The sequence below is a fragment of the Gossypium raimondii genome, chromosome 10 (assembly GCF_025698545.1).
Source record: "Gossypium raimondii isolate GPD5lz chromosome 10, ASM2569854v1, whole genome shotgun sequence".
Taxonomy (NCBI): Eukaryota; Viridiplantae; Streptophyta; class Magnoliopsida; order Malvales; family Malvaceae; genus Gossypium; species Gossypium raimondii.
Genome location: NC_068574.1, coordinates 29,212,764 through 29,284,852, shown reverse-complemented (window position 1 = coordinate 29,284,852; position 72,089 = coordinate 29,212,764). Strand labels below are relative to the sequence as shown.

The following is a 72,089-nucleotide window of genomic DNA, read 5'->3' as shown; positions in this document are numbered from 1 at the left end:
TTAAAGTCAAACATCAGGTACCTTCTGGTTTGTTACAACTAGTGATGATTCCAGAGTGGAAATGAGAACGTGTTACAATGGATTTTGTATCGGTATTGCCTTTATCTTTGAGGAAGAAAGATGTTGTTTGGGTCATTGTCACTCGAAAGATTAACAAAGATATTTGTTGCTGAGATTGTCAGATTACATGGGGTGCTAGTTTCTATTATTTCTGATAGGGATCTGCGGTTTACATCTCGATTCTGGAGGAAGTTACATGAGGCTCTAGGTACTCGTTTGCATTTTAGCACCGCATTTCATACTCAGACCGATGGTCAGTCCGAATTAGTGATTTAGATACTCAAGGATATGCTTCAATGTTATGTTTTAGAGTTCGAAGGCAACTGGGAGAGATTTTTACCGTTAGTTGAATTCACATACAACAACAGTCATCAATCGAGCATGAAGATGACACTATACGAAGCTTTGTATGGTCGATAGAGTGGAACTCCATTGTATTGGACTGAGCTCAGTGAGAAAAGGCTTCACGGGGTTGATTTGATACGAGAAACTGAAGAAAAGGTTAAAGTGATTCGAGACTATTTGAAAGCAGCTTTCGATCGACAGAAATCTTATGCAGATTTGAAAAGAAAAGACATTGAATTTCAAGTCGGCGACAAAGTGTTCTTGAAAGTGTCGCCCTGGAAGAAAGTTCTTCGATTTGGTCGTAAAGGAAAGTTAAGTCCACGATTTACCGGGCCGTATGAAATCATTGAGAGAACTAGGCAAGTAGCTTACAGACTAGCTTTGCTGTCAGAGTTAGAAAAGATTCACAATGTATTTCACGTATCTATGTTACGACGGTATCGATCAGGCCCTTTAAACACAATTTCACCTGTTGATGACCAGATTCAGCCTGATATGATGTATACTGAATAACCGGTAAGAATTCTAGCTCGAGAGGTTAAAGAATTGAGAAATAAAATCATAGATTTAGTGGAAGTCCTTTGGCAACGACATAGTATAGAAGAAGCTACTTGGGAACCAGAAGAAGTTATGAAAGTGCAATACCCCAACCTCTTTTCTAGTAAGATTTTCGGGGACGAAAATTTCTTAAGGGGGAGAGTTGTAACAACCCGTTTTCAGTAAAATCAGAACAGTTTTTTTGAGACAAAAAATTTGATGCGTAAATATTTATTTTATTATTATTTAAATGTTTACGAGACTATATTAGGGTCGTGTTAAAATTTCGTTAAGAAATTTTAATGTTTTCATGTTTAATTATGTGAAAAGGACCAAATTGTAAAAAATGCAAAATTGGAGTTCTAATTGCTAATAGGATTAAATGGCTATGAAAATTTAATGTGGGAGGACTTAGGTGTTAATTAGACCACTCAAATAGTTAGTGGACTTTTATGGACACAAATTAAGTGATTTTGATATTATAAGTCAAGTTTAAATTTGTAATTTAACAAATTAACTTAAAAATTAAAAGAAAGAAAAGATGTATCATCTTATCCATGTTCTTCCACCAAATTTACTAAGGAGAAAAAGCCATAACTAGGGTTCTTGGTTCGGTTGACTTCTCACCTTGCATGTAAGTATGTTTCTGTCCCATTTTTAATGATTTTTATGTTTTCGGGATCGTTGTAGCTTAATCAGCTAGCCCAGGGACTAATTTGCAAAAATTTTAAAGAATTAGGGTTTTTCCATGAATACTATTGCATAATTCTTGGTGTTTTATAAATGATTATGAGTCATTGTAGATAAATAAATAAGTTTTGTAAAGTGAATTTTGATGAAAAGATCATTTAGAGACTTATTTGAAAAAGTAGTAAAATATCATGGTAAGATTGTGAATTGATGATTTGTATGGGTTGATATAATTCCCTAGGTGATTCGGCTAGCTTGGTTTAGGGATGAAAATGATTAAATTTCAACTTATGAGCTTGAGGACTAAATTGTAAAAAGGTTAAAATGTTAGGAGCTAATTTGTAATTATACAAAAATATAAAGTGTGGACTGAATTGAAGGAAAGAATTATTAAATGGACTGAATTTGTATATTTAGATCAAGATAGGCCTCGTACAGATTTAGACCGGGATAAAGCTAAAGCTTCGGATTAGTCGACTTCGTTTCTACGCCTTACGTCAAGGTAAGTTCATATGATTAAATACCGCTTTAATGTTATTGTAAATGATATGTGAATATGTTAAATGCTATGTAAATTGAATGGTGAAAATCCAACTATGCCATGATGTCTATCGAGCCCCATTTGAACCTTAAGAATTCGTAGGATACAAATGACATGTCATTAGGGTTCCATGTTTCGGGTGTTGGTCTTGAATGTCCTACCGATGGCTGAGGTCTTGCATTTGTTGTGGATACTCTACAGCTCGTGTGAGCAGCATTGGGTAGCTTACATTTCGACCCGTAGCTCGTGTGGGAAGGCCCATTTCACAGCTCGTGTGAGCAATGATGTAAAGAAAAGGAAAGGTTACGATAATATGTTTAGCACATTTCGTGTGAGCACGGTTCAATGGGTATGAAAAGGAAAGAAATGGTAAGTGTTCAACATGAACCATGACATGTATAAAATGGATTGAAATGGTAAGTTTCATTAGAGATATGTTATGTTAAGAAAATTGTTGAATTCAAATGAATCATGTTTGTGTATGATGGCTTACCTATGTTAAATTCATGTGAATCATGTCTGAATATGCTAACATGTGTTGTTGGTGGTGCTTAAGCTTATGCCAAGCTTGTGGTTGGATTTTATAATGCTTATTCTTCATGTTTATTAGTAAAATGGTAAGTTATGTTTTATGTTTTACAAACTTACTAAGCATTATGTGCTTACGTAGTTTTCTTTCCTATGATTTACAGGTAATCAGAAGCTCGTCCAGTTAGGAAGCTCATCGGAGACCTATCACACTATCCAGCAATTATATCTGTAGATTTTGATGTTTTGGTCAAGATTATAATGGCATGTATAGGGGAACTTTTGTTTAATGTTTAGTTGATGTTATGGCATGTAAATGTTGCTTTAAATTTTGGTATTTTAAAGCCTTAATGGTTGGTGTTGATATGGCTAAGTTGATGTAGGTTTTGAATGACCAATTTTGTATGTGATGATGAAGTTTGATATGTGTCAATTGTAGTATGTTTTGGTATGGAAATAAGTTAGTTGTGAACGGTTGATGAATGGTTAAGTATGCACATGTTTAGGTATGCTTGATTTATGTGTTTGAGGTGCCTATATTGCATATTGCTTGATTTATGTGTTTGAGGTGCCTATATTGCATATTGGTTGAATAGTTAAATAGCCTATTGAATTGGTCTTATTATACATAATTTGGACATGTTTAAGGTCTTGGTTAAATGTGCAAGTTTCTTGTGGGTTCATGTTTGAATGGGTGAAAGAAATGGCTTGATTTTGGCCATTTTCTTGTCCACACGGCCTAAGACACGGGCATGTGTCTCAGCAGTTTGTGATACACGGCCATGTGACACAGTTGTGTGTCCCCTCTTGGTTTTAAGGGTTACAAGTTAGGCAGTTACACAGCCTAGCACATAGCCTAATACACAGCCTGACACATGGGCGTGTGAGGCCATTTCGAAAGTTACACGGCCTAGCACACGGGCCTGTGGCTTGACTATGTAACCCAAGTCAGAGAGTTACACAGGCATGGACATAGCCGTGTGTCCCTATTTCGAATGTTACACGGCCCGAGACACAGCCATGTGACCCCTGCAGTTTAAGTTTTTCTAACTTTTTCCTCAATGTTTCGAATGTTTTCAATTTAGTCCTAAATCATTTCTAAAGTGTTTCTAAGGTCTCGAGGGCTTGAATAAATGATGATATGCATGAATATGAGTTGATTATGCTATGTTTAATGAATTGTTTTCAAATGTATATTTTTATGTTACAGTTTTACGGTAATGCTCCGTAAACCTATTTCGGCGACGGATACGGGTTAAGGGTGTTATAGTAAATGATTAAATTAAGGGCTACGGGGGAGAACCATACCAGACTCCGCTAAATTGAGGAAAAACTAAGTTGTAGTCGTAACGTGCATATAAAGGGGCACTCCTAGAAGCTACGCCTCGGTGGTTTAGTCACGTCATGAAATTTTTAAGTTTTAAATTTAAAATTTGAAGTAAGGTAGTAAGGTAGTAAATTTAAAAGATGTATATGATGGTATAGGTTAATGTGTATATTAAATAGTCGAGAATAAAATGATAATTGATTCAGATATATTGGCCAGTTATTCAAGTCCTTCTATCATCTGGTACCTGGACCCGTAAGTAGGTTGGGCCTAGAGTGTTACACTCTCTACATTGATGGACTTCTCAGTTAAGATGGCATACAACAGGATTATCTGCACCATCCATATGGTGGAACCATGTAATACGGGTATGAGGCTTGATCGAATAAAGTAGAACCAAACTTTTACCGTAGGGGTCAGAACTTCCCTTCGACAAGAATGATTACCTTACCTCAAGACTATCCATTGACTTCCATGAACTGTAATTTCCTTAAGCACTCTCTAAGAATCTCCCAATCAATGTTCTTAAGCATGGTAGAGTAATCATCACCGTCGATGTTTGAAAATTTAAATAAATCATTAATGGCTACTGAAGTTAGAGATGTCTTTTTTTCTCGCAATCAGACTACTGCCGTTGTGGATGGAATATGATTTGCATAAAATTCTCGAACAATGTCAACATTCGAAGGTGGTCTAACATCTCATAGATGCTTCCATCTCAACTCGTCAATTGGTTTTCGAATGAATGGTGGCTCAATGACACTATCATTGCACGCTTGCATGAAACCTTTGTCTAGGAACATCTGTTGATTCTTGAAGATAGATTCGAACCTCTCCCTTGCATTTATCACTGTGGAACCAAGTCTAGGAATTGTCAATTTGAGTAGCTGAGATCTTTCTTTTTCGAGACAGGGTGAATTCTTATAAGAAACAACCGCTATAGAAAACTTGATTATAACGCCATCAATCAGAGCTGAATTACTGAGTCTAGATCTCGGGTATTACTTCACATTTCACTTAGCAAAATTTCAAAAGTGTTGATGGGTACTCCTTAAGATATATTTCTTATCATTTTATATAAAGACTCAATATCAAAGAAACAAAGAAAAGTATTTATAAATAAAAATAATACATCAGACTTGGTACAATTCATTACAACACAAAAGTTTGCTAAAGACAGACTCATTAAGGCGTAATCTTACAATACGCCACATTCCCAAATAGTTTGTTGTATGCATAGTAACTCAATTCGCCACTTCCTTGGTGTAATTCTGGCATCATCCCTCTTGTTGCATTCATTCTTACCATAATACCTAAAACATAAACATAACACTTGTATGTTACACGACCTTAGTGAGTTTTAATATAGAATACCCTGGCAGATTAAATTATAATATCGTCTGCGTGCCTGTAGTCCAATTTCCATACCTACCCTATCATTCCTATTTTGGGTGAACACTTTCAAAATATTTGGACATGCACTTATATTCCAATAGTTATTCTTAATGTACCAACTTCCCTTTCACTGCTTGACTAATTTCAGATCTTACTAAACAATATTCGTCTATCTTTCCTCATATAACCCCAAAGATACTTCTCAAAGGAAATACCTCTATAGAATCTTTTTCTTACAATTTTTCTTTTCAACCAACACTTAACATTTTCCCAGAATGGTTGTTCATAGATTCTTGCGACCCATCGGGTTACCATTGGACCCATTTATGATTATGCTGTCAAGCATAGAAGACATGGAAGATACCTAGGCTGTCAAAGAAGTAAGTGCATCAATTTCATGCACACCTACCACTCTTCTTCTTGTGGCTACTCGAGTAATTGGCCACTGATAATTGTTGCTAGAAATTCTTTCAAGAATTTCATAAGATTTATTGTAGGACTTAGAAAGAAGGGTTCCATTTGCTGAAGCATCTACCACCATTCTCGTATGAGCATTGAAACCATTATAGAAAGTCTCTAACTGAATGCAATGTGGAATACCATGGTGAGGACACTTTTGCAATAACTCCTTGAACCTCTCCCAAGCCTTATATAAAGATTTGTCATCAAGTTGTTGGAATGTAATGATTTCATTTTGAAGTTTGACATTCTTGATAGGAGGAAAATATTTCATCAAGAATCGTTCAACCAATTCTTGTTATATAGTTATTGAATCAGGTGGTAATGAGTTTAACGAAGCAAGTGCTCTATCTCTCATAGAGTAAGGAAATAATTTCAGTCTCAAGGCATCTTTGGTCACTTTGGCCAATTTGAATGAGTCACTCACCTCCATGAATTAGCGTAGATGAAAGTGCAGATCTTTAGTAGGCATCCAACTAAATTGGTCCACCATTTGATGTATTTGCAACATGACCAACTTCAATTTGAATTGAGATTCCTCAATTTCATGTCTCACAATACCCTGATTAAGCTCATTGAAGAGAGGCACAACATATTGGCGAATGGCACAATCTCTGTCATTAACAAAAATGATCAGATTTTGAGCATTATTTACAGCTCTTTCTCTTTCATCTTACTATGTAGTATTCATTTCTGCAGCTTGTCTCTGATTTGCTTGTTCTCTTCTTCTCCTTCTAAAAGTACATTTGATCTCTAGATTAATAGGAAGTAATCCAAGATTACGGTCCTTGTTCATAAAAAAATAGCACTTGGATAGTCACAAAAATTATTAAATTAAGAATAATAGAAAATTAAACCAAATTGCAAGATAATTAATTTCACAAATAATAACTAAAATAGTCCCTGACAATGGTACCAAAGACTTTTCGTGAGATTTTCTATTGACGTGCAAGTCTACATAGTCATCAACAAGTAATAAAGTAGTGATTATTAGAGTTATCGTCTCTATAGGGATTGGTTTAAATCAATAATTGTAAAATTAACTAATAACCAAATTGGTAAGTACAAAAATATGAGTGAATTAAGTTAACTAAGTACTTAACTTAAAAAAAAATTAAAACAATAACACAAAATGTAATAGCAGTGAAAAAAAATGACACAAGTTTCAATAACAATGACATGAAAGGCTAGAGCATTTTCTCCCCTAACATGCAATCATCGAAAGCAATTCTGTAGAATGTTCTGATGATGCCACAATGATATGGTAGTTTACTAATTCAAAAACCACTAGATGTAGGCTTCTCTCACAGTCACTACGTTAAATATTTTAATCACCTTAACATATGTCTATGCCAAGTTAACCTGAAGATCACAATTTCATGCATCGTTCCTAAGGATTATACAAGGTAACAATATATGCCTAAACCGTTACAAATGTAATTAATGAAAGAATTAAACATGCACCTTTTGAGTTGTATGTCTATTGATTACTGTCTTCTTAGATAAAAATATATTTCAATTGCTTACTAATATTAGCTACGCTTTTGCAAGTGTTAACTTGAAAACCACTCAAATGAATAAACAACCATTTGTACAAAATGTTATTAGCAAAGCATCGATAATTTCATGGTAAGGATCCATAATTATTCTAGCATAACAAATTTATGTCATTACCATTAAAGTGAAAAGCAACAAACAAGTTGCAACCATGATTTGAAAATAACAGAGAAAGAAATAGATAAGAGAAAGAAAGGATGATTAGCTAAATGTCCATGGTTCTCTGCAGGTAGATCATGTTTGCTTCCTCAGAAACTCTTTGCGTTGTTCTCAGCCTTAATGTTCTCACTTTGTGTTTTAATTTTTCTGCTCTCCAATTTTGTATGTGTCTTCCACAACTTCTTGCCCCTATTTATATTATTGAGCTCTCTTTACTTTCTCTTCTTTGTTTTCTATTTTTTGGCATCGGTTCCTTGAATTTCTCTAGGCTGGTTGGTAGTTCCCTTGATTTTCTCCATGGGGTTAAGGCAGATGTAGACTAGGTGTTTCCCTTTATTTTCTACTTTCAAAAACGGGTTGGGCCTTCTTGGACGTCCTAGCCTATTAATTATCTCCAACATTGGGTTGAAAAGTATTCTGAAGCTCGAAAAACTGATTTGGGCATCCAAAAATGTAACATTTCTAATCTCGATCTATAACACCCTATACTCGGCCCGGTCTCCGAGCTTGAATATAAAGATGCCACACCATCGTCTCACTACTTGTACATTACAATGTTCACTATTTTAAGGCCGACACATGTCATTCATAGCATTTGCACATGTTTTTAGACATATATGCATTAATCATCATTAAATCATGTTAGACATACATCAATGTAACTTAACATGTCAAATATTCAAGCATTTGGACCACTTAGCAAAATTTCAAATTCAAACACGTAGGTATCGATACTGACCCTAGGGTATCGATATTTTCTTTAAGTAGTATAGATACCACCTGGAAAATCGATACCAAACTTGCATTTTGTTTTTCGCTAAAAAATCATAGTGTCAAAAATTATCAGTACCTATCATAGAGTATCGATATATTTACCTCGAGTATCAATACTCGAGCAAAGGTATTGATACCAAATCTCTATACTAACTTACTTGTACATTTCAAGACACAGAGGTATCATTTTTAAAACTCGATTATTGATACCTCTACTATAGACATAAAAAATATAGCATACAAAAGTATTTAGTCCATTCCAATTTAGTTTCTAAACATCATGCATCAAATACTTCGACAAATAATCATGCAAACGACTAAATTTAACAATTCAAAAAGTCATAACGTGTCTGAGTAAGAAACACCATGCCATCATCAATGTTCATGAACCTAAGCATATTTATAACTCAAACCCCATAAACAAAAGCAATAACTAGCAAAATCTTCATAACTAACATGACTATAAACAGGTCTACCGCATTGCCTCATTCCCGAAAACGTAAATAAATAATGAACACCTACGAAATACTAACAAGTCTTCCTTGGATCACTCCTTCTAAAAACTACATCGCCCATACTGAAACGTCACTAATATGCATATGTAGAAAAGAGTGGGTCAGCTTAACAAGCTCAGTGAATGATTAGAATAACCACTACACAAACATGTCATCATACATCCACAAAACAACCATATATATACAATTACAATATTCTTATGTCTAGTGTCATATAATACCTATTCATGCATTATCTATTAGTTCATTTACATAGCATTTACGTACTCATTCAAGCATATATCACATAACACATATTCCATATTTCACACAATCATGTATAATGATAAATTGGCTCTTGAGGTATGAAACATAAAATGGGCACTATAACCACACATCGAATACACGAATTGCCAATCACACCAAATGACTTATAGAGTCGAACATATCCCACAAGTGAAGCGTATAGCTAACACTCTGCTTATTTCCCCTCACATGTCACATTAAATAGAGCTTAGCTCACATTCCCTTATCCTTCGAACATGTGCCAAGGCCTCAACGCCCAAAATCACTGTACATATAGGTGAGTACTCACAATCCTATGGCATGCCAACTATATCCAACGGTTTCAAGATCACAAGGCAAAATAAATTAAAACAAACATATATCATTTACCAATTATCCATGCACTATCACCGTATATTTGTATTTTTAGCAAAACTCTATCATTTTCATTTCACATATTTATATCATGTATACATTTGCACTTTTCACAATAGTTATCATAACCACATATCACATGACATAGCATCTTATCACTATAGACACTTTTATAATCACATAAGCTCATAAATCATAAGGTAAAAATATATATGATAAAGCTTATACTCAGAATTTAGAGTAGGGGTTTAGGCTACTGCTAAGTTCTCAAATAACACATGACTCGTGCCTACGAGCAACGATTCCAAACACTCACCAATACGCTTTCGCTGAGAAGTCGAAAGCTCGATCTATACTTTCTTAGCTCGTAGATGGTCTTAGTGAATCCGAAACTTCAACACAATAAATTCACACAACAATATATTAAAAAAGTAGCCAAAGACTCACCACAAGCAATAAAAAACATAAGCATAAACTAAGTTCTCATGTAACTGAAACCTTTAACAAAGCAAGCTTTAAATTCGAATTTCTCGTTCTATACTCAGTCTTTTCACCCAAAAAAAATTTCGTTCATCTTACAATTCACCTACGACTAATTCCCAACCTTTAAACTATAACAAAATACTCAATTCATGGTATCGACTTTTTTTACATGTTTTATGGCTATTTTCCAAAAATTCATTAAAACTTAAGAAATCTTTAATGAAACTTTGAAACAAATTTGGAAACCTCTTAATCGTATCAAAAATAATTGAAAAACACTTTAAACCACATTTTTACTCAAAATCCTGAAATTCACCATTAACGACTCTATTTTCAGCTTTTAATCAAAAAAGCGATTTAATGACTAATAATTCAATTTTAAAGACTAATTAACATTAAAAACTAATGGGTAGATGAATGATTACCTTTTATGGAAAAAATAGAGATTTTTTTGAAAATTCGAAAAACTCACATGTGACAAAGATGATGAAATCTATGGTATTTTGGATTTTTTTTTGGAGAGTTATGAAGGTAAATGGCTTGGGGAATGATAGAAATAAATAGAATTAAAATTTGGAAATCAAAATTCAATTGGGGAAGACTTGGAAGGGTAAGTACGGTAAAATAATGTTTTGGGGAAAAGCTTTTGTGAAAAACTATAAGTGGTGGTGATATTAGGTTCAATTTTAAAATTTGGTAAAACTGTGGCATAAATGCTCACAATTTTGACTCTGCTACAAATCAGTCCTCTTTCGAAAATTTAATTTCTAAAACACTTTTTCAAAAATTGATTTGATTTTCTAAAAACCATAATCAAAAGCATTACCGATACACCATGTCGCAAAATTTCGAACACTCTAAGGCTAAAATTCCTAAAATATCCCTAAAACTCTTAGGCCCTATTTTTGGGTGTTACATGATCTCGTTGGTCTAATTCTGCAGCATTGTTGTAGCATTGAGCTTCAGCATGTGAACTTCAACTATTTCTTTTCTCCAAATCCATCAGCCACCTTCAAGGATTAAAATTAGGATTAAAATTTCATGTTTGAGCATATAAATAAACTAAAATTCATTATTCAAATAACAATTTTCAATATTACTACTTCACAGAAATATAATTAAAATAACTACAAAAATGTTATCAACCACTCTTAACTTGAATGAAATGTAAGTTTTAAAAGTACTACAATAACTCCATATCCTAGAGCTATCATGATATGAACTCGCCTACGGATCCAATTGAAGCCAATTAAGACTCCATCAAGTTACCTAGTGGATCGATTACTCGAGCCCTTGATAAACAATTCAAGGATGTTATTTCGGCTATGGTAGAGCGAGTTTGGAAAGAAGAAAAAAGAATTTCATGAATCAAGTGTTGGGCGGTTCAGCTAGAGATACTTATAATTTACTCGAGGCCGAGATTGTTATAACTAGCTAGTTCAACTGCTAATTTCTTAAATATTTTAATTACTTAGTTTTAATTTAATTATGTTTTAATTCCTACAGCTTAATTATTTGTCTGAATGTTTTATGTGCCTTTATTTGGTTTTTAATATGCTGCATATTTATGTTTCGTCCTAGTCCATTACAAATTAAAATCGTGTCTTGTTGTTCAATAAATATGCTCAATTTAGGATAGATTTAATTTATGTTTTGTCTTAGTCAATTACATATTTATTGTATGTGTTTAATTTGTTTAGTTGATGTCCTAAACGATGGTTTAATGTGTCTTAAACAGGTTGCTTAGGGTGGCTGCGGGACATGCATGAACTTAGCCGATTCATTGAACTCATTTAATGAGAAGCATGCATTTGGTCATAGATACACCTTGGAGCTAAATTTCTCACATTCCTAGATGACCATTCGGCAAGGGAATGAATCCTATTGAATGTGTTCTTAAACTGAATAGCCAGTAAATCATATTGACTATTCGATTATTACTGTTCACATGCAAAGCCTTTTCATTACCATCTGTTCACACCATGACCATTAGGTTGCTGTATTTTTCATTCAATGGTTGTGCATGTATGCGACATCTCCATGGAAACTTAATTCCAGCCTTCAATGCCATAAACCGAACCAAGCTTATCCAGCTCAAGGCTCTTCGTGCACACCAATGGACAAGGCTCATCGTGCGCATCAATGGTCACAACACAAGGCTGTTCGGGCACCTCAATGGACAGCCAATCATTGTAGATGTTCTATGAATTTTTCCAGCTAAAAACTAAGTCAACTTCAGCTTATTAAATTTTAATCATTAGAAGGCTGTTCGGTTGGACCTTATTCAGCTTATAAATAGCTTAAATGTTACCTTTGTTAAGAACATTTTGAACCTGAATGAAATTAAGCATATTTTGTGAGTTATTCACTCTCTTAGTTTTTCACGATTAAAATTGACTTATCTAGCAACTAGTGGCGTTAATCTTGAATTGTTTCTGAACTTATCATCAGCTCGGCTGTGGCATTCAACTCAATACCGTAGGTTCCTATCTTTTTTAGATAGTGGGTCTCGGTCTGTTCTCAAGCATTTCATTTTCAACTTAAAACCTATAAGATTCGAGTCTTTAACTATTATTAAAGGTTTTATCTTGTTTTAAGACTACCTCCCTTCTTACCATCATTTTTATTTGTTTTGAAACCTCTGCCTAAACAAATTATCTTATTTAACTTAGCTAATTTTTCTTAAATGAGCTAGCAACTTAAGTTAACGATCGGGCAATCTTAGGACTCGTTTTCAATCTCAATGCGAGTTTGTATCATATCACTACCCCAAGACTAGCTTTTGTAGCTTCCAATCACGGTCAACAAAATGCATTATAAGAACCATGTATTCAATCCTTTGTGGTTCTAAATGCCATAGATCAGTTGTCACACTTGATAGTCATTACGGTCTAGAAATTAATGAAGGTTTAGGAGTAAATTGAAAGAGATAGTAGGTTCGATGGACTCAACTAAAAAATCTAGAAATTTTAATGGCAGAATGGTAAATAGTTAGGTCTCAATCCTAGTTTAGTTAAGTTGGAACCGATTGATTCCTTAGTCAGAAACAAAATGATTATCGATTGGTGGTTTAATTGGAACTTCAGTAACCATGCGTGAGAGGTTATATATATAAGTAAGAAGGATTATTCTACAGGCAGAATTCTTCTACTTCCTGTGTCAATTTCATCTCTTCTACATCATCTTCTTTAGTTGCTCCGAAGAAGAGAAAGTCAAGGAAAGCTCTACATGGGGTAGTGATCTTAAAGTCTAAATCTCGAAAGTAGAGAATCCAGTGAGTTATTTCCAGGACAAATGAGACTATGGCATTTGGAAATTCTAACCTTGCAATGATAAAGGGTAGTAGGTGGTGAGTTTCTGTACTTCATTATTTGGGTGTTTTCCTGGTTTATTTTGGTTGATGTGCTGCTTAATGTTCTGCACTAAGTTCAGTCTGAGTCTTTTGGCTATAAATATATAAACATTTGCAAGTATGTTCTCTAAATGTATGACATGGTTGTGTATCAATTAATTGTGATGTGGTGTACAAAGTCCGCCAAAAACTATCTTAAGTGGGAAGTCCGCCAAGGACTGTCTTATGTAGGGAGTCCGACAAGGATTGTCTTACGCGAGGAGTCTACCAAAGACTATCTTACATGGAATGTCCGCCATGGACTATCTTGAAGAAAAAAATGTTCACGGGGACTATCATATGGATGGAAAGTCCACCAAGGACTATTTGGGAAGTCCATCCAAGACTATCTAGGAAGTCCATTCAAGACTATCTAAGGGAGGGAAATCCATTAGGTCTATTGAATTGATGGAATGACCTTTCAGACTAATGCGAAGATGGGAAGCCAGTGGGAGATCATACTAATATAGTCTCAAAAGAAAGTACTTTCTAAAACTATCCGGCCAAAACTTTAAGCTCAAAGGTCACATACGAGAATATATATAATTAGGATTCTCTCTAAAAAGGTATGTTGCACAAAACAAGTTAGAAAGATGTAGATGTCTTGATATATGGTAAGTCGATATCGGGTTCAATACAGAATAAAAGGATTAAGAGTAATAATTTGCCATTTTGGCAAAACGAATGCTAGTCTGCTAAAGCTAGTTGAAAATCTGTATATTCGCTTGCGTGGCTATCTTTTGATAAGTCAAACTCACAAGGTAAAGTAAAAGACTAGGATGAAGCTTGAATAATTCAAGTTTCAAATAGAAGTTATCAGAAAGAATAAAATTTCATCTAAAGTCTACCACTGATATATTCACCCACAATTCGTTTATGAAGAACGTCTAAGCGTCGACCACGCCATGCAAAATTACGAGAGCTTACATGAAACTCAGAGAGTTATTTACATGCATTAATTCTTATTGCTTGACATCAAGATGTTATTTAATAATTGGTGCATGGAATCTCACTAAGTTCATCCGAAATTATGTGTAAATTGCTTTGATTGTAGGATCAAAGGCTATTATAAAACTTGCATCGAGGGACCAAACTAGACCATGCAGAATCCAAGTGGACGTCCTTAAAGTGGTAGTGTCCATATAAAAGGGTGCCTTTAGAGGTTACACCTCAGGGATTGAATATGAGATTAAGTAGAATTTAAGTTTTTAGTTTATAAGTATAAGTATAAGCCCATTTAGTAAATAGATTGGTTGTTAAAAACTTAATTCTTCATATATATATTGTATATGATGTTCATTCATGGAAATGCTATTGATAAATAGTGATTGGACTAAGGTCGTTTGAGAATGGAGTGTTAACTCTGGAGTAGAATTAAATAATCTTAAATATATTTTGTTGATTTAGTATAATTGTAACATTCTGTACTTGGACCTGACGACCGGGTCGGGTATAAGGTGTTACAATTTAGTGATACCAGACCACGATCTAGTCGATCCTCTAGACTTATGAAATTAAGAAAGAGCCCCTATATGCATGTTACATTATATCTGGCTTAGTTCCTTAATTTATTGTAAGATTATTATGTGTTATGTAGTTGGGTGCAGATCGGTCGACTATTACAAGACTAATATTAGGCATTTTAAAAACAACAAAAGGAAAGGTAAATAAGGTAAATGCAAAAAAAAAAAGTGAAGAAAGGAAGGAAACTCTATTAAAGAGAGGTATCTAGTATAAATGTACAATAGAAAAATTCTAATCTTCCCCTAAGAGGGAGAAGTGGTAGCATCTCTTTGAACTTCATCCTTTGTCCCAACATCTTCTGAGGAAGTGAAGTTGGTCATTTCTGGTTCCTGAGCACAAAAGAGATTTCCTGATTCCTTTCATTTCCTTTGGAATTCCTCCTATTTAGCCCCAGAGGGATTTAGAACATTGAATTCAAGGTCAATGTTGGTGAGTTTTTGCATGCAATTGAAGTTCACGTAGCACAAATGGAAGGGACCTATAATGACTTGTGCATGCAACATTAAGTTGGACCTTAAGCTAGGCACTTCTGCTTGAATTTTCACTTTGGTGTCTGTCTGTGACACCCCAAACCCGACTGAGACGAACCGACTTGAGTCTGAAGCAACACAAAAGCCACCGAAGGGACTTTCTAGCTCAGGACCACCCAAAACACACCCTAACCTTATAACACCTCAATTCTAACTAATTAACTATCAAATTTTAATGCGAAAGCGATTTTGTGAACAATTTTTTAACTATTTCTAATTATTTAAACCTAAGAGTATTTTGGTCATTTTACCATCTAAAGTTAAACAGTCTCGTTTTTAGTTCTAAATGATTACCAGCCTTCTTTCAATCAATTTATGCAAGCCCTAAAAATTTCAATTTCAGTCGAGTTCATTTACTAAGTCTAATTATTATTTTAATAATAGGAACTAAAACGTAAATTTTATAAACTTTTAATTCATTACCCAAAATATTATCTAAGAATATTTCTACCAAATTTTAACACTGATAAGTCTAATCTAAAATATTATCGAGTTTCCCTATAATTAAAGGCTTCAATTAATCTAATCAAGTTTTAGGACTAAATTATAATCATACTTAGCAACCATCAATTTTATAACACAAGGTATATACCTCAACCATAAGCATTCCACTCCATGGCAAGCTACAATTAAACTATGTTAGTCTAAAATACATGCCCCAAACACCATGTTCTCAATCACCATATGAACTCTCATCAACATACCATAAACTACACAAGAATTAAGCATAAAAATCAAGCATTAAAGTAATTATAACATCACCAAAATAAATGTCCAAATAAACGTCCAATGTCCATTACAATTGAATTAAATCTAATCCCAATAAGTGCCACAACGCTTCTTATTGTTTCTAAAGAAGAATGCCTAAGCTACTAGTGAGCCTTAATCTTGGATCGGCCTTGCGTTCGCTCCTCAACTCCTCAAGCCGAAAAAGTCTCTGCACAAAGGTGTGAGGGTGTGAGCTTAAAAAGCTCAGTGAATGATCGTAAAAAAATAAGTAAATCGCACACAATCCATGCATAAATCCAAGCAAATTAAGCATTAAAATTTCAGTCAAAAAATGACATATTATAATCATAACAACATATGATATTCCATGAATAAAATTCAAATTTAATATGGCATATGATATCATAATTTAACTTATAAACATACACTTATATTGGCATAATACATCCATGGAAATATTTAAATGTGTGATCATACATTGGATAAACAGATCTCCAAACTCCTAGATATCAAAAATAGTCCCAGGTTGAATGGGTCGAAGCCACACGCTCCCTGATATCGCCTCACAGTCCCAATGAGTGGAGACACAAGCTCAACACTCCCTTATTTACTTTAAAAATTATAACTTCTTGAGCCATATGCTCACAAATAACACATATAATGGTGAGTACTCACAAATCCTATGGCATGCCAACTATATCTAATGGATCCACCATGCAATGTTTCCAATATAATCATACATACAAGGCATAAAATCAAATGTTTAAGCACTTAATTTAAGATGTAAAAAAAATGTCATTAAAAGCATATAGCTGGACAATTTCAACATCAATATAATTAAGCACAACAAATGCCTTTGTCCATGAATCTTAAACCAATCATAACACCAACACCAAGTGCTCAAAAATTCAGTAACTCATGCTCCAATTAACAATCCATTCAATCCAAATTAATCATGCCAAAAGCTTAAAAAATAATTTTCCAAAAGCCAATTGCAATAATGATCTTGTAAAATAAAATTATTTTTTTCAAATCCAAAAAAATAATATGCGATTAAGTCATTAAAAACACTATTTAAAACTTCAATTTAACACATAACCAAGCAAATTTACCAATAGCCTTTAAAATCAGTCACCTCCACACTTCGTTTTTCAAACAAAAGTGTGTTCAAGTTGGTAAGTTTGAGCCAAAAATCCGGTTAGAATCATCCTTATTTTGGTGTGAAGCTTTAACAGAGACAAAATATGCATTACAAATGAACACTAACATCAAGAAAGTTGAAATTTCATAAACTATACGGATCCAAATCATTTCTCTAATCTACCTTACTAAAATTGCATAATTAAGTCGAAACATAAAATTCATCAACTAAACCACCTTCTCAGCACCACAGACCACTTCTAAACTTCATTCCTAGTCCATTAACATAAAACAAGTTTATCAAAATTGATTAAAAATGAGTTAATTTAAACTATTAACTCGTTTTAAAATTTTCTGGAAAATCAACTCATCTTTTTGATTAAAAATGAATTTATCAAAATTGATCAACCAAACGAGTTTGATCTCTTGTTTTATGATTAAAAAACTCTTGATAAACATATTTTGAGCTTAGACATCCATTAAAACTTGGATTCCAACTCAAAATCATGGATTCACCATTGTTGAGTCCCATTTTCAAGAAAGAAGAAATCAAAACTTGAAAATCCACTTTAATCAATTTAGATAGCAAATAATGATTGAAAACAACTTAAAAATGAATTTAGAGTTGAGAATTAAATTCAATTGATCTCAAATCATCAATTTAAAATATTGAATCAAGATCTTTGAAGAAATTTCGAATGACTTTTGCTCAACTTTGGAAAACTTTTATGGAGATTTTGGAGAGAATTTTGAGAGAGTAAAAGTTTAGATATATTCTCTGATATGTGGTCTATGAAAATCAGCAAAAAAAGAGAGAGAAAACTCTTAATTCGGGTGAAAATAGTGTGCAAAGGGAGGTAGTTGTAGTGTTTTTAAAACTCAAAACCCCTACCTGATTTTCAAAAATTGGGGAAATTGCCATCAGACCACTCCCACATTTCCCTTGTTTTACAAAATACTCCTTTCCCTCCAAAATTTCTAAAATAAGGATAATTTGCTATAAAACCACTCTTACATTTCCCTTGTTTTGCAAAATGGTCCAATGTAGTTAATATTTTAAATTCTCTCAATTAAACCCCCGTTTTAATTTATTTTTCAATTCTAATTTAACTTAAAATATTTATTTTACCCAAAAAAATTAAAACCATAAAATTAATTTTTTTCTAAAAATATTTTTATTTTCTGGGATATTATTTATCGAATTTTAAATGAAATTAAGTAACTAAATTAAAAAAAAAGTCACTAATAAACTTGATTAACTCCTAATTTTCACTCGGAAGCCAGTAAACTTACCCGAAACTACTAGACCTATTTTTAGGACCTTATACTGCCTTGAATTTTTCTAAAGTCTCATTATTTCCCCTCTACACCTATTCATTCTCAACGAGGTGTTGCTTCTGGAGGGCTTCTAGTTGGTGAACCCTCTCTCCCAACTTTTTTGCACGGACCTCCAAAGATTGGTACTTAGGCTCCAACGTAGAGACAGAAAGTGTAAGCTCATGATTCTTGTGGACAGTAGCCTCATACAAGTGGTTGATCTACCGTAATTTGGTATAGAAAATTGAACTAGTTTTCATATTTGAGGAGTTTGAATACAAGCATTTTAGTTAGGTTTTAGTTAAGTTTTCACAAGTTTGTTTGAATTCAATAAATTGTGTTATTTGAGTCTTTATTGACCTTTAGGGCCGAATGAGGCCTAAGGGTGAGCTAATATGCTTTGTGATTGTGCAAGAGACCATTAGAAGCTGTGCTAACTCCATACTGGTCATTGTGTTGCAACACAAAGAGTTGCATGTCGCAACATAGGGAGCACAATAGAAGAATTTCAAGACTGCCTTCGGTGTCGTGACACAGCCTTTGAATGTCACGACACACCCTTGAAGATACCCTAAAGATGAGCATACTCCCTTCAATGTCGCGACACAAGACCTACTGTGTTGTGACATCGACTCTGTACGGGAAATAATTACGATCCAGGGGTATTTTGGTCTGCACAATCAAACATTAAGCACAAGTGCGTCGACTGTCCTAAGGTTAAAGACGACGGCCACTCTAATTCTATAAATTGTCTCAATTAACACATGTTATGGACAAATTTCATATTGCATAACTTTCTTTATATTTTTAGTCTTTAGTTTTCTCTTTTCTTAGGCTTTAGGATTATTTTTAGTTTTTTATTTGCTTTCGTTGGGAGATCTGATCTGTGGAACTCAATCAACTCTATGTGGATTCGACATTATCTTTAACAAAATTCAGGCTTCTCCTAATCTTTATTCTCTTGATTCGTTACTCATGTCTATTTTCTATATCAAGTTTATCATGTTTACGATATCCATGAAGAACTAATCCTTTTACCGAGGACTAGTGTGTGGAGGTATAATTAATTGATTATTATGCAGGGTTTTCTTAGCAAATCAGTTGTTCAGGAAATGAAGAATTTAAACCCTAGGCTTGACAACCCTAGGAAGTCATTTAGGTGGGAATTAACCCAAAATTTGTATGGCCTATCCGTGAGATCGAAAGATAAGTAGTTCTTGCTAACTCATTATTCTAGTAGAAAATCGAAAGATCCTTCTAAGGTAATGACTAGTTGATTGAATAAGGAACTTGAAGCAATAGTTATTTATTAAAAACTCTCTCTTTATGTTTAATTGTAATATAATTTATTTAATATACTAATTAACTCTATTTGTGTTTAGGTTAGGATTAATTTAGTGCTCGCCTCCATTGGGTACGATCCTTAGAGTATTCACCTACTTTGTTAAAACTATATTACAACCTGACCTGTATAATTACGGATACCGCTTATTTAACATATTTTGTGCATGATTTCTACTCTAGACATTGGTAGGTCCAGAGGCGGTCAAGTTGTTGGCGTCATTGCCGAGGAGGCAGCGTCACTAGTTCAATTTTAATTTTTGCATTTTAAGAGAACAATTAGGAAATTGATACATTATAGGTATGGATTGTAAACCTCAGCTTTACTAGGATTTCTTTATTTATTTTGATTTTAGGAAATAGAAACATACCTATAGAAGATATTTACGTAGTCAAGAACACTAACGAGTAAAGCTCTTCTAACGGTACAGAACACAACATACGAGGGAATAATATTTACTTGCTTATAAGTAACCATTAATAATATGATTCAAGCATTAGGAACATTTTTTATGTAGGCTGGTTGCAATATAGCATCACTCGTCCCATTAGTCATAGTCCACATTTTGAGTTAAATCCTTCCTTACTAACATAGATTTCTAATAATGTTAGATTTCATGATCATAAAATAAAAGACCCTAGCCTTCCTGCGGCGGTTTGAACACATATGCAACACTGTCACTTACATTGTAGTTCTACCAGACACTATTAAATTATTGCTAATTTCATTTGCATTGGATGAAAAGCAAAAGCGTGGTTAGATGCACTTTCACCTGATACTCTTATTACATGGATTGAGTTTGTGGAGTTATTTCTTCGTCGAGTCTTACCTATGACTAAGGTACTCAGTATTTATAAGAAATTATTTCAATTCAAATAGGACATAACTGAAACATTAGGGCAAGCATAGGGAAGGTTTAAAACAATCCACAAATTAGTATTGGGTGGATGCATACATTTTGCAGTTCAAATTCAACATTCCTATGATGGATTGGATAGCCAAAATAGGCTCAAATTTAGCATCATGACTGGGGGAAGTATTTAGAAAAGCACAAGAAAAGAGGTCATGCAAATACTAGAAAAAAATTAATGAAAATGAATTTACTTGGGGGTCATGTCGAGAACTAGAAACTGGGGGGGCTAGAAAAGTCTAAACCAAAAGAGAAAAGTGCAATAAACTCTAATCAATCACACTGAAGTTGACTAAGTAGGATGAATATGAACAGGAAGAAGAGATATGGAACGATACCGAACAAGAGAATGACTAGATAGCTTTCCAACTTGATTAGGGGAGGCAAAGTAGGGGGCAACCGAAACAAATTATCCTGAATTCAACAAAGATGGTACCTTCCATTGTTAAACCTCTTGAGCTAGAGTTAAAGCCATTACCAGAGCATTTAAAGTATGGGTATTTGGGGCATCATAATACATTACCTGTGATTATAGCTGCTGGGCTAAGTTTAGATCAGGAAGTGGCCCTGTTGAGTGTTTTAAAAACACACAAAAAAGCTATAGGATGGACGATCACTGATATTAAATAGATTATTTTTGCATTATGTCAACACAAGATCATATTAGAATAAGGAAAAAAACCTGTGATAGATGCACAGTATAGGCTCAACCCAACTACTAAAAAGGTGGTAAAGAAAGAACAACTTAAATGGTTGGACGCAGGTATTGTTCATGCAATTTCTAACAGTGAATAGGTTAGCCCTACGCAATGTGTTCCAAAGAAAAGAGGACTAACGGTAGTTGTGAATGATAAGAATGAGTTAATTCCATCAAGAATAGTCACTAGTTGGAGGGTATGAATCGACTACCAAAAATTAAATGATGGAACGAAAAAGGATCGTTTCTCGCTACTTTTTATTGATCAAATGCTTGATAGATTGGTTGGAAAAGACTACTAATGTTTGGTTGATAGGTATTCTGGAAATCATCAAATTCCAATACATCTAAACGATCCAGAAAAAATTACCTTTGTATGTCCTTTTGGCACATACACCATTAAACGAATGCCATTCGGACTATGTAATAATCCAACAAACTCTATGAGATGTATGACTTCCATTTTTGCTGATATGTTGGAAGAAGGTTTGGATGTATTCATGGATGATTTCTCATTTTATGAATACTCGTTACAAGAGTGTCTAGGTAATCTTGAGAATTATTACAGAGATACGAATAAACTAATCTAGTACTTAACTGGGAAAAATGTCACTTTATGGTGAAAGAGATGTTAGTGATGGGACATCAAATATCAAGGAAAGGTTTGGAATTAGATAATGCCAAAACTGAAGTTATAAAAATCTTCCTAATCCTACAACTGTTCAGGGAGTATGAAATTTTTTAGGTCATGTCGGATTCTACAAGCGATTCATAAAAGACTTTGTGCACATCTCTAAGCCATTGAATCAACTCCTCCAGAAAGAGACACCTTTTATATTCGATCAAAACTATATCAAAGCCTTCAAGGTAATAAAAGAAAAACTTATCTCTGCACCTATAGTTATTACTCCTAATTGGTTAGACCATTTTATTGTTATCTGCGACGCTAGCGATTATGTTGTGGGAGTAGTTCTTGGACAAAAGAGAAATAACATATTTGGATCTATTCACTATGCAAGCAAGACACTTAACTCAGCGCAATGTAATTGCACAACATTCGAGAAAGAAATGCTTGCTATAGTGTTCGCTTGCAAAAAATTCTGTCCTTATTTGATGGAAAACAGAGTATACGTCTACACTAATCATTCGACATTGAAATATGTTATGAAAAAGACAGAAACAAAATTCAGACTGATGAGATAAGTACTACTAATTTAAGAATTTGACTTATGGATAATGGATAGAAAAGGACTTGAAAATCATTTCTCCAAAATAGAAAATGACTTAGAAAAGAGGACTTCTGAAGAAATTAAAGAGACTTTTACAAACGAACAGCTATTTAGGGTAGACATCCATCAAATGAGGTCCAGGAATAACAGCACACCATGGTATGCAGATTATGTCAATTACATTGCTAAAGGTGTCTTTCCACCGTAGGTATTATGACAACAAAAGAAAAGGATAATGCATGAAATGAAAAATTATATTTGGGAAGAGTTGTATGCATTTAGGCAATATGGTGTTCAGCTGGTACGAAGATGTGTAGCAGAGGAAGAGATAAATGATATTCTACAAGGATGTCATACATCACTATGCAGGGGCATTTTGAAAAAAAAGTACATCTCAGAAAGTATTACAATTAGGATTTTATTGGCCGACAATGAATAGGGATGAATACGAATTTGTACAAGGATGCGACAGATGTCAAAGAACTGGGAGCATATCGAGAATAGAAAAAATGCAACAAATAGAGATACTTGAGGTAAAGGTATTTGATGTTTGTGGGATTGCCTTCATGGGGCCCTTCCCAAGTTCTTTCGAGAACCAATACATCCTGCCACCTGTTGATTATGTCTCAAAGTAGGTCGAGGTTCTGGCCTTACCTACTATCAATACCAAATCAATAGTTAGATTTTTTAGAAAAAAAAACATATTCGCTAGATTTGGAACACCCCGTGCGTTGGTAAGTGATAAAGGATCTCACTTTTATAGTAAACAGTTTGAAGTTTCATTAGCTAAGTATAGTGTGAGACATCAAATGACAATAGCATACCATCCCAAAGCTAATGATCAAGCAATAATGTCTAACTAAGGAATTAAGAAAATTTTATAGAAAATGATGAATCCAAGCAGGAAAGATTGGGCGAAAATATTAGACGATGCATTACCGGTTTATAGAACAACATATAAAACTCTATTAGGTATGCCTCCCGACAAATTAGTTTATGGTAAAAATTGTCATTTATCAATTGAATTGGAAAAGAAAACATATTGGGCAATCAAGAAACTAAACTTAAATCTAAATTTAGCCAACAAAGAAATACTATTCTAATTACATGAATTGGAAGAATTTCATTTTATGGCCCACGAAAACACTAAGACGTACAAGGAAATCAGCAGACTCCGACAAGATGCAAGGATCCAGAAACAAGAATTCTTACCTAGATAAAAAGTCATGTCTTTCAATTCGAGATTGAAATTATTTCTAGGCAAACTTAAATCGAGATGGACTGGTCTGTATACTACAAACCAGGTGACACCTCATGGGGCAATAAAACTCATTGGAAATGGAAGACAATTTTTTCTTGTAAATGGGCAAAGAGTAAAACATTATTTTGGAGGGACAACAAAGAAAGTGTTCAACACACGATCCCTACAATGCAAAACTTTATAGAGCCTCAGCAGAAATAAGGATATCTCAGAACATGAATGGGGAATCGATGAAGAAAGTGACGCAACAACAGACCGTGTAGAAAAAAAAGAGCACAACAAAAACTGGCATTAATGCCGTAACATCAGGATTGCATGTAGTGAAATTGAACAAAATTCAAAACAGGTAAACTATCCTAGACGTCGCGACACCCATAAAGGATGTCGCATACACCTGTGTAATTTTCTGACCAAAGATATACTAATTGCTTACATCTCTACAACTAAATTTCATTAGATTCAAAACTCTTAACACCCTTATTGATCAGGAATAACTTGTCTAACATGGCTATAATTCTTAATGTTATTATTATTTTCCTCAAGAATAAATAGGTCACAATACTTTTCTCATTACTTACAAAAGTTGTGGAGGACATTACGACAGTCTGTTCAGGTTTGCAAAAGTTGTAAGTTTCGGCATAATATCATGAATCCATCTGTTGATTTCCAGGAAAACAACATAGATAGATATCTACAACGGCTGCAGCCTTATACATTCATTGAAGAACAAGGATTTGATCCATTGATGAGAAACTATAAAGGGATATGGGAGATCGCAATAGAAAGGGAGTGGACTAATTTTTGTTTACCACCGGAGGAACCCAAAATAATTCCCATTGTGCAGGAATTCCATGTAGCATTAAAGGAGAGGGAAGCAACAAGACCATTCTATGAGTTGTGATCATTTTTCATAGTTAGATGGGTCAACGTCCAAGAAATTGAAAGAAGTATTTATCAGTTTTATGATGCTCCATATTATTACAGTGATTATTTGTACAAAACAAATCTCAAAGAGTTTAGAAACGAATACATGGAGGAGATTTTGAGATTCTTCACATAATGAAAAGAGGTATGAACATATAAAACTAGAAAAGCTATACTTAAGACGTTTAACGAAACATTAATGACGCTAAAAGAGAATTATGGATGAAGTTTGTATGATCAATAATTTGGCCTACATCCAATAATTCTAACATCAGCCCAATACATGCCATTCTAGTATATGGAATATTGAAAAAGAAGCAAATATGTATTTGTACATGGGTATATCGAAACATGATTGAATGCGTACAAAATCATGAAAAATGAACATTCTTCCCCCATCAGATAACGGAGCTGTGTAAAAAAAGCAGGAGTGCCTATGGAACAACTAGATAAAGAGATGAATACTCCAAAGAGACTACTAGGGTAAAATGTATATAGGCAGTTTATAATACTACAAAGAAAACAAAAGGAGGAAATAAGAAAAAGAAGACTCTAAGAGGAAGATGAATAATAAAGTAGGATGTTATATACATGTAGTAGGAGAATTTTTTAAGTATAGCTTATATTAGGGAAATTAAGTTTTTTTAGGATATTTTAAATACCAACACAACAAAAGCAATACAAATTCAAACGTCCAACAGTAAAAAGAGAAGGTACCTACCAACAGCTTATGGAACAACCACGATCAATCTGTAGTAATTCAGTGTAGCAGATTAAACTAGTTGTTGCATTTGAGGAATTTGAATACAAGCATTTTAGTTAGGTTTTAGTTAAGTTTTCACAAGTTTGTTTAAATTTAATAATTTGTGTTGTTTGAGTCTTTATTGACCTTAGGGATCGAATGACACCCAAGGGTGAGCTAATATGCTTTGTGAGCTAACTTGATATTGGCCACTGCGTTGCAACACGGAGAGTTGGATGTCGCAACAAAGTGAGCAGAATAAAATAATTTCATGACTACCTTCATTGTCACAACATAGCTTGAGGATGTCCCTACACACCTTTGATGAGACCTTCAATATGAGCATATTACCTTCAATGTTGCGACATAGGACCTACTATGTCGCGACATCAACTCTGTTCAGGAAATAATTACAATCCAACATTAAGCATGAGAGCGGCAACTGACGTATGGTTAAGGACGATGGCCACTCTAATTCTATAAATAGGATCATTTAACACATGTTATGGATAGCTTTTCATATTGTATAACTTTCTTTATAGTTTGAGTCTTTAGTTTTCTCTTTTTTTTAGGCTTTAGGATTATTTTCAGTTTTCTTATTTGCTTTCATTGGGAGATCCGATCTGTGGAACTCAATCAACTCTATGTGGATTCAACATTATCTTTTATACAATTCGGGCTTCTCCTAAACTTTATTCTCTTGATTTGTTATTCATGTTGATTTTCTATATCAAGTTTATCATGTTTACGATATCCATGAGGAACTAATCCATTTATGGGGGATTAGTGAGTGGAGGTATGATTGATTGATTATTGTGTAGGGGTTTCTTAACGTATCAACTGTTTAGGAAAGGAAGAATTTGTAATATCCCTAAACCGAGTCTAGTAGTTTCGGGTATATTGTTTAGGTTTCGAGTGTGAAACTAGGAATTTATAGGGTTTCTAGTAATTTTAATATAATTTAGGATGTTAATTTCATCTAAAATCGATTAAAAAATAATTTAAAAAATAAAAAAAATATTTTTGAAAATTAATTTTAAAGATTTTAAATAATTATTAGTGAAAATAATCAATTTTGGTTGAAAAAGAATTTTAAAATAAGTTATATTAGGGGTAATTTGAGTAAATTTTAAATATTAATTAAATAGAATTTCATTGTAAAACAAGGGAAATTTTATGGCAAAAAAACCTTAAAATTCAGAATTTTGGAGGGAAAGAATTAAATGGTAAAGTAAGGGAAATGTGGGGCTGGCCATTAAGCAAATTTCCCAATTTTTAAATTTCTGGTGAGTGGTTTTAGTTTTAAAACTAATGTATCTAGCCCACTTTTCACACATTTTACATCAGATTAGAGAGCTTTAAAATTCATTTTCTTTACATGATTTTAAGATTTATTATCAGAGGATAGATCTAACCAATTTTCTTCTTAAAATACTCTTTCAATTCACCCAAAATTATTGTCAAAAGTAGCCAAAATTATTTTGAAATTTCTTGAGTTTCTTGAATAAAGATTTTCAATCAACAAATTTAGAGCGAATCAAAGGTAATATTCAATCCTAAACTTATTTTTATGATGATTAGAAACTTTTTTACATGATTTGGGAGTCAATTAAAAGATTTTTCTCAATGTCAACTTCTTCAAAGAACACATGGTTCTTTAATAGTGGATCTTGAATTTTGAGAGGAAATCCACAAATTAATGGATGTTCCAACTCAAAATGGTTTTTGATCTTATTTATCAAGATTAAACATGATTTGTGAGGTAATTTAAAGAAATCTGAATTTCATCATCTTCATGAACCGATTTTCTGGAATTTTGTGAAATTGATTTAAAGATGAAATTGATGCTTAGTATAAGTGTATTTGGTCTAGTATTGATGATTGAAAGTGTTTAGGAGGGCTAGAGAGATCGATTTTGTGAGGAATCGAGTTTTCAACTCGATGTTACAAATTTGGTAAGGTATCTTTGTGAGAGGATTTCGATTAGTATAGTTAATTAAAATTTGTGTTTATTATAGCATTAGAAAGGTGGTAATGTCTATTTTATCTCTGTTGAAGCTCCAAATCTTGAAGATGACCGAGCTAACTAGAATTGAAGCTTGGATTTGCTTTGTTGATCACTTGTTTGTGGTAGAATAAATTGTGTGGTGAGCATTTCTAAAGGTGATTAGGTAAATTGACCCTTATTTATGTTTAATTTGTAGCTTAATTAATGATTTCAATTTATTAATTATGGTTGAATGGCTGATTTTTTAAGATTGATATTAAATGTACAAGAGTTAAATTTTTATTGGATAATGGTAAGCATTTAGGTGGTTTTGTACAATTTAATTAGGTTAATCATATTGATGATTAAAGCATGTTTACTAGAGTTTTTGATCATGATATATTGGTGTTACAATTGGTAATTCAACATTGGAAAATGGAAAATGAAATGCTTGATTTAATTGGATGTTAAAGGACTATGTTACATGTTACACATAAGCATTTTGTCACATTAAATTGAGCACAATAATGATTGATTTATATGCTATGTTTGACTGAATATATTGGCAACATGCATGGTGGATCCATTGGATATAGTTGGCATGCCATAGGATTTATGAGTACTCACCTATATTTTTGACATTGTGAACATATGGCTCTAGGTGGACTGATTTGTTTAGAGTAGATAATGGAGTGTTGAGCATGAGTCTCCATTCATTGGGTTATTTGAGGGGCTATAAGAGAGCATGTGCTTCGGCCCGCTCAACTCGATGGACTATATTTGATATTTGTGGGATTTCAGAGATCCGTTTATCCGATGTATGATCACCCAATTAAGCTATGAGAAGTGTATGTGAATATATCTATGTGTGATTATTGTTATATCATTCAGTGTTTGTAAGCCATGAATAATTGATTCTTGATATTGATAAAGCATATCAAAATTAAATTGACATGTTTCTTTATTATGGCTGATAATTGGTGATTGATTAGATGTGATTTAAGCATGATTTGGATGTTTATTTGCCAGCTATTTTTATTAACATTCACTAAGCTTTCTAAAGCCCACACCTTCACAATTCGTGCAGATAATCATCGGGCTTGAGGCGTTGAGGAGCCGAGCAAGAGAGTTCCAAGAGATTTAGGCTTGGTAGAGACTTTATTACACATTTTAGAGACTCTAATCGGGCATTGGGGAACCTCCGAGAATTAGTTTATTTTTTGTTGTAATTGGACTTTGTTCATTGGACATTTTATATTGGATGGTTTTATAATAATTTTGAGGCATTTTTTAGTTTAATTATTGAATGATTTGTGGTGTATTGTTGCTTGATAACATGATGATTGATAACATGGTGTGTGAGGCATGAAATTTATACTAACGATTGTTTAAATGAAGCTTCCATGGAGTGGGTTACTAGCAACTAAGGTACGCCACTTGTTTAATTTATTCGGTGTTTGTTATGCATGAAATTGATTTTCTACTTCTATATAATTGAGACTTAATTGCTGTCAATAAATTCAATTGAAGGTATATGCATATCTATATTAATTAATCGTAGTTAAATTGGGTTTAATTGGCCATTAAAATATGCAAAAATAGGTGCAGTTGTTTTCACACGAGCATGTGACTATCCACACGGGCATGTGAAGGGTTGCACACGGGCGTGTGGGTAAGTGACACGAGCGTGTGAAGATTGGAGCTATCACACACAGGCATGTGCAATTGGCCTAAAAGTTTTTCACAATGTGAATATGGTCGATCAATGACATGCAGTTTGGGGGACATGGCCATGTGGGTTTTGGAGTTTGAATTTTTATCTTTTTATTTTGGTATTCTAATTTGTTTAAGTTACAATTTAATCCTAAAACTTGATTAGTCTAATTAGAGCCTTAGATGATAAGGAAACTAGGCAAAATTTTAGAATTAGTCTTGTAATGGGCAACATTCAATAGGAACAAACTTAATTTATAATTCAGAAGAGGTCCTAATAGTTTATATTTGTTACAATTTAGTCCCTAGTAATAAAACATGAATTAGACATTGTAAACGAACTCAAATTAAGCTAAAACTTTTAAGCTTGCATAATTTGACTAAAAGAAGCTTAGTAAACACTTAAATCTAAAATCGGGTTAGTTTCACCATAGGTGGTAAAATGAAGAAAATGCCCTTAGGTTAAATTACCTAGGAAAAGTTTAAAATTGGCTCATAGTTTGCTTCCACATTAATAAATAACTAATAATTAGATAAGATTGAGGTGTTATAAGGTAAGGGTGTATCTTGGGTGGTCGTTAACCGGAGAGTCACTTAGGTGGCTAATGTAATACTTCGAATTCGGGCTAGTCTATCCCAGTCAGGTTTGGGGTCTCACAGAATTAAACCTTAAGCTTGACGACTCACAGAAGTCATTTAGGTGGGAATTAACCCAAATTTGGTATGGCCTATCCGTGAACACCTTTACTCCAAACCAATCTGGATTGTGAGGTCAAGAGATAAGTAGTTCTTATTGACTCATTATTCTAGTGGAAGATCGAGAGATCCAACTAGTGTAATGACTAGTTGATTGAACAGGGAACCCGAAGCAATAGTTAATTACGATTATCGAAGCGAGCTAGTGACCCATGCTCATGTCTGATTATGTTTCCATAGCAAATTTCCCATAGTTTTTCCATTTATATTATTTTATTTTTTTTGTTATTAAAAACTCTATTTATGTTTAATTGTAATATAATTTATATAAGGTACTAATTAGCTCTATTTGTGCTTAGGTTAGGATTAATTTAGTGCTCGCCTCCCTTAGGTACGATCCTCGGAACACTTACCTACTTCGTTGTAACTATATTAAAACCTGACCCATATACTTGTAGATACCGCGTATTTAACATATTTTGTGTAGGATTTCTACTATGGATGTTGGTACGTCTGGATGCGATGAGTGGTGGAGCTAGCTAAGTGATTGCTTGCCAGAGTGAATAATCCTCAAAGATTCTGCCCGTCTAGCCTCGTTCTTAGTACTGGCTCTTTGGAGGGCCTAGCTCATGAGTCTACATTCCATTGCCAGCATGGAAAAGAAACCTACCAACTCTAAAATAGTAGCTATCTAAACACCATTGGAGGGAGAAGAGGGGCAGGTGAACTCTTTTAACTCTTGGGGAAACCCATGTCTTGTTTTTGTTGAACAATAACGAGAAAGAAATGATATTTCCCCACACTAATGTGTTTTCTCCATGAGAATATGGTTTGTACCTCACCTGAAGTAGGAGTATAGTAGAAAGCGCCAATTGGGGAAGTGTGCGAAGTTGGACGAGTAGTGTCCTAGTTTGGAGCTGCAAAAAGAGACGTCGAAATGTTTGTAGGAAGGTCTGCAATATTGGTTGGTTTAATGGGAGGCTCAAGGATGAATGGGGGAGAACAAAAGGTTCTCTTTCTAGGATTATTTGTTCTTTACCTGGCCTGTAGTGAGCCAATCTATCCCCGCACTTAAAGACCCTCTTTCTAATATCAGTCTCTTGTGGCTACTACTACCCACCCATGCCCCAGCGTTAGTTGCTTCAACAGCCTCTTGTGCACTCTCTATAAGGGTCTCCATGTCCATGTTTAGTTGCGCACTAGAAGAACTTGAGGAATTGGGAAAGCCTGCAGTAGCAACAAAATGGCCAGCCATATTATTAGCCAAAGTTCTACTCGATGACCATCCTTAAATCCCGGTTTGAGGTAGACTGGCATCGGGGAGATATATTGCAAGCAATGTAAAATATGTTGGTAGGATCCCTCCTTATTCCAACCAACACGCAAGTTAATTCTTTTTTTGCCCCATATTGCCACGCCTCTTCAACGAACTATACCATCTTTAGGTTCACGCTGAAATTAAGATCAACTACTTGCCAACTATTTGCAGTTTTTTCGTCTAAGCAATAGCAAAAGATGTTTCTAACCGTGAGGAGCCTTTTCAATTCTAGGGTATAACCTGGATGTAATTGTTCAACTTGCCTGGTGGCAATTTTTGTGTTCAAACTTTGGTGCTAGAGGCAAGCGAATTCCTTAGAGATCAACCATTTGGTGGGAAAGCGGAATAATGGTTTTGAGACCATAAATCTGAGGTCAAAAAATTTATTTTATTATTTTATGGTCTACAGCATGATAGTTTACCGTATAAAAATTTTGTTAAGAAATTTTACCGTTTGCTTGCCCAATTTGATAAAAATGACTAAATCGTGTAAAGTGTAAAAGTTGAGTTCTAATAGGTAAAGGTATTAAATATCTATGGAACTTTAAAGTGGAGGTCCTTATATGGTTATTAGACCATTAGTATGTTAGTGGATGATAATGGGTTAGCAATTTTGCAATTTAGATTAATTTTAAAGGTTGATTAAGTAATTTAATAATAAATGATAAGTTAAAATAAAATCAAATTTGTTATAATCTTTCTTGATCAATGTTCAATCAAATATTGAAGGGAAAGAAGCTATTTTTTCTCATCTAGGGTTCGGCTACTTTGAACCTCAATTGGCGAGTGATTTTTGTCCCATTTTTAATGATTTGTATGTTTTTAGGATCGTTGTAGCTTAATCTAGCTAGCCCAAGGACTAAGTTACAATATTGTTAAACTGTTAGGGTTTTACCATTGATGTACATGCTTGAGTTTTGAAGTTTGATAATAGAAAACGAATGGTTGTTGTTAGATAAACAACTTTTGTAAAGAAATTTTTAGTAAAATTGTCAAATAGGGACTAAGTTGAAAAATAAAAAATATTTTGTGGTAAATTTTTGAATTTGTGAAAAATATTGGCTACTATTAGTATGTATAGAAATCGGCTAGGCTTGGGTAGGGGAAAATTCCATGAATTTCATTTTCTGAGCCTATGGACTAAATTGCAAAGAATTAAGAGTATAAAGGTAAAATGGTAATTTTGCTAAAATTACATGTTGTACTAATTGAATGTGAAAATTATTAAATTAAGTTAAATTTATCTGTATAGATCAAGATAGGCCTCGTGCGGAGTTAGATCTGGGCAAAGGAAAAATCTCAGATTAATCACCTCTGTCTCTACATAGACTCATCGAGGTAAGTTCGTGTAATTAAATACTGTAATTATATGCTTTAATTGAATTATATGTATGTGATTTGCATTATTTTCATATATGAATACTGATCGCATATCCGGCGACATACGATGATTACCAAGTCCCGTTTGAACCTTAGAAATTCGTAGGATACAAATGACATGTCATTAGGGTTACCGATTCTCAGCTCGAGAGAACTTACCGATGTTCAGCTCGCATGATATTTCTGATATTCAACTTGTATGAGTTTACCGTTTACAGCTCGTAAGAGCATACCGATTCAGAGCTTGTATGAGCATACATATACAGGAATTGACTGATTACAGTTCAGTACACCTTATGTATGCTACCCGAGTATCCAATGATATTTTAAATGGTTCAACGGGCACAATTATGTTACGAGATTATATGAGTTCGATACAAACTACTACAAGTATTTACATGAAATACATGGAAATGATGCTACATGATACATTGATATATGAAATGGATTATACATGTTTAGGAAACTTGAATAATTGTTGAGTTCATCCATGTGTATTGGCTATTATATGTGTTTTGCATGACTAACATGTTGGTGGATATGTGCTTAGGCATTAGGCCAAATTGAGTAAGGATGTGCTATGTTACTTACCTAAATTGTGATTAAACGGTAAGTTAAATTCTATGTTATACAAACTTACTAAGCTTAAATGCTAACTCTGTGTTATTTTCATTGTTTTATAGTGATTTAGAAGCTCGTTCAGGTTAGAAGCTTGTCGGAGTTATATCACATTATCCATCGGCTCTTTCGGTACTTTTAATTGGTTACATTTTGCTTATAATGGCATGTATAGGTTATTTTGGCTAAATTTTGGCCTATATGTCTTTCGTTGACATTAGCCACTTATTTGGCTTGTGTTTTGGTATTTTGGTATGTGCATAATTTTCCCTATATGGTTGATGTGTGGATTGATTTGTGGTTGAATAATGAAAGGTAAAATAGTAGTTGAATATGCATATAAGGTATGTTTTAATACTTGGTGTGATTTGGTGCTATGTTATGGTAAGCATATATGTGTGTTTGATGCTATTGAATAAGTCATACAATTGATACCAAATGGTAAGTTTTGGTATCTAATTTACATGTTGTGAATTGATGCAATTATACATAAAAGTTGGTTGATTACTTGGTTACATGGATAACATGGTTCAACATAATTATACTCGTCATTTGAGGTGCCTAAGGGCATATTGGTTGTATGTGAATATATCACATGTCTAAAACTTGCTCATGTTTGTTTTGGATGCTTGATTATAGCTAGTGTATGTGTGCATTTTTGGGTGTAGGTTGGTGCCAAATTGGGTGAAAATATGGCTTGTAAAATGGCCTATATTCGTCCACATGGGTAGAGATATGGGCATATGTCTCAGCTGTGTGGTCGTTTGTCCCCTGTAGTTTTAAATGGTTAAAAGTCAAGTTGTTACACGGCCTAGCACACGGCTTGGCACACGGCGAAGAGGCACGCCCGTGTCTTAGGCCACGTGGGCATTCGAAATAGGGACACACGACCGTGTCCCAACTTGTGTCCTTACCCGTGTAACTCACTCACTTGGGTCATACGGCCGTGTGACCCCTGCACCTTTGAAATTTTGCAATGTTTTTTGAAAAATTCTATGAGTTTTTGATTTAGTCCCGACTTGTTTCTAACGCGTATGTCGAGCCTCTAGGACTCGTATAAGGGACAACATGAATGATTTTGATTAGTTTTATTATGAATTTTGATAAGTAATGATATGATCAAAATTCTATTTGTTTGTACTGTAAAATCTGGTAATACTCTGTAACCCTGTTCAGGGGACAGATACGAGTTAGGGGTGTTACATTTCTTGGTATCAAAGCTACGGTTCAGTGGATTCTCGGACTGAATGTAACATCTTGAAATATGGCCTAAACGAAATAGTGGTTGCGAAACCACGAATTCGAGATAGAAAAGTTTATTGTGATTAATTTTTATGATTTACAATTTATTGGATGCATGTGTTAGAATACCGATAAGAAATTTCAGTGATTGCATGTCTGAATTGCATATTAGGGTCTAATTGCAAAAGTTGGTAAATATGAGTTTTAGATGATAAAGGATTTAATTGAAGTGCATAATTGAAGTAGAGGTCCTTAAATGGTAATTAGACCATTAGATTTTCATAGACAAAAATGTGCATGCATAGATAAAAATAACTAAAGTTCTAATGAAGGGCATTTTAGTCATTTGGTAATAAAAAGAATTGAAAGGGAAAAAGATGGCAAAATGTGCTCATCTTCTCCATAAGGGCCAAATTTCAAGAGACTCCATAACTAGGGTTTCTTCACTTTCTCAAGCTCATAGTAAGTGCATCCAAGCCCCGTTTTTAATTTTTTTTTTTTACGTTTTTGGAGTCCTCGTAGCTCGATTTAGCTTATTCTACCATTAATTCATGTTTGGAAAAATACCCATAGTTGAAATGTGTTTATTTAGATATTTAGTGGTATAATATGAAGCTTGGGATTATGTTAAACAACTTTTGCTAAGCGATTTTAAGTGAAAACAAGTAAAACGACATAATCGGTAAAAATACCTAATGTTCATAAGTAAATTGTAGAGTGGGAATTTGATGTTGCCATAGAAGGGAAAGATGTTCAGCATGTCATAAAACATAAGAATAAGGGATGAAGTTTAATTTCCGAGCTTTGGGGAAAAAGTGTAAATATGCAAAAGTTTAGGGGCAAAATCATAATTTTGCCAAAGTTCGAGTCAAGGATTGTTTTGATGAATGTGAGTATTAAATAAGCTAAATTTGCTATTATAGATCAAGAGGAAAAAAATCTGGAGTTAGACCGAGGAAAGAAAAAGGTTGAGGACTAAGTTGATAGATTTGATCGTATAGTTGATAGATTTGATCGTATTTTGTACCGAGGTAAGTTTACGGTAAATAAATGTAATATTTCAATAATTATTATTAATGTTGTTATTTTCCAGCAATTATGTACTTATTTTATGAAATTATTTAATGTTGACTCAAGTATGAGATGACAGAGAATCAGTGATAAAAAGTCCCGTTGAAACCTTAAGAATGTATTAGATACAAATGTCATGACATTACGAGAATGAGATCCCATGTAAGACCATGTCTGGGACATGGAATTGGCATTACTGAGGTTATGAGAGGTCCCACGTATGGCCATGTCTGGGATATGGCATTGGCACTGAGATGAGAGGTCCCCCATAAGACCATGTCAGGGACATGGCATGGGCACCGATATGAGAACTCCCATGTAAGACCATATTTGGGATATGGCATTGGCAGTACAGGAAACATCCCATGTAAGACCATGTCTGGGACATGGCTTTGGCATGTTATTATCAGACAGGAGACCAGACCTGAGTATCCTTAGTATTCCAAGTGGTTCAACGGGCTAGTAAATATACTATGTTACATGAAAGTTCAAGTAAAATCATAATAAATAGATTCAGGTGAGTTATAAGGATTAAGAACATCTCAGTTATCAGTTGAGAAAGAAATTTCAACAAGGGAGGAGAAGTTATAATCATGAGTTATTTAAGTAAGCAAGTAAGTAAACAAGTAAGAGAGTAAGTAAAGAAGAAGCAAAGACCATGATACTTGTTGATGATTTATGAGTATAATTATTTATGATAAAAGTTGTTATTTATTTCCTTGTAAACTTACTAAGCTTTACGGTTACTCCCTTTATTTTCCTTCTTTTTTTTATATAGTATCGCCAAGCCAATTCGGGGATCGTAAGGGCGTCAGAGATCGTTTCACACTATCAACAGATCAACTCGGTATTTTGTGGTTTGAAATGTTTTAAGTTCTGGCATGTATAGGGACTTAGTCATTTTGTGTGTGTATCCTTATGATATGGCTAATGAATAGCATGGAAATACTCAATAATGACTAGCTATTGAAATGGCTATTTAAGAATATGTTTTGATGTTATGTATGCCTAAATGATAGTTAATACAAAGAAATTATAAAAGAGTAAAAATTTGCAGTGGAATAGTTTTTGGACAACAGCATTGACATGATTTTGAAAAGTCACAAAGGAGAGTAGAAATGGAATTAGAGAGTGAATTAGATATAATATTATAGCTTATCGAGTCTATTTTCACATGAAAGAAACGATGTAGGCAAAGGAATTATATATTATGAGATATTTGAATTTTAGTGAGACAGGGTCAGAATGATTTTTGAAGTCCCCTATTCTAAATTTAGAAAATCATTAAAATTTTACAGAAATAATTATGAGTCATAATTTATATGTCTAGATTCCTTAGTGAGTCTATTTTCAAAAAAAACAAATGAGAATATTATTTGAATTCTGTACAATGAGATGATTGATTTTTAGTGAAGAGGGGTCAGAGCTATCAAGTAGTGAAATAGTGGAGACTTTAACGAATAAACTATACTATTTCACTAAACCAAAAATTCTGGAAATTTTATGGTAAGAAGATATATGAGTCCAGTTTCAGGAAAAATTTACGGATCTAAATTTTGAGTTTCGTAACTCGAGTTATAATTAAATTAGTGACTATTATGAGAGTGGACAGTTTTATTGTGAACAGTAAAATAAATTATTTTGATTTGTTTAAGTATTCGGAAACTTTTTGAATGTTCCTGGTTTGGACCCGAACCATTTTCGTTGCATGTTTTAGGGTCTCGAGGGTTCTTTTTAGGGATATATTGAATGAATGTGAGTGAATTAATTTTTTTTAAAAGAAAATTTTTATGCTCCGGTCTAGTAAGTTAAGTTAGATAACGCCTCGTCCTCGACTTCGGCAACAGTCTCAGGTAAGGGGTGTTACCCTGAACATAGCGTGTATGAGTCTGGCTATACATGCCATTATATAACCTGTGATAGTGTAATATCTCCTGACCATTTTAAAACATGTTTTCATGTAGTAATAACATCCAACCGAGCTAAATCCGATGAAGTAGATAGCAACGCTCAAGCCTCCTTTCACAAAGCAGCTTTAACTGGTATGAGGCCTACATCTGAGGGCCGGAGAGGAGAGGCTAAGGAAGCCTTTTTCCAATGATGAATAAATGGTTCATCGAGTTTGTACTGATGAACTCGGCTGCTTAACAACCTCCACCCCCTCCTATTCCCCAACTGGTTCACGTGATTCCTCAAAGTCGGAACCAATCCGAGTTAGTAAGCCTCCTGATGATAAGATTCATAAGTATGGGACTGAAGAATTCTGAGCCGAAGATGATCCTGAGAGAGCTGAATTCTGGTTAGATACTACCATCAGGGTTCTTAACGAACTATCCTGTTCACCGGTTAAATGTCTTAAGTGTGCAATATCTCTACTAAAAAATTAAGCTTATCAGTGGTGGAATAAATTGACTTCTGTAGTGCCAAGAGAACGGGTCACTTGGGTATTCTTTCAAATTGAGTTTCGAAAGAAATATATCAGTCAGAGGTTTCTGGATCAGAAACATAAAGAATTTCTCAAGCTCAAGTAGAGTCGTAAGATAGTGTCTAAATATGAATGGGAATTTGTTTGATTGATTAAATATACTTGAGATTGCATTCTGACAGAGACTGCAATGTGTATGCGGTTTGAAGATGGATTACATGAGGATATAAAGCTTTTAGTCGGGATCCTTGAGTTGAAAGAATTCATTGTTTTAGTTGATAGAGCACATAAAGCAAGGAGCTGAGTAAAGAGAAAAGACATGCTGAATTTGAAGCTAGAGATTCGAGAAAGAGATTGACAAGAAAGTCATACCAATCAGCATTGAAGAAATCAAAAAAACATCACTACCGTTCTACTATTTCTATGGGATATTGTAGTAGAGATAGAGGTACCCAACGCTTCAGGTGTGGGTAGTGTTAGAGATGCCAGACCCGAATGTAAGCACTGTAACACACCATATTATGGTGAGTGTCGAGTGAAGAGCAGAGCGTGCTTCAGGTGTGGTTCCTTATACTACTATCTTAGAGATTGCCCAAAGAAATCCAAGAAAGAGAAAGTTCAGACCATGAGGCTGAGCAATTCTACTGTGAAAGGTAGACCACCTCGTAATCTCAAAAATGTGAGTGGTAGCCATGGTGTAATGAAAGAATCTACTATGAGATTTGAGGCACGAGCACCAGCTAGGGCTTATGCTATTCGCGCTCGCGATGGTGCTTCTGTGCCAGATGTTATTACTGGTACTTTCTCTATTTATGATACTGATGTAACTACTTTGATTGATCTGGGACCATCCCATTCATCTGTTTACAAGAATTTAGTATCTAGTAAAAATTTACCTGTTGAGTCCACTGAATTCGTGGTTAAAGTGTCAAACTCCCTAGGCTAGTATGTGCTAGTTGATAAAGTCTGTAGGAATTGTCCTTTGATGACTCGGGGTTACAGTTTTTCGGCTGATTTGATGCTATTATCATTTGATCAATTCGATATGATTTTGAGCATGAATTGGCTAACTCTGCACAATGCTATTATAAATTGTAGACAAAAGCTAATTGTATTAAAATGTTAGAACGGTGTGACGCTTCGTATTGAATCAGATAATCTGAATGGATTTCCTATTGTGATATCAGCTATGTCAGAGCAGAAATATGTGAGAAAATGTTGTAATGCTTACGTTGCTTATGTATTGGATACTAAAGTGTCTGAACTGAAGCTTGAATCAGTGCCAGTGGTTTATGAGTATTTTGGTGTGTTTCCAAAGGAGTTACCTGAATTACCACCAATTAGAGAAATTGAGTTTGCTATAAAACTTGTACCAGGAACATCTCTAATATCGATAACACCTTACAAAATGGCTCCTACCGAGTTAAAAGAAATGAAAGCATAGTTGCAAGAGTTGACAAATAGGGGTTTTGCTCGACCCAGTTTTTCTCCTTGGGGTGCACCGGTTCTATTTGTTAAGAAAATGGATGGATCGATGAGATTATGTATTGAATACCATCAGTTCAACAAGGTTACAATTAAGAACAAATATCCGTTGCCTCGAATTGACGATCTGTTCAATCAGTTCAAAGGTGCCACAGCATTCTCGAAGATTGATCTCCATTCCGGTTACTATCAGCTATGAGTAAAAGATTCAGATGTGCCAAAGACTGCATTCTAAACCAGGTACAGACACTATGAATTTCTTGTAATGTCGTTTGGTTTAACTAATGCACTTGCGGTATTTAAGGATTTCATCAACAGAATCTTCAGACCGTATTCAGACAGATTTGTTGTATTTAGACCGCATCTGAGAATTGTTTTGCAAACTCTGCGAGATAAACAATTTTTTGCTAAATTTAGCAAATGCGAGTTCTGGCTCTGAAAAGTCAATTTTCTGGGACATATAATATTGGTCGAAGGCATTAGAGTTGATCCGAGTAAGATTTCTGCAGTTGTTGACTGGAAACAACCGAGAAATGTATTTGAAGTTAAAAGTTTTCTGGGATTAGCTTGTTATTATCGAAGATTCGTCAAAGGGTTCTCTATGATAGCTACACCGGTGACAAGGTTATTACAAATAGATGTGAAGTTTGAATGGTCTGATAAATGTCAGTAAAGTTTCAATCAATTGAAAGCACTATTGACTGAAGCACTAGTTCAACCTGAATCGGGTAAAGAATTTGTTATTTTCAACGATGCTTCATTGAATGGTTTAGGCTATGTTTTAACGCAAGAAGGTAAAGTGATAGCTTATGCTTTCAAACAATTAAAGTCACACGAAAAGAAGTATCCGATACATGACTTAGAGTTAGCAGCTATTGTATTTGCATTGAAAATTTGGCGGCACCATTTGTTCGGCGAAAAATGTCACATGTTTACCGATTATAAGAGTTTAAAGTATTTAATGCCATAGAAAGATCTTAATTTGAAATAGCATAGATGGCTTGAGTTGTTAAAAGATTATGAGTTGATCATTGATTATCATCCAAGAAAAGCAAATGTAGTTGCTGACGCTTTGAATAGAAAATCCTTATTTGCTCTGGGAGCGATGAATACATGACTGATGTTATCTGATGATGGCTCAATCTTAGCCAAGTTAAAAGTTAAATCAATGTTTTTATAGTAGATCTGCGAAGCTCAGAATTGTGATAGTGAGTTGTTAGCTAAACAGGTACAGTGTGAGTCGACTACTGATTCAGAATTTTAGATAGGACCCGATGATTGTTTATTGTTCAGAGGTAGATTTTGTGTACTAAAGAATCCAGAGCTCATTCAGAGAATCTTACATGAAGCTCATAGTGGTAGCTTTTCTGTTCATCCGGGAAGCAATAAAATGTACAGTGATTTGAGACAAATGTACTAGTGGCCGAAAATGAAACGCGAGATATCTAATTTTGTATCAAAATGTTTTGCATGCCAGCAAGTTAAAGCTGAACATCAGGTACCTTCAGAACTATTACATCCAGTGATGATACTAAAGTGGAAATAGGATAGAGTTACTATGGATTTCGTATAGGGTTTACCACCAAGAAAGAAAGATGTCATTTGGGTTATCATAGATCATTTGATGAAGTCCACACATTTTATTCCGGTAATATTCCTATGAGTACTACTCTTTGACTGTCTCTCCTATTGACTCTGGTGGTCATTAACACAGTTCACACCAAATCTTCCAGTTAACCTAGGCGAATATACTTACTCGGATGAATGTAAGATTTTGATCACCTAATAGAATTCTAAATAGCTTGATACAAAATGTGAGGATTCCCAGGTTTGGCGGACTTTTACACCATCGTACCTTCAGGTATGACAATGTCACCTTTCTGGTGGATTAATAAGGTGGATTCCTCAGTCGAATACAATACTAACAACTCTCTTTGTATCTAATTCCAAGACATGCCCAGACTATACAGTAAGGGTAGTCTAACCATTTACCATTTAAGCTACATAGAATTCATCATATAGTCTTTCCATACAATACGCCACAAGGGCTTTTCGTAAGATTAGCCACAAAAGTTTTCCAATAATTCATTTTTACTACCCCGGTAGACCATCTTTGTGGATGCCATGGGGATTCTCCTATATGGTCTTATACCTTCATGCCCTCTTGGTGTGTTGTCATATGATACCATGGCCATGGACTTTCCACAGATTTATTAAGTGATTTGCTAGTCCAGTTAGCACTATAGCTATCTCACCAGGGGTTACACAATAAATCTTCATTTTCACAGTGATCTGTTTATCCAGTCAGCAATATACTTGCCCGACCAAAGGCTACACAAACGGATCTCTTTCTCACCTTTTTACATCACCCAGATTTGTCCGGTACTGGAATCATATAACAGGAAAGTATTAGGCAATGACCACACACACACACTAGCAACAACATCTTATATCACACAACGTCATATCATGTCACATATTGTTCACTTCATTTACGTATTTTTAGATACCTTTCATAAAACACACATACAAATAATTACATGTCATGCAAGAGTCAAGTTTAGATACTCATCGGAGACCTATCTTCACCTCGGCTCAGAACGCTTGTTTCAATCATCCTTCTCGATCCAGCAACAACAATAAGAGGTTGAATCATCCCCCAATTAAACGAGATCTTAGTTTGATCTTAAATAATAATAAGAGAATGTTGAGGTTAAAATAAGAACCTAATTATCAAGCAGAAAGAAAAACCATCTAAAATGTTCCCCTTCTATAAATATACTCTCGATCCCCCTGATTTCCCTACCAAATCCAGGGTAGGTAAAAGAAAATCCGATAAAGGTTTACCTTACTGTTGACCAGTGGAAACACGAAAATTTACACATTTTTACATACCTTTTTTGACTTAAAATCATACAGTTTCGATAAAATTCTTGTCAAAAAAATAATTAATTTTTACAAAATAATTAAAGTGCACTTAAAATATGAACATGGTGAATTTTAGTTAATTTTATAATTAATTTTGATGAATTTTGGTTATTTTCGACAGATTTGTACAATGGGCAAAAAATGGCTCGGTAGACACTGTTAGAAGCACAAAACCGAGAAGCAATTTGAAGTATCGAGACAAACTAAATTTCAGCCTAAGATGGTCAAAAATTATATGTATTAATTCATAATATAATTAATTTTAATTTATATCCAATTTAATTTGGGTTAATAAATTATTATTAATTAATTATGAAAAAGTGGTCCAGTTGAACTGAACCAAGTGAACCGAACCGACCAAGAAATGGACAGCCCAAAAACCGTCCCAAGAGCTGACCCAAATCAGCTTATTATCTGATTAGTTAAGCTTGCAAAGAGGCCCTTGAAGACTTGTTCAAGTTGCATTCAAACCCCCTTCCCCAATTGGTGGCTTTATAGATTTGCCCCAAGCCTAAATTAGCAAAGTTGAAACTATCAACCTTGCCACATGTGTGGCCAGCCAAGGGAGGGCTCTTTGGCTGATAATTTTAGCTATTTTTAGCAACCCTCCTCAGCTATAAAAACCCCCTTAGGCTGGTCATTTTAAAACACACCTCAAGCATTCACATCTTTCCTCTCTTCTCTCCACTTTCTCTCTTCTTTTCCATTCCAAAATTCTCATGCTCTCTTGCCGATTTCTCCTCTTGGGAAAGGGGCATTCATTAGCTATTTGGAGCAGCAATTAAGTGTTCATAATAGCCTTGGTCGACGAGGACAACGGAGAAGGAAGAACGGAGCAACTAGTCAAGCCACGAAAAAACACTGGATTTGATTATTGTTCCTTATCTCTTTAATTTCTATTGTTGTTATGCTAAACATATCTATGAATATTTATGTTGTTGGAATGGTTAATTTAATCAATTTAGCTTGAATTTAATTTGTGTTAGGTTGATTGCATTTCGTTTGTTAAAATTATTGAAATTGTGTTTATGTTGTTATAAGCCTCGGTAAGATGTTTGATTAAGTAAAATCATGACTAAGTTATTCTTGCATTACAATTGTTAGGTAACTAATGAATTAATTATTTAAACGGATTGAAATTGTAATTAATGGACACTGTACTTAATCATTACATGTTTAATAATCTAAGGTAGCTGAGGGTTAGATTAGCAATGGTATCTGACGATACATTTGCCTTGCATAACTTGCAAGATTAGTGATTAAACTGTTTCAAGGTAAGGATACTTTGTTACCTCACATAGTCTTTTATGTGCTTATTAAATCGAGTTAATTGTTTGAATTGACATAGGGATATGTACAAGAGATTATTTCGATTTAATAAGTATGTATGTGCAATAACATATTTGCCTATTAAGATTTGTTTAATCGGTTGAATTGACATAGGGATATAGTCAAGAGATAAATGGATTTTGGTAGGTGAGTATGTTCACAAGTTAGCAAATTACCGAGTTGCCGTGAACTTATTCGTAACAATATAAACATGAGTTTAATAATTCTAAGTTAAGAAATGTAATTAATCTAACACAATTATGTCATCTTGATTAAAATCGTATTTTAAAATCGTGCATTTGAGATTTATTTATTTAGTTTACTTAGTTTAAAATCTTAGTTTTTAATCACCCTCTTCAAACAAAGTATTTTTCTTCACCAAAGTTTTTTAAATAGCATTCATAAATAATTCTTTTCACAGTCCCTGTGGGTACGATAACTTGGCATTTACTTGTCACTTTATTACTTGTTGCGATTGTGTATACCTGCACATTTTTGTCGTTCCAACCAGTCATGGGAGGGTCAAATCAATCTAATTGGCTCCTGTTGAGAAATGGCTTGTCATGCTGCTTGTGATGATTTGTTAAGTTGACTTGTTTTAATGTACAAACAATCTTTTACACATCTTGCTACTCTACTCTTTACTCTGATCTCAGCTTCTGTTGTTGCAAATCTCAACAACTCCTAACTAAACCTAATACAAAATTCAATTGGTCAGTACTCATGCAAATCGAGTGTACCATATCTTGGTGGCGACTCACGTTCGGTGTGATCTTAAAGACAGTTAAGTCTCATACAACTTCCTCATACACTTGACAAGCTCTTAGTGCTCAAACAAAACTATGGGGGCGCGCACTTTCTTGGGCATAATCTTTCTTCTCTTGGAAACATCCTGTGATCAATTCCTTAGGTACCGCCAATGGGCATGTGCTTTAACGCTAGTATGCGCCAACACTCTAACTCGCCATCAAGACAATAAAATGATGGATTATGTTACCACAATGCACCCAACAGTTTACATACCTACCTGTATTATTTTTTGGTCCAATTTGGTATTTGTATTTGGCAAAAGTTGTACATTTTGGTAGCCAAAAGTAATGGTGTTAACATTTTAATGTTTAATTCGGGTTTTAGGGTTGATTTGATGAAACTTAATTGCTAATATTACCATGTTTGAATTTTTCATGAATTTTAATAAAATAAATTCAATGCTAATTATGAATTTGTTTAATTTTACGTTTAATTTGTCAAATACAATAAGAATGTGGTTTAATTTGGATCTTAGGATTGATTTGATGAAAATTAATTGCTAATATTATAAGCTAATTATGAAATTTCATCAAATCAAATCTAAAGTCAAATTAAATACAAAAGAGTTAACACCATTATCTTCAAATATCAAAACATATATCCTTTGTCAACTACGAGATAAAAAAAAAAACATGTCGTATATAAAATATATATCATTTAAGCTTTTAAAAATGAGGAATATGGAATCCGCTAAGAGCTTTTAAGAAAACTGTTATAGGAGGGGTTGGGCATTAAAGGTATTTCACAAACAGGCCATATAACTTTAACTTGAAAACCTCGTTAACATAAGTTCATGGAATGCATCAAAACTTTATTTTTCAACTTTCACAAACTCCACCGTTAATTCCATCATAACTTCTTGTTTTTTTTCTTCTTTTACGGAAAAAAAAACCCAGACTTGGTTGTGGTCCGACTGGTTCATGGATATTGATCCCTTCTGGGTTACTACTGGGGGGTCAGGGTGGTTTCCAATTTCTCACTACAATTTCATTTCATGGCGATGCCTCACAAATCAATCTCTGAAAACTCAACTTCCATAATATTGTCTTCACAATCATATGCCCTACTACGGCTTTTCGTTCTCCTCCTCCTCATTTCTCCTCTCTTTGCTCGTCCCATCTATTCCTCTTCCTCTACTACGAGAAATTTGCACCCATTCTCGACTTCTTCCACGTCGATCCCAGCAGCTCAAAGCCCCGGAAAAAATGGTGCTACAGATGGACGGTTTGAAGCAGATGTTCATGAAGTGCCTAGTGGGCCCAATCCTGAATCCAACAAGTAAGCAATAGCAGCATCCACCATTACAGGGTTCCCTTGTCTTCATTTTCAAATCTCTCTTTTCTTTTATTGTGCAAGATTGATGTATATAAAGACTAATGGCAGCAACTCTGAATATTTTTTTCCTCAGTTTTCACTTTCTCTTGATGTGCCCGGACTGTTAGTTACATGCATGCAGATATTGAAGGAATATATACTATATTTGTGTGTGTACTGTGTAAGCCATTCTTCCAAAGGCATAAAAAATATGTCATACTATGTTTGTTTGGTTTTATGAAGTTCTTCACTCCTAGAGAGATATCCTTCAGTGCTGATTTATGTACCATTAGGTGCAGAAATGTGATTTCCCATATATCCTTCAGTAAGAATCATCCGACATATTGTGTGTTTAATATTCTCAAAGATTTTTCTATATTTTTGGAACATCATATTTATATTTATGTCATAACGAGACATAAATAATGAAGAGTCTCGTAATATAAACAATATATAGTTTTCAGAGACATTATCCTATAAAAAAGAAAGTGATGTGATTTTTCAAGAACAAGGCCCTTTGTTTCCCAAGTGAATTAAACTGTATTAATTTGTGTGATTGTTATAAGAATCTTTCTTTCATGCAGACATAAAAATGCTGCAAATACAAATTATAAAGCTAAGATCTCCTTTGAAAAGGAAAATTGTTTGTGGAATGGCAATGGGTATTGGATGGGGGTAGCTGTCTTGTGGGGGTGGATTCCTTCCTTAATTCCCTTTTGCTTTTTTAAAGCTTTGAGAAAATTATTCCACTTAAAAATGGGGACATTTGGCATTCTTTTTTCTTTCCTTTTTTTTATCACAGGTCGTGTCAAAACACTAGGCCCAAGAAATCTGAAACCGGAAAGTCATAATATATGATTTGGTCATCACACTATGTGAAATCCTTGTTATATTTGAACTAGCCTACAAATAACCTTGTAAAACTTTGATGATAATATAGATGATGATGACTGACTCTCTTTATTCCCACTAATACAATTGGTTTCATGTTTTTGCCCATTCCCAGCAAGCATATGTCCCTTTCAAACCAAATTTGTACACAAAAATGGTAAAATTTTTGTTTTTTATTGATAAAAATAAATAAATTAAATTCTGTATATTAAGTAAAAGAGTAAAATAATTTTCTCATTAAAATTATGCCTTAGATATCTATTTTGATATTTTATATAATAATAAATTTAATCTTTAATCTTTACCATTTTTATTCATAGGCTAAATTGGAAATTAAAAAAATGCTACATCTCATTACTTTTATACAATATTGCTTTTAATTATTGCAATCTTAGCCCAAACCCAGTCACCTCTAATGTAAAATAATACAGGTAGGCATTGTTTAAAAATAACATAAATATATAAAATAGTCTATTCTTTGAATATATAAAGTTCTCTATTCACGTATGTTATATAATTATAATTAATAATTATTTAATATATTAATAATAAAGTTTTATAATTAAAGAAAACTAAAACCATCATATATTATTAATTGATATCGTAAAAATAAAAAATGATTTCTTATAAAAATATTTCCATATTACTTTTAATTATTGCAATTTTAGCTCAAACCTAGTCACCTCTAATGTAAAATAATACACGTAGGCCTTGTTCAGAAATTACATAAATATATAAAATAATTTATTCTTTTAACTATATAAAATTCTCTGATTCACATATATTATGAACTTATAAAATATATTAATAACAGTTTTAAAATTTAAAAATAAAACTAAAAACAATCATGTATTATTAATTAAAATCCCGCAAAAGCAAATATATCTATGGTTGGAACTAAATCCCATAAAAGCAAAAACATGCGGCCATTGGATCACGCCTTGGGAAAAGTGTAAAAGAAAATGCGGTAACTTACAACTTGTAATAGCAGATTAGTACCATTTTTAGTATACAGTGTCCAACAAGCTGATTTAGGGTTTTAAGAATTTCTTTTTTCTTCATGCAAAATTTGAAAACTATACTAAACATTACTTAAATTTTGCTTCAAATCGTGGGTGTTGTCTAAATATATAAACGGTTGATTCTCATAATTGAATATCAAATCTCTAATTTTATGATTAAAAATAAGATAAACAATCACTACATCTCACTTCATGATTAAACATATATATTCTATATACATTTAATTTTTCAAAATCATCCTAATTTAAAACTTAAAATTTAAGTTTTCAGGTGATTTTAAACTTGATCTAACATTAATATTTATTTTTATTTTCAATATTAAGTTAAACAATTGCATTTCTAAAGTTAACCTTAATATGATCTTTAATGAAATTTTATATATCAAATTAAAATTCGATTATTGGATCCCATATTACTTTAATGAGATTTTATATATCAAATTAAAAATTGATTATGGGGTTCCTTAATTTTAGGACTCAAATTAAATCTAAATTGAGTGTTTTGAGTTTAATTGAACCTTTTCTTAAGTAAAAGCTTTATTCATCTTTAATCATGGACAAATTATAACATCCTCCAAGTCTAAAAACACCATACAAATATCCAAGATAATAGCACCAGTGACAAAAAAAAAAAAAACCGACATTCACCGACATTCAAATAAAAGAAAAAAAAATGAAACAGACCATGGTAGAATATAAAGGGAATAAACTGATCTATCTACTCCGAATTTTGCCAGCTTATCTTCGTATCCATTATTGGATGTAGAGATCAGCTTAATTTCTCAATTACCCCCTGAAAGAAGTTAGAGCTATGCAAATAAAATTTAGCACTGCAGAAGCAGTGATACCAGTAGGGGTAATTACTTCAAGCACCGATGAAGAATAAAAAAGAACACAATGATATGTTTACGTAATTCGATTTCTCTAAGTTTGCAGGGTTTTGTTCAAAGAGATAATCTACTATCTTAACTCTCTCAGCATCTACTTAGATAACATCGTAACTATTTCATGGCATAGAATCCATTCATCTTAATATTTATAATGATAACATTATAAGTTATATCAATTTTAAATACTACCACTAATATTCTATAGTTCAGGTCAAATTTCTTATCAATCTCATTCAAATGTACTTGCATATATATTTATATATACCTATTTTACTTATTTGTTATATTAGATAGCAACACGTATCATTCGTTATAGTCAAGTGAAGCAACTTAACAATCAGTTTTGATTCCAACAAGGTATAAGGCATAGGTACTTACCTTGACATAAATCATGCTTGAGATTATCTTGTAGCATTTAAACTAATACTTGACATTCAATCCCAACATGAGTGGAAACATTCTTGATATTCATATTTTATATTAAATCCAAGAACTTAATAACAATTAAAAGAATGAATTTGTCTCACTACGCTTTGATCTTGTCGTTAACTACGTATGATAATCCATTTAAAAAGTAGTATTAGTCTACATTCAATAAAGGTATAACCAACAACCAAGTAAAATTGCATTCTTTACAACTAAGTCGCTTTTTAGCCTTAATATCTAAAATGCTTGTATCTCGTTATTTAGCCGATCAAATCAAAACTTGACTTCATATTTATTCTCCAAAGACCTCAAACTAGCAATCTATAACATTTGCATCCAACAATCCCTAATAAAATCATCATGGCTTCCTTTACAAACACCAAACTTTTAACTTAGTCACAACCTCACCCATTTCACTTCTAATATGTATAATATATATTCCAATTCCAACAACTAATCTTCAGGATTTCCAACTTAATTTCTCTAAGTTCTCATTAATGGTAATTTAATCTAACTTTAATAATCTCAAATTTTAACTAATGGGTTGGTTGAACTAAGCTTAATATATTGAACATCTATGAAAAATATTCGAAAACAAGCTTGCTTGCTTACCTCTTAATTTATGCCCAACTGTGGAGAAAACCAAACCTATCTTCTTTTATTAGTTTCAACTTTGAAGGAAGAAAAAGATGATTGAAGTGTCCTTTTACTTTCTCTCTCCCACTCAAATACACATATATGTATTTAACCATTGTAACACTCCTTGCTTGATCCGATTGTTGAACTTGAGTCTTAGGATGTTACCCCAGTTACCAGAGCAATTACATGCAATTTGCAATAATTATTCAAATTTAAATTGTCAATTCATTTTCAAGACAAGTATAACAGAAATCATAAACATTTCAGGTATTCAATCGAATTTCTAACCATAGATTAATATATTCGAGCATGAATAAGGACCAATCTGTAAATTTTCAAAACCTTGGACTAGGTATCGATACCAAAGAAATAAGTATCAATATTTTTATGATAGGTATCGATACTAAAATCAATATCAATACCATTTTTGCATTCTACCAAATTTGGAAATATTGAATCAAAATCGTTTTATCGATACCTTGAAGAAGTATCGATCTTTATAAAATAATTATCAATACTTATTATAAGTACATATACAAATTGGCATTCTATCCATTTCAAAAACCGTTCATTTGGAAAAATACCGATACCTTGGTCGCAAGTATTGATACTTTTTCCCAGATAGTAAAAAATCGTAAGTTTAAAAACACATTTCATGCTCAAATCAAGTCACTATATAATAATAACCTAAACACAATTAAACCTGCATAAAATTCAATCCAAGCATTACCAAGCATTACAATCAACCACATTTTTAATCACATTCAATTATTATACCAATATGCCACATTGGCACCCAATTCAATCAACATTCATTTGAGCCTGTTATACCAATTAACTATCACAATAATCCTCATTGTAAAATACAATAAACTTTGTAACTAACCAAAATAATGCCAACCATCTAAAAACGACCCATTTAGTATCATATCAAGTAATAATTTCTATTCAAACATTTATAATCAATCACTATCACCATTTTGCTTAACCATTCTTTGATCACATCATATGTGCATGATCATTTCAAACTTATATGCATATCATATAAGCACTTAAGATCAACCATTTCATATGCTCATTTAAAGTCAACAATATTAGAAGGTTCAAGATCATTAAAATTTAAAATAGCCGCACTTACTAAACAACCCTATATTCATCCAAAAAAATTGAATTGAGAACGATCAGAAGTCTATTGAAACTAAAGCTGGATAGTGTGTGCTATTGAGTGATCCAATCCGCCAAATTTTGCAAACATCAACTACAGGACAGAAAACGAAACAAAGTAAGCATTTTGAATGCTTATTAAGTTCATAGGATTTAAAACAACAAACTTACCACAATTCATAATTAAACATATTGGAATAATTAATTAAACTCAACTACATGTTACAACGTTTCACATTATCAAGGTGAGTTCATTAATCATTCCAATCATATATAAATCCAACATTTACTTGTTATGTCAATCTAGTATCGCATAATAGAGTTATCAATAATATACCATTAATATCATTCTATTCACACAATGTACATATCCATTCGAACACATGATATCATTAACTTGATATAACATTTCACGATAATAAGGTAAACCTCACATTTAATCGAATATATATAACATTATATGTAACAATCCATTTTCAATGACATCGAAATAGTAGTTTGGGACCACAAATCGATGAGTGATTTTGTAAATATTAATAATATTTACGAGTCAAATATAGTATTATATTGAATTTTGACTTAACAATTTAACCTATTTGAATGAATACTTAAGTTCAAGTGGTTTGTCCCTAAATTTAAGTCATTTTAGAAAATGAGGTATCGGGATCTCATTTTTGTATTGAAATTTAGTTCAAAAATTTTAGTGATTTCTTAGTTAATTAAAGAAAAATGACTAAACCATAAAAATTGTTAAACATGACCCATATGAACCTCTTGAATGCTTAGGATACAAATGACATGTCATTAGGGCTATTACAATTTAGGGTGCTGGTCTTGGATGTCCTACCGCTAGCTGAGGTCCTACATATGTTGTAGATCCTCCATAGCTCATGTGAGCAGCATTGTGTAGCCTAACATTCCGACCCACAGCTCGTGTGAGCAAGCCCATTTCACAGCTCATGTGAGCATATACAGTTACAGTTACAGGCATAGGTGCACTTTGTGTGAGTATTGTTCCCGCATATCCAATGTTATTTCATTTGGTTCATCGGGTGTTAAATGTATAAAACGAGATGGGTAACACTAAATGGTTATATGGAATGAGACATTGAATGGAGAAATTGATATGAATTATTGAAACAAAATGTGATTTACGAAAGGATTGTGTGTTAAATGTATAATACTGAAATAGTTATATGAGATATTTATACGAAATGGTTATATAAAGTATATACAGAATGATTATATGAATCAGTTATATGGAAAATAGTTATATAAAGTGTTTATACTGAGTGTTGATATGAATAGTTATGTAAAAGGGACATTTGAAATGGAAATGTGAAATGTTAAATGAATAGATGTTGAATGAATGGTATATCAAATGAGTTTATTTGTATATATTTTATGACATGATAAAGTTATAAGTTTTGCATATGTGAACTCACTAACCTTGTGAGACTTGTGATATGTATAGGTTAATGATGAACTCATGACCTTACTTATGAATTTAATTGCAAAAAGTTTAAGTTATAACCTTTATGGTAAGTTAAAGTTTAAGTTTAATATGAACTTACTAAGTAAAGATTTGCTTACACCTGTTGTATTTGATTTCTTGTAGATCATCAGAAGTTTATGTCGGTTGGAAGTGCAAGTCGGCGCTCACACTATCCTTTCAATGATTCGGTATAAATTTGTGATTATTTTGATTTAGGTTATAAGTGGCATGTACTAGAAGCCTTTAAGTTATTTTGTTTATGATGATGTTGTCTATAAGTCGATTTAAGTAAGATTTATGGTTGTGTATATATGTTGGGTATCTTTGGCTTAAGTTTGTGATTAAAAGTGTTTTTGGTCATTTGATAAATGCCTTATGTGATTAGCTTGAGATATGGTAAATGGTTGTGACAAAATGATTGAATTGGTATGTCCTTAAGGTAATGACTTGTAAATATTAAATGTGTGTTTGTTTAGATGTTTAATTTGTGGTACCAGTTAGGGTACATTGGCTAGGCAATTAGGTTGAATGATATGATATGTTTTTGGTAGGTTTGTAAGTGTTTTGAATAGGTGAAAATGATTGCAAATGGTTTGGCTTGGTATTTAAGAAATGGTGCTTGAATGTGTCATGGAATTTAAAATTTTAACGTACACACGGCCTGTGACATAGGCTGCCACACGTCCATGTGTCTTATTGATTTTTAGGTGCAGTTTTTCCACACGACATCAAGCTGTTAATCACACACAGTCTAGGACACTATCTGCGACACAACCGTGTGACCTTATTTTCGAACTGTACATGGTTTGGCCACACAACCATGTTCCTAAGCCACAAAGTCGTGGTTCTGTCACATGACCATGTGACCATTGTTTTCAAAATTTTTCATGTTTTTCTGTTTTGTTTCAGATCAATCCCTGTTTGTTTCCAAACTAATTTTAAGGTCCCATGGACCCAATTTAGGTTTTGTTTTCGCATATATGCTATGAATAATTATTAACTATTGATTTATGATGATTAAATTGAGCTCTGGATTGTTTTCATTTATAATTGAACTAAAATTTTGAGAACATTGCAAATTAGTCCTAATTAAATTCTGGACGGTATTGGAGCATACATTAGCTCGTATAGGATATGAGAAATGACGTATTTGTTAATACTAAATTGAATTGACTATGCTTGGATGATTTTTGTTAAATTTGAGTAATAATTATCCATTTATGAAGTATTTTATGTTTATATAAGATAATCAATGTGAATTCAATGTGTTCTATTCTGGTTATGACTGTAGCATTCTGTAACTCGGGTCCGACGACTGGGTCGGGTTATTGGTGTTACATTATATCAAGTATTATATGTAAATATCATTCAAGACATTACCAACCACATAAGTTATATCAATTAAATATCATTCATTTCATGTAAATATCATATACGATTTGAATGTATTCTCATAATAATTTAAACAAATTTTCCCTTTTTCTATTAATCCAATATCCCGATGAACATTAGTAAATAAATTCGGATACCTGGGTAATTACACCTCACCATGGAGCATTGTAGTGTTGAACAAAGGCAGCAAAAACGCAAACAAAGGGTCAAAGTGCCGAGGATCCGAAGTGCAAACAGTGGCAAGAAAGTACAATCAGGGGCACTGAAGTGCAATAAGGGGCATGAAAGTGCAATCAGGGGCACCAGAGTGCAAATTAGGGGCATCAACATTTTTTTACAATTTAATCCATTCATATAACAATTTACATTCATTTGATACTACATAACTATCCATATTTATCATACAACCCAAGTTTTAACAAAGTAATCCATTTGATGTCGAAACCATTTATATATATGTCTAACAATTTGAATTAAAAAGAAAAAGAAAAATTATAAAATATTATGAATTAAAAAAGTAAGTCTCATGGGAACTTACCTGGAAAAATAACAGTAAACAAGAAGTCAAGGACTACTCCGTAATTTCTCCTATTTTTCGATGAGCTTCTAATTGATTCAATTCCTGATCTATAATAATTCATTACAATTTATCATATCCAATTGTCTTAGATCATCTTGTTATAGGTATAAGTCAGCCCATTCCACTTTTGAGAAGTTCCCTAAAATTTTTATTTTATTCAATTTAGTCCCTAAAACCTAAATAGTCATACTTTCAAATCTAAGCTTCGTTTTTCAATTCAAATTTAATTTCATCCTTCCATAACATTCTAATATTCATAAATACAAAAATTTTATGCTAATTTTGAAATAATTACACTTTAGTCCCTATACTGTAACTAACAAATTATACTTTACAAATTAGTCCCTATTCATCTCTAAGCACCAAATATATCAATTTAACACTAAAATTTTTAATATTCAACAATGGAAACATAAAAAATCTTTAACATTTTCGAGAAATAAGACATGAGTTAGCTAGATTGAGCTACAACGATCTCAAAAACAAAAAAAAAAATTACGAAAAACAGGTTAGAAATTGCTCACTATGCAATGGTATAGAGCTTGGTGGAAAGTTTCTGTTTTTAAACAATGGAGAAGCGGTGGAGGGAGACTAGACAATATAGATGACCCATTGCTTTTCTTTTTATTTCTTTAATGGTTTTAACATATAGAATAAAATAATGATTTAAAACATAACATTACTTTATTTTATCATCATTTCACCATCCATTAACCTTCAAATATGACTTATTTCCATAAACCCTATCCATTTATCAATTAAACCTTTTATCAAATAAAATTCTATAGTGATTTAATTTTTTCACTTGTATGATTTAGTCCTTATATCCTAATTAACCATTCAATCACTAAAATTTCCATACTAAAATTCAATTTACCTATATAATAACTATGTAAATATTTAATAAAATTATTTATAGGCTCGATTTATGAAAATGAGGTCCTGATACTTTATTTTTCAAAACCACTAACTTTAAGGTCGAATAACTTGTACTTTTATTAATTGTCCCATTATCAAATTTATCCAGGAAAAGTTCAATATAATATTATAATTAACTTGTAAATATTATTAAATAATATTTACGAACTCGATCATTAAAGAACGGGATTCTGAAACAACTGTTTCCTGGCTGCACTACAAATTGGGCTACTACAACCATAATTAACTTTCATTAATAATAAAAACCAATGACATTTCATTATGGCCATGGTTAGTGGCAATCTCTGGATGAAAAGGATTTCATCCACTATCACCATTTCAATAATGGCTAAATTATATCCTATGCCATGGCCTAATTTCATATTAGGACTTGCTCAATTCTCTAGTAATTTCTTGCAATATTCCTCATCTTACATTTTAGTCATTGTACTATATATATATATATATATATATATATATATATATATATATTAGGTTAATCAATTTAATTACCAATCACTTCTATTTCTTATCTTGTAATTGACTTGTACACTTTTCGTTTCAACTTTTCAAACAACTTAATTTAGTATTTTCGGCCTTGACATTAACTTTTCTAACATTAACAAAAATTAGATTATTATATTTCTCCCCACCTTACGAAATTTTGTCCACAAAATTTACTCGAAAATAATTGGGGTACCAAATGTGCATTGTCTCTCTTGGATATTAAATGTCTTCCTCGATATTATGACCCCTCCTTAATGTTTTTAAGTACACTTTTATTTCTCAATTCTTTTATCTTTCGGTTCAAAACTTTTACAGGTTCTTCCTCGTTCGATAAGTTAGGTTGTACTACAATTGATTCAATTGGAATAACATATGAGGGGTATGATCGTTGCCTTCAAATCATCCAAATGTGAGAACATCATGAATATTTTCTAACTCGAATGGTTTAGTTAGCCTTTAGGACATTGATTCCATAAGCTTCAAGAATTTTGTACTATCCAACAAATCTCGAATTCAATTTTCTCTTATAACCAAAAACACATTATTTCTTTCATGGAGACTCTTCAAAATACCTCATCTTCTATCTCTTACCTTATCTCTAATCCCACCATAACAATTTTTGTATGAAATCACTTGAATACTTAACTAGAATTGTCGTTGAAAGTGAACCTTGCCAAAGAGGGAGAGGTGATACTTAACTTTTTTGTAAGCTAATAGATTTCTAGACTCAATGAATTATAACTTCCATGGAGCACTTTTTCATTGACACTCATCTCTCGCCTCATGTTCAATTTCTTTTCTTTTTCTTATATTGACATTCAATTTCTATGTGTCCATGTCACTTTCTTGATATATTAGTCTCCTATCTCTCAACTCTAGTCGTTACGTAGGTTGTTGGTTTCTAGGTTCTTATTCGGATTGGTACTACGGCCTCTGTAAAACTGTTCAACCATTCCTGTTGTATGTGAGCCCTCTCGTGAAAGGTACTATCCCACAAGATATTTTTACAATTTCACATGCTAATTCCATTTTGATTCCACATTTTTCTTTTGGCTTAATCACACTTAATGATGTTTCAATTGTTGAAAAAATTCGGTTTGAAAACGGTTTTCTTGTACAGGAAAAAATTAAAATTTTTAAAAATTTCAGTTTGAATTCTAATAAAATATTCTAAGAGAGTGTTTAGATGAAAATTTTTGAAAATTTGGAGATTTTTAAAAAGCTAGCATTTTAGATTTCATCAATTCAAAATGCTAGCAATTATAATTACTTTGTTTGTATAAATAATTGCTTTAAGAAAAAATTAGGTTATTAGATTTTTTTGGATTAAGAATAATTATATTAAAATTAAATATTATAAAAGATATTCATTATGTATATTGTTATATTTGAAAAAAATTACAAATATCTTTAATAAAATAAAAGTTTTAAATATATATTAGAATTAAATACATTTGTTTTGAAGTTTTAGTATTTATGTTAAGGTGGGGCCATGTGTATTAAATAAAATAATATTACAACGGATTTTAAAAACCATCTCTTTAGATGGAATTTGATAAGGAAATTGAGCTACTAAAATTCTCTCTTTAAATTACTCACAAATTTTGAAATTCTCCAACCTTTTTACCTAAATAAGTAAATTCACTTTTAAAATTTTGAAAACTTTAATACAAATGAAATTACTTCTCCAAACCCCTCATTCAAACACACCCTAAAGGAATAAATACCTTAAAATACATATAACTAATTTGGATCAATGGATGAATTGTGAGAAGAATTTGGAAGGAGATCATGATAGTGATGACCTATCAACTTCATAAAATACATCCATTGTACTTCAAGTAGTTATGTTGGATTTGACTACAAAAAGAATGTACATATGTTGACAAATAAAAATCGTCACTAAAAGCAAAAAAGTCGATATAGACCCCCAAACCCAATACCGATGGTCAAATAGGAAACCCAACAAAGTATAAGCCGTTGACAGTAAAAATCCATCAATATGCTCCTATCTCTGCATGATGACAAAAGAGCCGACACTAAAAGCACCATGGCAATTACTTTCCGATGAAATTTTATTGACGTATTTACATTCGTTGATAAATTACTACATATTATATTGGTGACCATTTATTGACAAATTTCATCGGTAGAAATATTTAAAACTTTTTTTTTTAGTTTTCCGTCAGTATAGAGATATACACCGTGGATAAAAATTTGCTATAGTGACGGTCTTTATAATCAGTTCCGTCAGTAAGAGATTATTTTTTTTAAATATTGTATTGCTAAAATATTCTTAATATTATTTTAATCATTTTTGCATTTTATGGTTAAATTTATATTATTATTAATTTTATTATAATTATAATCCGTTAAAACTATAAAATTTAAAATTTACATTATAATATTGAAGGGAACAATTATCCTATAATTAATAAATAAATATGTGTATCAAGTAGTCATCAAAACATATTATACATCATTAAGAGTTAAAAAGACAAATCAAGTCATAGGTCACCAATGTTTGAAGCTTGGTACATTTACTCCTTACATAATCATCATATAAATACTCCATTATCGGCTATTGCAAGTAGTCCAATCTTGAATCAACACCAAGCTACAGAAACCATTTCCCTACGTAAAACACAATAAAGTGTCATAGCATTACTCATGGCAGAATACGTATTCATTATATAGAAAGTTGTAGCATCCAACAAATTTATTATCAAAGGTTTACTATCATCATTAAAAATATATGTAAAATTTCAATATCGTCACATAAATAAAATATAATAGTAATGAATGTGTTTAAATGATGACACCAAAATAGTACCTAAACAACATCAAAAGAAAGCACATAAAAAACACCTTAATAACATACATTAACAACATCTAAATATCACATAAATTACAACTGAACAACACCAAATAGGAATTTGAACAACACACATAACAATTTGAATAATACCTGAAATAAAAGAGATTTCACAGCTAGTTCCCATTTTCTTGTTCATTTGGAGTATTTCCATCATTTTGCTGTTGAATAAACCTGTTAAATAGTAAAAAAACTACTTGTCACATATTCAAGAAAAATTAGTGAAGCATAAAAAGTTTACCATTATCAGCTTCATTAGGTTGATGGCTTGAGTAGGACGAACAATTGTTTCTTCGAGAGATGTGGAGCAATACTCGCATCAGGCACCTATGAAAATCAATAAAAATGTCCAGAACATAAACCACTTAATTATTCATCATATGTGAAAAATATATATATGGTACACAATACATTCTTCACTTGCCCTTGACGTAATATTAATCCAGGTCTTATCCATTTGATGTGAAAAGGAAAACTGTAACAAGAATATAACTACATCACTTATAACCTAATTTGATATAACCTAATACATCTATAAACATCCACACTACACATGGTATAGGCTTGAGACAGTGCGAGTTTCTTTCTTTCCAACTTTTTCATTTCATTTTATCCTCCATAAAATTTATTAGAGCTATAATTTCTCTGGCGAAAATAAAAAATACCAGCTGCTATCGTGAATAGTTAGATATACTCATGCACATAACAAGATGATTTATTTCAAGGAACAATTAGTATATAAAAGATTAAGGAATTGTTTCAAGGAACAAAATAATAGCTACAAAGAATGTTGAGCGAAAAAATGAACTTAGTTATTGCTAAATGGAAAATGTAACTAATAGAGCATCATAAAAAGAGAAAACATATTAGCCAAGAAACCTAAATAAAAGTGGAGGTCACTTACATAGAAACTTCAATGACTAGGCAGCTTGAAGGTTCTCTATTTAGCCTTTTAGCAGCTTCCAGGAATCTTTAATAGGAAATCAAGAGTGTTAGACTTTTATAAGGTAAAGTTAAGAAAGTTTAGAATTTTGTTTGCACATTCCATAAAATATTCTAACTGAAGATCAGACCATATACCAATGCAACTCACATTTCAGGACTTGGCTTCCCTGCAGTCACTTCATCACCACCAACAAAGATGGAGAAATAATCTTTGCAACCTGCAAAGGATCAACACTTGGTGGTTAAAATCCCAAAGCATCAACCTTACCGATACAACTAAGACTTTATTGATGTTATAGACCCAATAAATAGATATAATTCAAATTTAATACATCAATTTAAATGAGGAAGAAATTCACTTAAAATAAAAAAGATAGCAATTTATCTCTAATTTATTTTTGAATCAATAATTTATATTAGTGAATTAACTTAAAAATACTATATCAAATATTTAAAAAACAAACCCAATGAACCGATAATATGTTTATTATATGAAAATCACATAAGCATATAAATAAAATATAATTTAAATAAATGTAGAACATGACATAATAAATTAACAGATTCAACAGCAAAAGAACCGACATATTCACCCTCATGTAATTACACTTTGTTCTATGCCTGCCCACTTTATTGTAAACATTTGAGTTCAATAATTCAATAGAAAATGCATATATAATTAAAGTCTAGGTTTTTCTCTCTCTTTTTTCCTACAAATTATTAAGGATTAAAAAATAGTTATGGTTACTTGTAGTTAATAGTTAAGTAATGGTTAGCTGTTAGCAGTTAGTTAGTTGTTAGCAGTTACTGATGTTAGTTAGCTTGTTCAAATCTGTATAAATATAGTAGCTTGTTATTCAGCTAAAGATATAATTGAATCAATCTTCTTCTCTTCTTCTTGGATTGTGTTAATGTTTCTCATTATGGTACTGAGCCATAATTTTTTTTCTCATGGCAACTGAAGCTGTTTCGGGTAATGAAGATGAGAATCGTCAGTCGTTTAATACTGCTACTCATGTAGGTGGTTCTTCACCCGGTCCTGGCAATGCTTCTTTAAGGAGGATTCAGCAGTTTCCTAAGCATGATACTGTGAAACTTGGTGAGCATAATTTTCTTTTGTGGAAGCAACAAGTTCTGTTGATTCTTGAAGGATATGGTCTGCATGAGTTTGTTCTTGGTATTGTTAGTGTTCCTCCACAATCAGTTGTTGATACGGATGGTAATCTTGTTCCCAATCCTGGATTCTTATTTCATAAACAACAAGACAAGCTGTTAGCCTCTTGGCTGTTGTCTACCATTTGTGATGAGATCTTGGTTCATCCCACTGATGTTCGATCTAGTTTTGATGTTTGGAATACTGTTGTCCATCGTTTCGCTTCAAAATCCACTTTGACAGTCTCTACCTGGCGACACTCTTTATATTCTTGGAAAAAGGGCCAATTAACTATGAAAGAATACTTGGTAAAGATTAAAAGTTAGTGTGATACTCTGACAGCTGCAGGAAATGATGTTTCTGAACAAGAGCAGATTAGTATTATTCTTGCTGGTCTACCTGTGGAGTTTGAGTCGATTAGGATTGTGGCTTCTGCAATGAGGGTTCCTCTTGATCTTCTTGCAGAAATGCTCACTAATTGTGAAGCTCGACAACAAGAGTTAGTTTCGAACGTGTCTTTTTAGGCTAATTTTTTTCAGCAACGCGGTAGCACTGATGACACCATCAGTAAAAGTGATAGGGGATCTCGACCATCTTACAAAGGTAATGGAAGATTTTCTCGAGGCAGAGGTCGAGGAAGGAAGTTTAGTCATACTAAACCTCAATGTCAACTGTGTGGACGAATTAGTCATACTGTCCAGAAATGCTATTATCTCTTTGATGAGAATTTTGAGGGTGTTTCTGAACATCCTATGTAGGCTCATTGTCATCAATTTCAAGGACCTTCAACTTCTTCTTGTGTAGGACCTCATTGCTGCTCTCATAAGAATGCTACCACTGATTTTGCTACGGGTTCTAACAAAGGACCATGTTCTTCAAATCCTTTGAATCTGACAATATGGTATCCCGATTCAGGAGCATCCAATCATGTTATTAATGATTTGGATAACTTACAGGGTGCAGCACCGTATACAGGTAACCATAAGCTTTACATGGAGAATGGGGTACCTGTACCTGTAGCTCATATTGGCTCAAGTCTTCTTCAAACTACTAGTAGAATATTTCATTTGAAAAATATCTTGCATGTTCCTCGAATTTCCAAAAATCTGCTGTCTATTGCTCAATTTGCAAAAGATAATCAGGTTTATTTTGAGTTTCATCTTGTTCATTGCTTTGTGAAGGATATCAAGACAGGGAGTATCTTATTGGTGGGTCACATTCATATTGGTTTATTTTGAGTTTCATCCTGTTCATTGCTTTCCAAAAATCCAGAGCTGTTGTTTCTTCCCATTGCTCATGTTACTAACCTGGCACCTCCTGCTTCCAGTAATCTTGTTTTTGATTTGTGGCATAAAAGATTTGGCCACTCTTGTAATAAGACTGTTGCTACAGTGCTTCGAAAATGTAATGTAGTTGCAAATAATTCCCAGCTGATTTTAGTTTGTTCAGCTTATCAGCTTGGAAAATTTCATAAGCTCCTTTTGTCCCTCTCTTCTACTGTGTATTCGGCTCCTTTTGAGCTTATTGCTACTGATTTTTGGGGTCCAGCCTCTATATCTTCTGAAGGACATTCTTACTATATTTCATTTGTTGATGCTTACTCCAGATTTACTTGATTTTATCTTATTAAACATAAGCCTGAGGCTCTTGCAAAGTTTCTACATCTTTAAAAGTTTATTGAAGTTCAGTTTGGCTGTAAGGTAAAGGTGCTTCAAACTAACTGGGGGGAGAGTTTCAGTCTTTTCCTCAAGCACTTTCTCAATTGGGAATACATCATCGCATTTCTTGCCCGCATACCTCGGAGCAGAATAGCTTGGTCGAAAGAAAACATAGGCATATAGTTTATGTTGGCATGACATTATTGGCTCAAGTGAATGTTCCTATGCATCTATGGGCTCATGCTTTTATCACTGCAGTCCACCTCACTAACAGGCTCCCAACACCTGTTCTTAATGGAAAGCCTACATATGAGCTGTTGTACAAGTCTGTGCCTACTTACGTACACCTCAATTTTTTTAGTTGTCGATGTTATCCTTTTCTCAAGTCATTCAACCCTCAAAAGTTGCAGTTTCGTTCCAAGCCATGTATCTTTCTTGGTTATAGTCCTGTTCAAAAGGGATACAAGTGCCTTGATGATAATGGTAAGATGTTTATTTCTCGAAATGTGATGTTTGATGAAACATGTTTTCCTTTTATTAGATCTACCAATTCAGATAGTGGTTCTGTTCTCCATGGGATTCGACCTTAGTTTTTGCATCAACAGTCTCACGTCCCAGTAATGGTGTCTTCAGATCAACCTCCAAGTCTGGTTAACTCTACTTAGTCTATTTCTTGTAATTCTCCTACTTTGCAGCTTGGATCTACTGGTGTTTTTGTTTCAACTGATGCAGATAGCTATAGTCATTCTGCCTCTTCTTCTCCACCACTTTCCCCTCAAGCTAAAGCATGTTCTAACTCTCATTTAGCTCCTAGAAGTACTCAGATTGTTGAGGAAGTGTCTGCTCCTCTTGTCAATGTGCATCCAATGCAAACCAGGGCCAAAGTGGAACTTTCAAACCCCAAATTTTTTTAGCTGAGCTGCATGCTATTGAACATGTCACAATTTACGAGGCCTTGTCTTCCAAAGAGTGGACTCTAGCTGCCCAACAAGAATATGATGCTTTGATGAAAAACAATACTTGGGATTTGTTCCTCTACCTACCAATAGGAGAGCTGTGGGGTGCAAGTGGATATTCAAGCTTAAGTGTCATTTGGATGGGTCCATTGCTTGATATAAAGACCGTTTGGTGGTAAAAGGCTATCTCTAGGAAATTGGAATTGACTTTCATGAAACCTTCAGCCCAGTTGTAAAACCAGCCACAATTCGTGTTGTTCTGGCTTTAGCAGTGAAGTTTGGCTGGTAATTACGATAAATTGACATCAATAATGCCTTTCTTAACGGTGACTTAACTGAAGAAATCTACATGGTTCAACCCCTTGGCTTTGAGCAGCAGCATGGTAGTGAAAATTTGGTATGTTGATTAAAGAAGGCACTGTATGGCCTTAAACAGGCACCACAAGCTTGGTTTTCCAAACTTAGAGACTTCTTACTTACTTCTCAGTTTGTGTTAGCAAAGTCAGATGGCTCTTTGTTTGTTTAAAAAAACTGGAGGTGTGTTGCTATATGTGCTTTCTATGTGGATGACATCATTGTCATTGGTAATCATCAAGGCAGCATTGATGAATTTGTCATAGCTTTGGATACACAATTTTCTTTGAAGGATTTGGGGCCTCTCATTTATTTCCTGGGTATTGAAGTCTTGCCTACTACTAATGGGTTGTTCTTGAGTCAACGCAAATATTATTTGACTGTGCAAAGGGTTCTCCTGCACCCATGGCTACTTCAATGCGTTTATCTCAACATGATGGTAGTGCTATTGAAAATAAGTCTGACTATAGGAGCATTGTGGGTGTTCTCCAGTATGTTGTTATCACTCGACTTGACATTACATTTACTGTTAATAAAGTCTGTCAATTCATGCATCAGCCTCTTGATCAGCATTTTAAGGCTGTAAAAAGAATTCTTCGATATCTTTAGAACACTATAGAGTATGGTCTTCATTTTACTGCTGCTGCCAACTTGGACCTAGTCGACTTTTCTAATGCGAACTGGGGAACTGATATCGATGATAGGCTGTCCACTACGGGTTTCTGTGTGTTTTTTCGTGGTAACCCTGTGGCCTGGGGATCCAAGGAGCAACAAGTTGTATCCAGGTCCACCACAGAGGTTGAGTATCGAGGACTTGCTCATACTGTTACTGAGATCATGTGACTCAAGTCTCTCTTGTGTGAGTTGCATGTTGTTCCTTCCAAGAAAGCTACAGTGTGGTGCGATAATTTTGGGGCTGTTGTTGTGTCAGCTAATCTAGTGTTGCATTCGAAGTTCAAGCACGTGGAGTTGGATTTATTTTTTTGTTAGGGAAACGGTTGCTGCGGGACAGTTGACTGTGGGGCATGTCCCAGCTCAGGATCAAGTAGCAGATACTTTCACCAAGCCCTTGTCTGCTCCTATGTTTACAAAATTTTGATCGTGTTTCAAAGTTATTTCCAAACGAGAACCAACAGCCGAGGTCATGTAGCTGGAGGCATATTAAGGATTAAAAAATAGTTATGGTTATTGGTAGTTAATAGTTAAGTAAAGGTTAGCTGTTAGCAGTTAGTTACTTGTTAGCAGTTACTGACGTTAGTTAGCTTGTTCAAATCTATATAAATATAGTAGTTGGTTATTCAGCTAAAGATATAATTGAATCCATCTTCTTCACTTCTTCTTGGATTGTGTTAATGTTTCTCATTACAAATAAAGCTGTAACATAGAATACAATTAATAAATTGCAGATGCCAAGATTCAAACTTTAAACTTGTTGGACCAATCATGTTAAATCCCGAAATCTCTCTTCACAGTAACTACAATCAAGTTTATGTTTTTTTTATCTTTCTTTAACCTTTATTTATCAGCTTAGTCCCCAACTCCAAAGAAATGTAAATGAAAAAAATAATTAAGTAGAGAAAGGAAGAATAATAAAAATTTATACAAGTTAAGAAATCCATTTCACCAAGTCAATAGTACATAGAACCAAGGTTGAGAAAGGAAGTCACAAGGATTTCTTAGAGGCTTCATAATTGAGTGTTGGATCATATCTACATATAACTAATCTACCAAAAAGGACGAAAGAACCTCTATAGCTTGAAGTAAATATTAACCTTCTCAACAGAGAGAAAACAAAGATAAACAAGCCATAAGTACATATATATTACAGATGGAAATCACGCTCCGCCAAAGCAAAAGTAATTTCGTTAATTATTATTTCTTTTTACCTATAAAGTTATTGATACTTTTGTAGACAAACCCATAAATCTTTAACCAACAACAGTAATTTCATTAGTTATAAAACTTATACTCTTTTCTCAAATATTATTATTATTTTTTAAATTATAGAAGCATATAGGCCTTCACATCGATGCAATATGTATCCCCTTCATCCAAATACATTAACCCTGTTAGCCATTACCCAAATGAAAGAAGCTTAAAGATAACATAGTTACATGTCTAACATAGGTATTTTAGATTTTTGTAAGTGATTGTTGTCTCTGGTTATACTTGAAGGGATATACCTTACTTGACAGGATAGTTCCAGGCATTTAATATTTGCATACCAATTATATAGTGCAATAACAACAATAAATATCAGAAAATGTACATTCCAAAACTTAAAAACCAATTACAGGACTCATGACATGAGAGATAATGTTTGGTGTGGCTATAAAGAGACAAGCGTTGTGATCTTTACGTGGAAAACTAGAATGGGGATATCTTATGAAACGTTAGAAGCCAAGGCTGCACGGACAAGAAAGGCTTTCTAAACATCATATAGTTGGAAGACTGTATTTCAAAAACCTCAAAGTCATTGTTGTTTCTCAAAATTTATATTCAGAATCAACACAACGCAATCCATAAAGTTATCATGAGCCAGTAATTGATGGGGGTATTGAACCAATGTTAACATTATACCAAAAAAATACATAGCTTTTAAGAGTTAGTTCTTTGGATATTGACTCTAAAACTGTAGGCACTATCTATATCATATATCTCAAGCTAAACTAGAAGATGCGTAATTACATAAATGCTAACCTACTACCGTAGCCAATGGCTACTTTCAATCTTACACAACCTTAGACTGACAGTGAAAGTTCATAAATTCAAGATAAGTGAAAATGTTGTTTGTAAAAATCGATTAACCATATTCATGCTTTCTCTATTACTTTCCCCACCTAAATACAAATCAACCCAAAAATATCAAGGTTTACTAGCAGTAGGAGTTGTAAGGATTTTCATCTATGACAGATCACTAAACAATCTATAATATAAAAACAGTGGAAAATTTGAAGCAGAGAACAAAGATTATTGCGAAAATTAAAAAATTAGAAACTGAAAAATAAAGTGAAGCAGACAACAAAGAAGACTCACTGTAACAATTCTACCCGGTTCAGTTGTCGAACCCAAACTGTGAAACACCACATTAGCCAAACATCAACTAAACCTCCAACACACCGAACAAAAAAAGTTTAGATTTAAGAAAACATAAGCTCGCAAACTCCGATCACGTGCTTCATGGTATGCAATAGTAGTAATATGCGAATCGTAAGACATGCAAAACAATACACCCTGTGGACCATAATAATTCAACTATTAGGCATTGAGGTTTGTACCTTGCATAGCTCACACATTCTAAGTCTTTGCAGAGTAAGTCTCCTTAAACAGGGTAAGTCTCACGAACAACCCCTACGCATTTAGATTCTACAAACTCATCTCATAAGGTCTCTTCTTTTCTGCGTTTCATTAACTATTAAGGGTTTGTATGTGGCAATTTGTTAATCGTTAGGGTTCGCACTTTGCACTGTTCGACAATCCTGTCACTTTGTAGCAACTGTCACATTCCAAAACCTGACCTAGTAGTTTTGGGTTAGTAGAATCGAGTTATTTAAAACAAGGGTTTGAGTCAAATAACGAAAATTAGGATTGTAAGTAAGTAATTAAAGTATTAAAGCAACATAATCAGATTTTTATTTTATTAACTAGCTTAAAACAAAATTTAATTTTGAGGTTTAATTTGAAAGAAATGAATTTTAATTTAGGACGTAATTGGAAAAAGGAAGAAATAGGGAGTGAACAAAAGGGTAAATTGCCCAAATTTTTAAATTAGTCTTCTACATGGAGTATACCACCGTCTTCTTCCTTCTTAAAACCTAAACCTATTCAAATTTTCATAAACCTAAAATTAGATAGTTCCTTTGAAATTAACTCATTTTTTTGGATTTATTAACCTCTTAAACACAAAAATAACTCCCAATTTCAAATGAAAATCGCGTTTTCTTCCCAAAATTTGTCATTATTCTTCTTGAGTTCAAATCCTGAATTAGTGTTCTAGATCATCGTTTTCATCAATTTAAGGTGATTTTCTGACTTTTTAAGGTTAAACAAAGAGTGTTGTTATTTCAATTTGAGTTTTAAACAATTGTATGAAGATTTATTTAGATTTGATGTTTTTAAGCAAGCTTGGATTCAAAAATGACAAATCTCAAAATATTGAGTAAACCCGTGTATTCAAAATTATTTTTTATTCATTTAAACCTAATTAGAAGGAATTTCACTTCAATTTGATAGTTCATAATCAAATTTTTAAGAATCAAACATTTTCCCCTTCAAAAATTTTAGAATCACAGATTTAGGTGAAATTAATGGTTTAAATATGAAATTAAATTATATTTAGGATGTTTGAAATCGAAATTGAGGATTAAAACTGAGGTTAGAATGTCAAAACTTCAATTTCAATAAAAATAGCTAGTTTTCGATAGTGAGAAAAGAGAGGCTTGAATTGTGTTTTCCTTGTTGTTTGGTTGTCTTCAAGGCTATTTTTTATGATTTTAAAATGTTTTTATTATCTCTGTAAAGTGTTGGATCAATCGGGAGCCATTACGAGCAAGTCTAAAGGCAATGAAAAGCTTGTTTGAGCTTTTAGCTAGTAAGTGAAAGTGTGATTGGTGAGTGTCCGGAGTCACTACTAGTATGGGCGATTCGTAGTGTTAATCAGGAGCTTATGATTAGCCTAAACCCATATCCTAAGTTTTTAGAGTAAGCCTTTTCTATACTTTTTAACTTGTTGTGGAATTATGCCTATTATATGACGAGTTGTGATATGTGATGCTCTTATGATAGGTAATACGTGAGAATACTTGTATGTGATATGTGTTATACTGATTTTAATGCACATATATATGATCTAATATATGATAGCTCAATGAGCATTATTGTAGAACTTAAATATGATAGCTCAATGAGCATTATTGTATAACTTAAAGTGCAGCTAAATGTGAATCTGATAAACATACATTGTATATGTAATTATGATGTAAAATTGATGAATATGAACAGAGGTTATGTGCATTAAAATAGTAAATAGGTATGTGTAATTGTGGATATTTTGGCATTGTGATTTCTTGAAACAGTTGGATATAGTTGGCATGCCTTAGGATTATGAGTACTCACTTTTGTTTTTTGTTATTTGGGCGTTAAGGCCCTAAGAAAGGCTAGAGAGATAAAGGAATGTCAAGCTAAACTCCATTCATCGGGACATGTTGCTGTGTTGGAGAGTGTTTAGCTTTATGCTACACTTACGGGGCATGTTAGACTCTTTGTGTCATTGGTGTAACACCCCTAACCCAAATCCATTGTTGGAATAGGGTTACGGAGCATTACCGGAGTTTACAAATAAAACGGACAGAAAATGCAAACAGTCATATCATATAGCATTCATGTTAAAAAAAAATCAAAATCATACATATTGTCCCTTATACGATCCCTTGGGGCCCCACATTACATATTAAAAACAAACCGGGACTAAATCGAAAACTCAAAAAAATTTTAGAAACATTTAAAAATTTTCAACACTGCAAGGGTCACATGGTCAAGAGACACGCTCATGTCTCAAGACATGTGGACATTTGAATTAGAAACACTCAGCCATGTCCCAGCCCGTGCCAGTGCCCGTGTGAGTATACTGACTTGCGTTACACGGCCAAACCACACGCCCGTGTGCTAGGCCGTGTGAACAAACTGACTTACAAACCTTTCTACAATGGACACACGGCCGTGTCACATGGCCATGTGTCACACACGACTGAGACACAAGCCCATGTCTCTACCCGTGTAAACGAAAATAGGCTATTTTCTAAGCCATTGTTTTACCCAACAAGGCATGTACCTACAGTTGACATTGTACATATAAACAAGTCATATTATGGTATCCAAAACAAGTAAAAAAAATCAAGCCTTAAACATACAGTATATTCATACATGAGCATATTTGTTCAAACCTTAACCATACATATCTAATTAATCTCAATACTATTTCCATGCTATATTAGAAATAATCTCACTACATTTGACCATATTTATACCATTTACCAACTGACTTGTTTCCATACCAATACATAACATAATTAACACATACCAACCTTACCATATTAGGTGTATGATATTTTAATCATGCACATTTATTAAAGACTTTTCCAAAACATACCATGTCTTGGCCATATTGAGATCGATACAACATATACCAACATTGGTTATTTCTAAACATGCAATCAAACTGACCATAACCAATAAGATATCTATAGTACCTTAAGTACCTCAAATTCAAGGAAACATTTCATACCATAATTATCAACCTAAATGACATATATATACCAAACTCATCAAGTAAACATTAGACATAATCCACTATACATGCCATTATAACCTTAATCGAGATATCAAAATCTACCGATATAATCGTTGGATAGTGTGATAGATCTCTGATGAACTTCCAACCCGATCGAGCTTCCAATAATCTATAAAGTAAAGGATAAACAACTACGTAAACAATGAATACTTAGTAAGCTCATATAAATTTTAAACATAATATTCCAATTCAATAATAAAATTTATATGATAAATACAAAGCTATACCAATGTTTCAAGATTTATCAACAACATAACCATGAATAACTTCCTTTACTTATTTTATACCAATGAGTAAGTCTATCAACATCGTATATCTGTTCATTCCTAACATAATAAGATTTTATAAAACGTTTTACACTATCATTAACATTTTCATAAAACTACGAATAACTTCTTTTACTTATTTTCCATTCTATTTACTAAACATTAACTTAAATAACAACATCAATTAACTAATTAATATATTTATTCATAACATAGGTAAGTTCAACCATAACATATGTAATTTCTCATATATAAGTACATTATTCAACTCATCAATCCCTTTTTCATCATATCACATTTCAATTATGAACTTATTGTTTCATTTGTATAATACCAAATATAAGCATATACATCAATCATAATCTCAAGCTTGACATAAGTCTAATCACCATCATCAATAGACAAGTTAGTGCATCTATGTATATAACTCATTTTCATGTTTCAAATCACTATCCCATTTCAATTCTCATACAATATCATCCAATATCAATCATAGCGCCGTTATATTTAATTACGCCTATTAACACGATTCGAACTCAGATGGATACATGGATCCAACCAACACACTAGTTTGGCACCCAGTGCCTCTTTGGATATATCCGAAATAATAACTGCGACTAGTGCTATATAAATTTGACACCCAGTGTCTCATCAGTTAAATCGAAGTAAATTGGCACTCAATGCCTCATCGACTCAAAGTCAAAGAAATCCCTAAACTCTTCCAATCCTATGGCATGCCATCTATATCCGACTCAGACTGATACAGTTAATAGGGTTTAATTTCACTTCCAAATATAAACAATATCCAATTATCATATTTGCACATTATCACATTTACACATATATATATTCCTTCCAATTCAAATAATCAACACATTGATAATTTACATACCAAATCAATCCATTTCAATTAACTATCAAATGGCAACCTTTTAATTCATACATATTAGCACATCATTTCAACATCATTTCGTACTATACTCAAATTGCATATTCTAACATATTTTATTTGATTTACAATGTCCCGATTCACACAATTGCTATATAAATAGATATTCACATATCAAACCACAATTGTTTATATATTGGCATTAACCATTCAATACTCAATTCATGAGTACATAACTCATGTATCTTATTTAGTCACAACATATCTCATTTTCATTTATGTTCGGGTAAATATTCAATAATTAACAAATCTTTAAAATTCATTAAACAATTTACCTTATCGATATTTTCCATATGAAGAACGACCTATTGATATCTCCTCCAATACCACCATACACCAATTTATTTAATGTATTCAAATCCTACGTTTAATCCAAACCGAGTATTAAATTCAATAATATATTTCCAATAATAATTCAATTACAACAATAGAACATATACATATATTACCCATCACCAATTAGCATTCACTTTAATTAAAATTAAATGAATACAATTTATACTAACTTACTGTCTAAATTGTAGAAATACCAAGATTTAGGGTATTTTCTTAATTTTCCATTTTCTTGATTTTCCACCCAATTTTGATTTAAATTAATA

The 72,089-nt window shown here is 33.1% G+C and overlaps 1 long non-coding RNA gene and 1 other non-coding gene across 2 annotated transcripts; both read left to right on the top strand.

Annotated features, from left to right (window-relative positions):
• Window positions 1–6,019: 6,019 nt before the first annotated feature.
• LOC128034187 (small nucleolar RNA R71) lies at window positions 6,020–6,126 on the top strand. The gene has a single exon (XR_008190319.1). It is a non-coding gene; the product is annotated as a small nucleolar RNA R71 (small nucleolar RNA).
• A 39,404-nt stretch (window positions 6,127–45,530) lies between these two features.
• On the top strand, window positions 45,531–46,417 carry LOC128034070 (uncharacterized). The gene is made up of 2 exons (XR_008190134.1): window positions 45,531–46,025; window positions 46,156–46,417. It is a non-coding gene; the product is annotated as an uncharacterized LOC128034070 (long non-coding RNA).
• The last annotated feature ends 25,672 nt before the right edge of the window (window positions 46,418–72,089 follow it).